The sequence below is a fragment of the Rhinoderma darwinii genome, chromosome 9, assembly GCF_050947455.1.
Source record: "Rhinoderma darwinii isolate aRhiDar2 chromosome 9, aRhiDar2.hap1, whole genome shotgun sequence".
NCBI classification, from domain to species: Eukaryota; Metazoa; Chordata; class Amphibia; order Anura; family Rhinodermatidae; genus Rhinoderma; species Rhinoderma darwinii.
In genome coordinates this window covers 48,855,088-48,916,035 of record NC_134695.1, presented here as the reverse complement: position 1 = coordinate 48,916,035, position 60,948 = coordinate 48,855,088, and the positions used below count along the sequence as shown (strand labels likewise).

The 60,948-nt window shown below is 42.2% G+C and overlaps 2 protein-coding genes across 3 annotated transcripts in view; both read left to right on the top strand.

Annotated features, from left to right (window-relative positions):
• Positions 1-4,662: 4,662 nt before the first annotated feature.
• Positions 4,663-48,327, top strand: ANO9 (anoctamin 9). Its single transcript, XM_075836960.1, has 25 exons — positions 4,663-5,071; positions 14,187-14,246; positions 16,651-16,764; positions 19,887-20,023; positions 22,481-22,530; positions 24,139-24,197; positions 26,903-26,988; positions 29,228-29,362; positions 32,236-32,332; positions 33,472-33,532; positions 36,271-36,353; positions 37,655-37,759; positions 37,872-38,036; positions 38,633-38,669; positions 39,972-40,083; positions 41,505-41,562; positions 41,640-41,737; positions 42,382-42,536; positions 42,630-42,782; positions 42,982-43,126; positions 43,880-43,987; positions 46,299-46,389; positions 47,091-47,203; positions 47,992-48,069; positions 48,222-48,327. Exons 1-25 carry the CDS (start codon positions 5,066-5,068, stop codon positions 48,247-48,249), a joined length of 2,334 nt encoding a protein of 777 aa, XP_075693075.1. The 5' UTR covers positions 4,663-5,065; the 3' UTR covers positions 48,250-48,327.
• An 11,727-nt stretch (positions 48,328-60,054) lies between these two features.
• The window catches only part of TSSC4 (tumor suppressing subtransferable candidate 4), a 4,640-nt gene continuing 3,746 nt past the window's right edge, over positions 60,055-60,948 (top strand). Inside the window, exon 1 of one of the 2 annotated variants that reach the window (XM_075837615.1) lies at positions 60,055-60,181. The gene's annotated coding sequence lies outside the window, so the exon portion shown is untranslated. Of the gene's footprint in view, positions 60,204-60,948 lie in introns of both variants that reach the window. The other variant, XM_075837614.1, reaches the window with a different exon arrangement.

Sequence of the window (60,948 nt, the reverse complement as noted above, 5' to 3'; positions counted from 1 at the left end):
CTTTGGTGCCAATCACGTGCCACTAGGGTCTATTTTTTATCGGATGCTTCACAAATTACCTATTAGACCTTATTGATGATATGCCCTATGTGTACAATGATAACAACAAGGACTACGATGAAATGAAAAGTGGACATGTACATGTTCTATATAGATAGAGGGTGGGCCCTCAGAATCACCTCTGGTGGGCCCAGTCCAAGGCTGCACGGTGTGATTATTTTTTCCTTGGAAACTGTGTAATGCTTCCTTTCTCCTCCCGTAGCGCTGCAGGGGAATTGAACACTTACTACCAGGTTCCCTCACAGCTCATAGCTGATCACTGGGGGTCCCAAGAGTGGAACACCATGTGATCATGTTATCAATGGGGGATCCTTCTAACAAAAAGCGGATGACCCCTTTAATGTTCTACCAGTAAATATATATATTGGGCACATTTTATTATGAATTCAGTATTAGAAGAAGCTGTCATTGTGATGACAGTATTAACACATTTGTATTTATTGGGTCATGCTCCACAGGTACAGGTAGTACAGTAATGCTACAATGCCAGTATAGAGGAAGACAATTTTCACTACATTATAATGGCACATACTATAGTAAGGTATTTTTATGAGGACACGTGTAGCATAAACATTTACAGGACGGGGGTTCTGCTGCAATAGCTGAGGACTGTGTACACATCCGTGCATTGGAGTGATACGTTTCATTTGTACTGTGAGATATTTTTGTAAATGGTTTTTCTGCTGCATTGAAATAACACTGACATTTTCCAAATGACCGAAAACAACTTTCTGTTTTACTGCTTCCTCCTATAATAAATGTTGTCAATAAATATTTCAGAGCTGAGTGTCACCTGGTGACAAGAGATAAAATTCCTGAAAACGACAGACTAATGGTTTATTATTAATAGGTTATACAGCTCATGAACAAGACCTGATGTGGCAGCTGCGTCGTCTTCATGCTGCCATTTCACAGGACAATCTACCATGTTTTCGGAGAACTTTACAGTAGGGGCAGCACCGCCAGTATTTTCCAGCATGTAATTAGACTGCATGCCACACTGGGGAAGGATAAGTTAATAGATGAGGGTCTCACATTCAGGATCTTCATCCAGGTAGGCTATGTTCACACATCGCAATTTGTTGCAGATTTTGATGCAGATTTTTTTTTTTAACCAAAGCCATGAGTGATTTCAAGAGGAATGAGAAATATAAAGAAGAACTTATACTTCTCTTTCCTCCTGGATCCACTTCTGGCTTTGGCTCAATAATCTGCATCAAAATCTGCAACAAATTGCGATGTGTGAACATAGCCATACTGTATTAGATATGAGGGTATGTTCACACGCTTAGCAAAAAACTTCTAAAAATAGCCGTTTTTTTAGCAACTCGCATTTTTCGCGCCATTTTTTACGGCCATTTTTGGAGCTGTTTTTCTATAGAGTCAATGAAAACCGGCTCCAAAAACAGCTCAAGAAGTGACATGCAGTACTTTTTTTCAAAACGGCCACGTAAAAAAACGGCCCGTCAGAACAGAACGTGGTTTTTCCCATTGAAATCAACGGGCAAATGTTTGGAGGCGTCCTGCTTCCGATTTTTGCGGCCGAAAATAAGCCGTATGAACATACCCTGAGTGTTCCAATGGATTATAACTAATAAAATTCCCGTTATGGGCCAAAAAATAAATAAAGTAAGGTTTAATAAAATAATTAGTTACAAAAAACGTAAACAAAAACATAGAATGAACAAAATTATTTTTTATTAAAGTTTTTATCAAATGCCATAAAAGCAAAAAATATATACATATTAGGTTTCCCCTTATTCATTAAAATATATACAATAAATGGAACTTGTAAGTTAAGGGGTTTTGAAAAAAAACAGCGGAATAGAATTTTTAGCATTCTTCTAAAAAAATTATATAAATTAAATGCTAATTATTATGTACTTTCAAATTAACTAAGAAGAAAAAAGACTCCTGTGATAAAAAAAAAAAAAGACCACATCAATAAAAAAAAAAGTTATGTCTTTAGGAATACAGTGAGTCAAAAAAGGAAAAATACATTGCTGCCGGAGGGTGGAATCACACACATTACTCAACCATGTTTTTAATGGAGTGGATAAACGTATTTATAAATAACACTAGATAAATATTGCCTCCAAAAAACAGATGTGAAAAAACAATGAAAAACTCATAAGACGCTTGGCGTTTTTTACATGCGTGTGTAAAAGAGGCCTAGAGGTCCAAATTAGCTGTGTCCTTAAAGAGACTCTGTCACCACATTATAAGTGCCCTATCTCCTACATAAGGAGATCGGCGCTGTAATGTAGGTGACAGCAGTGCTTCTTATTTAATAAAACGATCTATTTTCACCACTTTATTAGCGATTTAGATTTATGCTAATGAGTTGCTTAATGCCAAAGTGGGCGTGTTTTTACTTTAGACCAAGTGGGCATTGTACAGAGGAGTTTATGACGCTGACCAATCAGTGACCAATCAGCGTCATGCACTCCCCTCCATTAATTTAGTCAGCGCATAGGGATCCTTTTAGATCACTATGTGCTGTCTTAGGCTGGGTTCACACGCCCATGTTACGTTCGTAATGGACGGAACGTATTTCGGCCGCAAGTCCCAGACCGAACACAGTGCAGGGAGCCGGGCTCCTAGCATCATAGTTATGTACGATGCTAGGAGTCCCTGCCTCGCTGCAGGACAACTGTCCCGTACTGTAATCATGTTTTCAGTACGGGACATTAGTTCCACGGAGAGGCAGGGACTCCTAGCATCGTACATAACTACGATGCTAGGAGCCCGGCTCCCTGCACTGTGTTCGGTCCGGGACTTGCGGCCGAAATATGTTCTGTCCATTACGGTCGTATCATGGTCGTGTGAACCCAGCCTTATACTAACACATTAACGATACTGAAGTGTTTAGACAGTGAATAGACATTCCACGGGATGTCTATTCACAATCTCTGCACTTTGTTACTGTTTCTGTGGTACGTACAGCCGAGCAAGCGTAATCTCGCGAGATTACGCTGTAGATGACAGGTTACAACGAGATTACGCTTGCTCTGCTGTAACTACCACAGAAACAGTAACGAAGTGCAGGGATTGTGAATAGACATCCCGTGGAATGTCTATTCACTGTCTAAACACTTCAGTATCGTTAATGTGTTAGTATAAGACAGCACATAGTGATCTAAAAGGATCCCTATGTGCTGAGTAAATGAATGGAGAGGAGTGCATGACGCTGATTGGTCACTGATTGGTCAGCGTCATACACTCCTCTGTACAACGCCCACTTGGTCTAAAGTAAAAACACGCCCAATTGGGCATTAAGCAACTCATTAGCATAAATCTAAAATCGCGAATAAAGTGGTGAAAACAGATAGTTTTTTTTAAATAAAAAGCACTGCTGTCACCTACATTATAGCGCCTATCTCCTTATATAGGAGACAGGACACTTATAATGTGGTGACAGAGCCTCTTTAAGGCCAGGATCACACACAAAGTTTTAATGCAGCTTTGGCTGACTTTTTCTTTAGCCAAACACAGGAGTGCGGACACAAAAAAAAGAAAACATATCAATCTCTGCTTTATACCTTTACTTCCTTTTGGACCCACTTTTGGCTTTGGCTCAAAAAAACTGAGGCTAAGGGCTTATTTAGATGAACGTGATATACGTCCGTGCAACGCGCGTCGCACGGACCTATGTTAGTCTATGGGGCTGCGCAGACTGTCCGTGAGTTTCACTGCGTAAAACTCATGACATGTCCTATATTTGTGCGTTATTCGCGCATCACGCACCCATTGAAGTCAATGGGTGCGTGAAAATCATGCGCAGCACACGGAAGCACTTCCGTGTGACGCACGTGATTCGCGCAACAGCAGTAAAAAGTATGAATGAAAACAGAAAAGCACCACGTGCTTTTCTGTTTACAAACATACAAACAGAGTGTCATAATGATGGCGGCTGCATGAAAATCATGCAGCCACGCATCATACGAGGGTGACACACGGAGCTGTTAAGTACCTTTTGCGCGCGCAAAATGCAGCGTTTTTTGCGCGCGCAAAACGCACACGCTCGTCTAAATCTGGCCTAAAACTGCAAGAAAAACTGCATTAAGGGGTCTAAGGGGTTAAACTATGACATCTTGATAATAAAAAGCTGGCCATATTTTTGGTGGTAATTTTTCCTGAAGATTCATCAATTATACAATATGTCACCTTTATGTCACTTGCAATGATTTGTTTGATTTTCTTGCGATTAATCATTATTTCTATCAGAAAATAGTCTGCGCTGCTTCCAATGCAAAAAACACAAAAACATTAAAAATAATTCCTATAGATATCTTATAGTACAAAGAAATGTTTGCACTATTTACAAACATGGTCACTAATCAGATCTTCAGAAAAATGTCCCCATGTACTGTGTTTGCTATTACTAGTATATAATGATATACTGTATATTTGTGTGGCTCTCAAAACTGAGCTGGTGCGTGCAGGTAAGTGCGGCCGAGGAGATACATATGCTTGTCCTAAGATTCTGGGAGTGTCCCTTGTGCATTTCACCTGCTTCAGACACCTATGTCTCCTCCACCTACAGCCCCAGGCTCACAGGGAGGAGAGACAACAATCACGGAAGTCAGGTCTCTCCAGGGACACAGTCCTTATACAAGGCTCACCGGGGAAGGAAAACTGGAATCTCATAGAATTGGGCAAATACTTGACATATCCCCGAACATAGAAGATTTGCAAGTTCTTATTTCATTTTGATTACAGGTATCTGGAGGATTCCAGTTCGGAGTTAACCTAGTACCCGTGCCTTGGCGCACACACAGGGCTTCACATTCCTATGGACAAGAAAGTGGCGTCAGTAAGGTGACAAATATTGAAGATACTTGGTAACTACAGAGATTAGACACTACAGACATGTAAGAGGAGCCAGACAATCCACACATATAGTTGAGTGGGAACTGGACTTTATTCTGATTCTCAGGAGAAGACGGGAATTTCCTGCAGGAGCTCAAGCCACGTAGAACACCTGGGACACGGACACAGCAAGATGCAGGTAAGAGCTGATGCAGAATTCCCATTTTTTTCATACCCAGGCTGTATTGTGTTGTAATCAAATGTACTTAAATTTAGGTGTTGTTCACACAGTAAACTTTAAATGCATCTTTTCCAGCCAAAAGTAAAGGTGAATCCAAGAAGAAAAATATATATATCTTTCCTGTAGACTAAATCTGAAAGAAGTCTCTACTGTATAGTATCTACTCCTGGTTTTGGCTAATGTATAGTTGTCAACATTTGGACATTTTTTACAGGGACATTTAGGGTGTGGCTTATCGGGTGGGCGTGGCTTTCTTCCCAGAATTTCTGCACTAGTTTGGCTGACAACTACTATGGTGGCCAGTATCTCTTTGGTTATGTTTTTTTACAGGCAGGCGATGTCTCACTTGATCACTAGGGCTAGGTGATATGTGCTGACCGCTACTGGTAACGTAAAAAACAGCTTAGCTAGTTTTAGATAATGCCACAGTGCCCCTGTAGATAGTGCCACACACACAGCCCCCTGAAGAGTGCCACACACAGTCCCCTGTAGATAATGCCACACACCCCCCATTTTAGAAAGTGACAGTGCCCTCTGTAGATGCCATAGTGCCCTCTGTAGATAGTGCCACAGTGCCCTATGTAGATAGTGCCACACACCACCTTTTTAGATAGTGCCACACACTCCTGCTTTGATAGTGCCATACTCCCCCCTTTGTAGATAGTGCCACACACTACCCCCTTTATCGATAGTGCCACACTCCCTCTCTATGTAGTGCCCAGGTACCACCCAAACAAATAAAAAAATCTTATACTCACCCAGCCCCATTCCCACGAAGAACAGAGCTTTACAGCCTACTCAATCCTGCAGCCCATGAGGCGCCGGAACGGGATCCTTGCAAAGGCTGACGTGATCCAGTGACATCATGTCGGCATTCGCAGGGATCCTGTAGCCTATTGAATTGCAGAGCAGGGAGCAGATAGTTTTCTGCTCTGCCATAGTATTCATCCTGAGGATGCAGATACAATTTAATATGGCAGTTACCAGTTGTCGGGACACGTCCGGGACAGTAAGGCTGGATTCGCACGAGCACATTACGTCCGTAATTGACGGACGTATTTCGGCCGCAAGTCCCGGACCGAACACAGTGCAGGGAGCCGGACTCCTAGCATCATAGTTATGTACGACGCTAGGAGTCCCTGCCTCTCCATGGAACTACTATCCCGTACTGAAAATATGATTACAGTATTGGACAGTTGTCCGGCAGCGAGGCAGGGACTCCTAGCATCGTACATAACTATGATTCCAGGAGCCCGGCTCCCTGCAGTGTGTTCGGTCCGGGACTTGCGGCCGAAATACGTCCGTCAATTACGGACGTAATGTGCTCGTGTGAATCCAGCCTAATATACCAGGGATTGTCTCTGTAAAGTCAGGACAGTCCCGGCTAATTCGGCACTGTCGGCAACTATGCTAAAGATGTATTCACACGTACAGGTTTTGATCAGGTTTTGTTCAAGGTTTTTTTAAAGCATATTTTGAAGTCAAAACAAGGAGTGGATTCAAATAACAGGAAAAGTAGTATCTGTCCTTTTAAACTTTTTCTCCCATTATCATCCACACCTGCTTTTGGGTTCAAAAACTGCATGCAAAATGCTTAAAGTGATCCTCCGATCTCAGGACAAAATTATGAATGTGATGGGTATATGGAGTAATATTACCTGGTGCCCTCCAGTTGCCCCCTATGCTCTAAATCCGTTTTAGGGTCCCCTCGGTGTTGTCTCAAAATGGCTACAGCGCTTCCCATACTGAGTCTAAGACTCTCTTTTCACTGATAAGAAGCGCTGCAGCTATTTTGGGACAGCACAGAGGGGACTCTGAAACAGCGGAGGGGCACAGATGGAGGGCATCAGATATTATTACTCCATATATACCTTCATATTTAAAATGTTGCCCCTTGACCAGAGGATTTCTTTAAGGTTGGACTCGTAGGTGGTGTTTTTATTGGTGCTTTTTCATGCCGTTTTTAAGTGCAGCCAGATGTTACATTAAAGTCTATAGTAAAATATCTAATGCCATACACAAAACTGCGTTTTGGTTTGTGGCGTTTTGAGATTTTTTGGGTGGCGTTTTTTTCCCCAGATGAAGCATGCTCTGGGTATGGCCTTTTTTTCAGGCGTTTTTCCCATTAGCTCCTCTATAGGACCTTAAAAACGTCAGAAAAATAGCATGTACAAAATAACACCACTAAAACGCCACAAAAAGCACCACTAAAAACGGCCTAAAAAAACGTGTTACATTTAAAAAATGCTAGTGAAAAATTCTGTGTGTGGAGGAAGCCTAAGGGTATGTGCACACGTAGTGACCAAAAACTCCTGAAAATCCAGAGCTGTTTTCAAGGGAAAACAGACCCTGCTTTTCAGACGTTTTTTGACCAACTCGCATTTTTCGAGGCGTTTTTCGCGCCGTTTTCGTGGCGTTTTTTACGTCCGTTTTTGGAAATGTTTTCATTGAAGTCTATGAGACAGCTGTCAAACGACGACGCGTAAATTACAGGTCGTCTGCACAATACGTAAGCAAACCCATTCAAATGAATGGGCAGATGTTTGCCGACGTATTGTAGCCCTATTTTCAGACGTAAAACGAGGCATAATACGCCTCGTTTACGTCTGAAAATAGGTCGTGTGAACCCAGCCTAAGGCCCCACTTTAGCTTCTTGAAGGAGCGAAATCCCCGTGTTTTCGGGGATTTCGCTCCTGGACAGAGCGCTTGATGTCTCTGTCCATATCTGGGCAGTGACATCAGGGGAAACTCCTGAAGCGGAATCCCCGAACACATGGGGATTCCCCTTCAGGAGTTGCCGCTGATGTCACTGTCCAGACCCGGAACTGATGCATAACTTTATGCAAACCGGCCGGGCAAAATGGCCAATTTTACCGGCCGGCACTCGGGCTCGGGCGGGACCCGGTCGTGTGAATCCCGCCTAATACTAACACATCAACAATACTGAAGTGTTTAGACAGTGAATAGACATTCCACGGGATGTCTATTCACAATCTCTACACTTCGTTACTGTTTCTATGGTAGTTACAGCAGAACAAAGCAGTAATCTCGCTGTAACCTGTCATCTACAGCGTAATCTCGCGAGATTACGCTTCCTCTGCTGTAACTACCATAGAAACAGTGCGCCGCAAGCAAAAAACGCAGCAAAAAACATTGATGTCAATGGGTGGTCAGAGACGTAAACACCAAGATAGGGAAAAAACGCCTCCACCTCCCATTTTCGGCAGTTTTTTGGCGTGTTTTCCGACGCGGTTTTCACGTCAAAAACCGTGTAAAAAGACTCCATGTGAACTCCCCCTAACATAAGAAAAATTAAATAAGTTATAATTCAACTTTACCCATGGTGCCGCCAAAGTCCATAAAAGTTCCAGAAGGATATTTTTCATGGATTATGGATCTTGTGTGGAGCAAAATGTGACAAAATTTGAAAACACATTATGCCAAAATGTGGAGTACATGGCACACGCCAAATTTATTATGTCTTTAACACGTTTTACTCATACCTCATTGGTTTTGAAAGTGTCTATAAAAAGGGGTGTGTCTAAAAGAAGTTGTAAATGCGCAAAATTTATTAAAGTTATGCTCTTTTTTTTTTTTTGTGTACAAGATCGACAACCATGAGGGGGTATAGGGAATATTCTAACATGCTCAGGGAGTTGCTACAAATATATATAATGTCATGTGCACCATTTTGATACTTTAGATCTAATTTGCGCCTTTTTGCGGCATTCTATGGCACAATTGATCTCCCTCCACAAATGATCTGCCATGCTGGATCTTTGAGGCCAGTAGCTGGTTGCAATCTGAAGTTTGTTATGAACGACTAATGTATAAATGGGGGTGGCTGATTTTGGCATGTGGTGACAGGCAGGGTCACGGTTGTTTTGCAAGTTCAGGTGTGCAATGTTATCGAACTGGAATTTATACATTTTAATTTAAAGTTTGGGCCCCATAAATCGACAGTCGACTGCGCTATTGATTCCGTCAAAAAACGGAAACCTGCCGGAATAGTGACAAACGGAAACCATTAGCGATGTTTCCGTCACCATTGATATCAATGGTGAATCAAACGGAAACTAAGGTTTCCGTTTGCCTTTCCATTGAGGGGTTCACCCGACGGAAACCTCAGACAGAACCTCTGAACGGAAAGCCAACGCTGATGTGAACAGGCCCTTATTGCTGGTATAGAATTGGATAATAATTGCAGTCTACCATTAGGGTAAGGCCACATGGACTGGCCCTGACATGGTCCCAATGCGGCTAACAACCGCACCGGCGCCATGTTCAGTACGGCTGTCAAACAGCCTGTTAGTGGCCGCACGTTAACGCGGATAAACTGTCCCTTTATCTGCAAAATCATGCGTCGATAAATTATAACACCCTTTATGGTCGCACGATTTTGCAAATGACAACAACTTACCTCCTATTTATTCTCTAAGGCAGCGCCGGAAAAAGCCGAACACTGCACTCGGCTAGCTCCGGCGCACCCATAGAGAATTAATTGAGCGGCAGTGCACATGCCCATGTAAACCGAATACCCCTTAACGAGGTATTTGACAGCTGCTCCTACATAGTGCCAGCGCGGTTGTTGGCCGCGTTGCGACCGTGTCAGGGCCGCTCCGTGTGGCCTTACCCTTACAGAAGAGAGAATTCCCATAGACTGAAATAAACCATTGATTGTCAGTACACAAGATATCAGTCCGCCCACTTGCAAATGATTAACTCTTTTGATCAACTGCAACAAATCTGCCAATTAGCTTATACAGTGGTAGGGGAGATTCACACGAACGTTGCGTTTTTGCGCGCGCAAACAACGCAGCGTTTTGCGAGCGCAAAAACCATTTGACAGCTGCGTGTGTCATGCGTGTCTGATGCGCGGCTGCGTGATTTTCGCGCAGCCGGCATCATAGAGATGAGGCTTGTCAACGCCCGTCACTGTCCAAGGTGCTGAAAGAGCTAAATCTTTCAGCACCCTCGACAGTGAATGCCGAACACAACAGCGAAAAACCTGTAAAAAAAAAAGATAAAGTTCCTACTTACCGAGAACTTCCCGGCCGTTGCCTTGGTGACGCGTCCTTGGTGACGCGTCCTTGGTGACGCGCCTCTCTTGACATCGGGCCCCACCTCCCTGGATGACGCAGCAGTCCAAGTGACCGCTGCAGCCTGTGATTGGCTGCAGCCTGTGCTTGGCCTGTGATTGGCTGGAGCTGTCACTTGAACTGAAGTGTCATCCCGGGAGGTCGGACTGCAGGAAGGAGACAGGAGTAATCGGTAAGTTAGAACTTCGGTTTTTTTTACAGGTTAATGTATTTTGGGATCGCAAGTCACTGTCCATGGTGCTGAAACAGTTTAACTCTTTCAGCACCATGGACAGTGACTATCTCCTGACGTCGCGTACCGATAATTTTTTTGCCGGGATCGGCCAAAACGACTTTGGCCGAACCCGGTGAAGTTCGGTACGCTTGTCCGGCTTCGCTAATCGCAAAGACACTCCGTTTGGATGTTCGGAAACAGAAAAGCACGTGGTGCTTTTCGGTTTTCATTCATCCTTTTCACTGCTGTTGCGCGAATCACGCTCGTCCCTCGGAAGTGCTTCCGTGTGGTGCGCGTGATTTTCACGCACCCATTGACTTCAATGGGTGCGTGATGCGCGAAATACGCAGAGTTATTGAACCTGTCGCGCTTTTTGCGCAGCAGACAAACGCTGCGCAAAAAGCACGGACTGTCTGTACTGCCCCATAGACTTGTATTGGTCCATGCGTGCCGCGTGAAAACCACGCGGCCCGCACGGACCGAATACACGCTCGTGTGAATCCCCCCGTAGACTAATTCTACCAATTAAGGCCTCATGCACACGACCGTCATTTTTATCTGCAATTACAGAAAAAATACTGACCCATTCATTTCGATCGGCCACGGCCACCTTCCTGTATATTTAAGAGTGTGTGTCTGGGCCGTAGAAAAGACCCGCAAAAAATAGGACATGTCCTATTTTTTCCATTTACGGACCGTGCCCTTATACTTATTACTGCAAATGCGGATGACACGCCATGGCCCGTCCGTCCAGTATTTACTGACCGTATATAGTGCAGGGTCGTGTGCATGAGGCCTAAGTGACAAACTAAGCAGGCATGTGTAGAGCTATCGCACGTATGTATTTCATTAATTATGTAATGTCTATGTAATGTATACCATACGTTACCAACTAAATAACCAATAATAAACATACCCACCCAACATGGAGTGCCAGTCAGCATCTAAGGACATCCAGAAAAAGGTTTTATGGCCGTAAAACACGAGGTTCATGCAGGGTGTTTGTGTGAAATTTGTCTTGGTAGGTTTTTTACATCCAGCTCAGGGTCGTCAACCGTCTTTAAATTTATATATACTGTTGACTGTAGAAACTTTTTCCAGCGTTTTTAATAAAAATGTATGCATCCATGATATTTTTTAAGCTGGAGGTTTTTGTAATGATCAGGTAACTTGTAAATGCTGCTCATATGATCATACCCGTATCTGAGCTATAAACATATATGATTATCTTTATGATTCAATACTTGTTTTCCAATTTGTATGCAAAAATTGACTGTCGCTGCATCAGCCAGATGCTACATGTGAAACAACCGAATGTTATTGCCCAGTCCCGGTTCACAAAGCGCTATAATGGCATGTACACGGTTTTGCTTCTTCTACGTATTCTTTCAACAGTTCCTTGTCTTTCAATCCCTGACGTTTTTGGTTTGGCTTTCCCAATTTACTTACAGGGATTATATCATCAAGACAAACCCATGTCCTTATGCCCTAGGGGCATATGGATGTCAGAGGTAGGTCTCCCTAACTTACAGTGGCTCCTGCTCTGGCAGACCTTGCTCTGGCACACTTTGATTTGAACAACTGGCATACATTGTAATACTACATTTATGACCATAGGAAATGGGTCCGGCTCCAGGGACCCCCAGTGGCCAGCCATTAACACCGGAATACCAGATGCCAGTCAATCTGACATTTATGACATATCCTGTGGATATGTCATAAATGTCTTTCATGGGAAAACCCCTTTAATGTAATAGAGAAATATTAGATGTGTACAGGTTTTCAGCAACAGAATATAAACAAGATTGCTCCCATTCTGAAAATAGTGACGAAATATAAGTGTTGGCCATGGTAACGAATCAGGTCACTTTTTCCAATTTTAGCTATTTCCTGAAAAACAGAATCTGACTGGCTTCTGTGCCCAACACTGACACTTTTTGTTAGAAACTTTTTGCATGAGGGCAACAGTATTTCAGAAGACGCAGAACGTCTCATCCTACAATGATTAAAGAGGTTTTCCCTTTCTCTTCCCCTTGTATAGTGATCTAGGAAGCTGTATTCTGGTGATGGGAATACATTTTAACGAATAACGGAGATCCTACAAGTGCGACTTTTTTTTCAACAACTAGCAAAGTAGCACCTCTATTCGGCTTCTAATAACGTATGCATGAACTAGTGACTTCACTTAAAACCGTGAGCTGTGCAAACCTTTACTTCTAAAATTCTTTGGATAATTTCTCAATATATTTTTATAGTGGTCACAAGTTTTTCCCTGATACAGATCTCCAAATACGCTGCATAGAATCTAATGATACCTCTAGATGAGATTAGGAATTTACTGCATAAAATTAAGATCTTGAACTCTCCCTGGTGGCAGAAGGCAGCCCAAATTTTATCATTTAGATCTATTCACACTGTATTTGCAGTGTACAGCGGAGGTATATGTATACCTTCGACAGAAGCCTACAAGGTTTGCCGCCTGTATAGACATACAGTGGCATATGTTGCCCATAGGCTCACATGATAAAGAAGTACATACCGGGTAGTACAAAATTTTTACTGAATGCGTCTGTATGGAATAGCGTAGTTGACCACTGTATTCCATATGGCTGAAAAAAGTTATACTGATGTATCTCTCCCCGATGGATGTCAAAAGGACACTCTTTTTGGCATTTGCCATATGAATTGGGCTGTATGGATACGTTCAGCATATGCCCCGGGACATATACCAAATGTATACCGCAGTGTGAATAATCCTTTAAATCTATGTCTATGCAGTTAATTTGTACCAGAAAAATGGAGCTCCGACCAATATATATTGAGAAATTATTTAGCACAGAATTTTGTATCTAAACAAGACTTGGTGTTAAAAGGTGGAGATTAACTTTAAAGCGGCTCTGTCACCAGATTATAAGTGCCTTATCTCCTATAATCTGATCGGCGCTGTAATGTAGATAACAACAGTGGTTTTGATTTTGAAAAACGATCATTTTTGACCAAGTTATAAACAATTTTAGATTTATGCTAATGACTTACTTAATAGACAACTGGGCGTGTTTTTACTTTTTACCAACTGAGCATTGTGAAGAGACGTGTATGACGCTGACCAATCAGTGACCAATCAGCGACCAATCAGCATCATACACTTCTCATTGTCCCAGCCCATTGTTACAGTGTGATTGTGCAGTGAAAGAAGCTGGGCTGGAACAATGAGAAGTGTATGATTGGTCACTGATTGGTCAGCGTCATACACGTCTCTTCACAATGCTCAGTTGGTAAAAAGTAAAAACACGCCCAGTTGTCTATTAAGAAACTAATTAGCATAATCTAAAATTGCTCATAACTTGCTCAAAAATGATCGTTTTTCAAAATAAAAACCACTATTGTTATCTACATTACAGCGCCGATCACATTATGTAGGAGATAGGGCACTTATAATCTGATGACGGAGCCTCTTTAAAGCCTAACTCCATGTACTCATTCTTTAATACACTCCTGATATATTATTAAAAGCACTCTTAACTAAAAATTCCCATTAAATAAGATTAGTAGACCACATATTGATTTTGAAAGCCGGATGTGTATGTTTTTACTCATATTTAGTAAATTTACATAATATATTTATATTCTATATGACAAATATGCAATGTTTTACTAGAACAAGCAAAATATTGTATTTAGTAATGTTGAGATCTCCGCTCCCTATTTATACATACTGTAAACCTTATAACTACACTAAAGTTAACTATTGCTTTCCCAGGAACCAGTGAGGACGCCGTGGCAGGAGCATTTGCTATATTTGGATCCAATGATATACGCAGTGAGTGTAAAGACAATTTTCATTTTAATTCCACTTTTGGGTGCTTCAAGATTTTTTTCCTTTTTACTGCTTAAGAACCTGGATTTAATGCAAATTCAATTTTTAATCATGTCTCATTATTTTTGGGATGGGGGGGTCGGAGATATGTGTGCTGCGCCTCCATGTTCATCGTGCCCCCAATAAAAGTGCCAAATATGCAAAGCACCCCTTAAGTGCCAGCTGGGCACACTGACCCTTGTCAGTTCCATCCTGACTTGGGGCTCCCGTCCCTGATAATTATAGTCTCAGATATAAGTATAATAGATCAGCTCAGGAGGAGTATCTGCAGCAGAAGTCATCTATGACCGATAATTCAGCTGGCACAGAACTAGGGTGTCCTGGGACAGCTGGGCGGTGTCAATAATCAGACATAATACTTGGGAGCCATGATTAAAGGAGGACTCCATCTAATAGATGCAAATATTCGGTTTTGTTGGCAATCTTCAACCTCCCCTTTCCCCTACTCAGGTCTCCACCAGGAGGGGACACAGATCTAGGTGCTATTCCTTTTTAATGTAGGTGAAAATATAATGCTCATCGATGAAGAATCTCCATTGAAATGTCCGTAAATAATATCTACAATGTATTTTCATAATCTTAATGACATGCCAAGTGTACAAAAATGGCTGTGGGTAAAGGGCCACTAAACCTTCAGCCTATCTTATCTATTTGTGCGTGGGAGAAGACATTTTGGGCTGGGAGAAGTTGACTAAAGTGTTTTACGGGATTAGCGTCCAGAAGTCCAGAAAAAAATCCTTGCTCCGTAATTAATCCTTTATCTTGCATATCTCTAGTTCTGGGAAACACTAAAAACAGTTATATACATATGAATAAATAAAAAGAAATAGTACCTCTGTCTATAAGATTCATTTATATTATATACATATGAATAAAAGAAAATAGCATCTCTGTCTATAAGATTCATTTATATTATATACATATGAGTAAATGAAAATAGCGGCTCTGTCTATAAGATTCATTTATATTATATACATATGAGTAAATGAAAATAGCGGCTCTGTCTATAAGATTCATTTATATTAGCTGCTGACGTTACATTTGTTATTTGACTGGAGTGCATTGATATAGCTTGTTCATGGATGGAAAGTGACATCTGACCCTTTTCACAGATTTGACTTTTACATGCATGGAGGTGGCAGTGATCAGGTATTTGCTAGAGGATTGACTGACCATTTGGGCAGTGCCAGTGGTGGCCCATAACCCCTCAGTCAAATGCAGTATTAATTAACATTTGTGTATGACCTCCAAAAAAATCAATCAATAAAACAGTGCTAACATTTATAACCAATTATATTTTTCCCCCATTTTTATGTACCCCAGCAGTACAATGCTGCAAAACAGTTTGATATTCCCTATATATTAATGCCAGTCACTGGGCCCCAGATATAATATTGCTAGCCACCTACTATATTAATGCCAGCCACAATGCCCCTTCTCTTACCTGAGCCCCTGTCTTGATATCATTTATGGTCACACATTACTGTGCAGTAACAAACGCCAGTCCCTGCTGCCATCAAAAACCCACCAATGTCTTTATCGGTGAACTGGGAGACTAGCCAACTTTTCCACGGGGTCTCCCCTTTTCCAGTGAACTCTTGGACATTCCCGGGAAAGTAGGCATGTATTAAATAACCAAAAGTGTCCGAGAGAGTCCATATAGCGGGAGCCATGTTTCAAAACTATCCCAAACAACAAGTGTGGGGTCATCCATAGGAAACAGTTATTTAAATACTGAATGTAAGCGTGATCTGATGTCATATTTTTTCCATTGTACTGGTTTTTCCACCTGACCCTAATTGTGTGTCATTTATTGAATTGTCTGCAATAATATTATTAATATGTTAGGCATCTGCGCTATGGCTTCAGTTGTTTAACACAAACCATGATGCTGTGCTGGATCCATCGTACAATGGATCCAAACAGCCCCTGGCCGATTCCGTTGACGTAGAATGGGATATGTCAAGGTTTCTGTAGTTTTGATAGCGCTACATATTCTTGCTGTCAAAAGTGATGGAAACCTCAACAGAACCCTCGACGGAAAGTGAAAATCAAAATGTGAACATAGCCCTATATATTGGAGTATATGATGATCCCAAGTGTTTTGTGGAGCCCAAAAATAATTTATCAACAGCTAGTCTGACAGGTCTGATGTATAAATGCATACTGATGTTGGCTGTGCCGTCTGGATATCTATCTGCAGTTTTTCTTGATTTGATATGTTCTATATAAAAATGTGAAACCAACATAACTCACATTAATACATAAGACACACCTCTCCGTCAGATCCGGCGTGTATGCTGTAGGAGGTAGAATGAGAAGTTAATCAGGTTCTGATTCTTGCTAGGATGTAAAATGGGACTTTGTGCTGGTATGTGAAAGCAGCTCTCTTGACAGCGAGGCCGAGGAGAAGAGGCGGCAGTACATGTCTGAACTGGAACAGAAGCGCTTCAAGATAAAGGTAACATTTCTCAAGAACCTTTACACAAACTGATCGCTGTCAACATGTAGCTGGTCAATGGCGAATCAAAAATGTTTTTGATGTCTGTGCTCACATTTCTAACCAACCAAAAAGTTGCTTTATTAAGAATAAAGTTAAGGCACTTACTAATGTATCTTCCATTTTAATATTACAGGCAACCTGAGATCACAGTACACACGGCCGTAAACTATAGTAAAATTTGTCCATGTCCCATATTGTGGTCATGTAATATAATCGTGTGACCAATTCATCCGTGGCCTCATGTTAAAAGTGACAATACATTACTTTCCACCTTTTGGCTGTATAGTCAGCAAACAGAACACCTAGTATTGTGTTTACTATGCAAATTGTGCTATATAGGGACCATCAACAAGCAGGCTATCTGCTGCTATCTGATCTTATCTTGGATTCTGTAAATGCCAAAGATAGTCCAAATCACCTACAGATGAATATCTAATGCTCATTAAGGCCCCATGCCCACTTCCGTTTTTCCTTCAGGGTGCTAGCTGTTTTTTTGATGGCTAGCACACTGACCCATTCATTTCAATGGGGCCATGCAAACTTCAGTTTTTTTGGTGGTCCTGTTGTTCCGTTCCGACAAAAGTAGAGCATGTCCTACTTTGGTCTGAGATTCCGTGACCGTGGGGCCCATACAACTCAATGGTCCGTCAAAAAAGCTGAAGGCACACGGAAGGCATCCGTGTGCTGTCCGTGTGTGACAGAGCCGTTGCCTAGCAACGGCCCGGCAGAAGTACAGAAGAAATATTGCACTGCACTAATCGGCGGCCCCTTCTCTCTATCAGTGCTGGATAGAGAGAAGGGCCAGCCCTTTTGGGCAGAGCATCCGCAGCGATAAAAAGAAAAAACAGTTCATACGTACCCCGGCCGTTGTCTTGGTGACGCGCCCATCTTCCGACCTTCCTGGATAATGCGGCAGTCCATGTGACCGCTGCAGCCTGTGATTGGCTGCAGCGGTCACATGGGATGAAACGTCATCTCAGGAGGCCAGACTGGAGGAAGAAGCAGGGAGTTCTGGGTAAGTATGAACTTATTTTTTTCTGAGTTGGGGTTTTTGTGGGAAACATTAGAAATCTATATTGTGAGCACCGCGCATGGTGCTCACTGTCCAGCGGTAGTCACTCTCCAGGGTGTTGAAAGAGTTACTGCCGATCAGTGCAGCCCCTTCTCTCTATCCAGCACTTAACTCTTTCAGCATCCTGGACAGTGCCTACCGCTGGACAGTGATTACCATGTGCGGCGCTCGGAAACACGGAAGTGTACACGGAGTACACTCGGGAACCACACTGATCCAATGACGGACACACGGATCCATGAAAACGGTGATGGAAGTGTGCATGAGGCCTAAAAGATATGTGTAATAGAGGCCACTTGGTGAGTTATTATAGCTGGGGAAACCATCCGAGGGTCCTCATAAAATCAATCAATGGGCTCTCTGTGTGATGAACAGACAATCCAGTCATCCAGAGCAGAAAACCTTTGTGTTGCAGTTCTCCATTCTGGTGAATGGAGGGGCATCCTGAGAAGGGGAACCCCATATGGTTTAATAGGGAATATGGACAGGGGTTGTGTAGATCAGACAAACCCTTTAACACATAATCCTCCATATTATATATAAATGCTTAATACTTGGAATAGATATTCATATCAAATTGCTTCAGAGGGTATTAATTGTCAGGAATAGCAGCTTATCTAAAGCTGCCAGTCCAGAATGCAGAAAGGTTGGCACCCGAAACAGGAAATAGCCACATACTCCGTTACAGGTGAGGTTGAAAAGTCTAGGGCTGGTATACTGGAGTAAAATACATTAGAGTAGTGAACAGGAGTGCAGTCATCAGGATATCCAAAGGTCGAGGGTAGACATACCATTGGTGCAACATATGCAGCGGCACAGGGGCCCAGTAGGTAAGGGGCCCACTGTCACCTTAAAGCAGCCTCCTTCTGCCTATTAGATTGCATGTAAATGCCTGAGGTAATACATTTTATGACTAACAACTACTGATGGATTGTTAGAGCGACATAAGGGGTTGATCTATGATAAGATATTGGAAAACAAGGGGCCCATATACTGTTCTTGCACAGGGGCCCCAAGCTGTCTTTGTCCGCTACTGCACCTGAGCTATGTAGGGTGTAGCAACATATTGACTGGCAGGATTTGGCCCAAGCTAGCCATGGAGGGAGGAATCTAGGGGTGCTCTGGTATTCAACATTACAAAGATATGAACTTTTGATGCAGGTTTATCTTCAGGTTGCATTTTCCTGAATAATAGACAGCCAAGAGCAACATCAAAGGAACTCCCAAATATAACAGCATAGACTTGGTTGATAACACAAAATAAGTGTCAGGGCTGAGTCAGTGGGCAAGGAATCATTAGACAGGTCAAAAGTTGGCAACAGAGGATCAAATACTCGAATCGAGGGTATATCAAACCTAGGAAGCTTTGGGTATCTGGCAACTGACGATACTTCGAGAAATTGGGGTACAGGCAATAACCGGAAACTCTAGGTTCAGGCAAACCATACCAGGCACAGTCGCTCATACACACAAGCCATTATACCTGTGTAAACAATGAAGGGGATGTGGCTCTCACAGGAGCCCTGCGGCCCCTTCATTGTGCTGATCGGCAGGGGTCTTGGATGTTAGACCCCCCACTTATCACACATTGATGGCCTATCCAAAGGAGATAACAGAGCTACAGAACACATGTGGAATAAACAAACACAGCAAACCGTGACTTCCAGAACTATTCAGAGAACAAATGGAAGAGGCAGAAACACAATGGTTGCAAGTTCTAGACGCAGCAGAACGCCAGACTGTTCACAGCAGTACAAAACTGTGCACTCCAAATACTGAATATTACATGAGGAGCAAAAGACCAATCAGCAGCAGCTCGTTGGTAGCTTTTAGGTAGCAACAAAAGTTGTTTTGTATTTTACTCTGCACAATGTATTCAAAAAATATGACTACTTAGTAAGGGTTAATCACAAATAAAACGTCACTTTGATTTTCTGCCATTATTAGTATACTATGGTCTAAATTTACTTCCTACAGTCTTGACATGATCTGTTCTATCTTCTTATAGAAATCCAAAGATGGAAAAAAGACTTTTTATGGGGTGCGGGCACCTCCAGACATTTTTAGGAAATATGTGAGACTTCTCAGAAATCCAGACCAAGGCACTGCAAATCTAAGTGAAGAACAAGTTTCTGAAACAAGCAGGTGATGACAAAATTAATTCTTGTATACCAGGCTCTATACCACTTTGCACCTTATGGAATAAACCTGAGACAATATACAAGTCCTCTAAATATTACTAATTGTTACTTTTAGTGTAACATGTTATTTGCAAAACTATTGGCACCAGTAAAACTTTCCAGGAATTGTAGCAAATCATATGACAAGTAGGGTTGATCGAAGGGGATTTCCACCCGAAATGTAAAAGTGGTCTTATATTAGTAAATCAGAAGTTCGTTTCTTACAGAGATACTTTGTTATTGATTGTACATGCAGACAATATGGCGCTTTGTCATCCGCTTCTGAGGAGTTGATTGAAAAGTGTCAACCAATAAGGCTGCACTTCTTGTTGTCACTAAAGGAAAACTGGCCGCGCAAAAAAATAGAAAAATTACACAATCTCTGTAAGTAAAACAAATATAATTACCAAACGTGATGTGTTTTGTTTGGATTCAGAGTTCTCAATGTTCAGAGTTTCTGACACAAGAAATACACATGAACTTTCCAACTAGTAGTGATCACAGCAGATTACCCTCACTCTAGGACCACATGGAAACTACACAGCTCTGCCACGTTACAGCTATTTCTTACTATTGTGAAGTAGTGCTGCCCAGAAAATAGTGCCAGCACAGTAGTAGCATCTGTACAGAATTGGCCAGAGATTGCGCTGCCCCATAGCATAAAACAGTTCCGATCACATATCCATTCTCTAAGAGGTAGTTACTGTTACAGATGTGTCCATACAAATGTGCCAACCCGAGCAGTACCCAGGGCAGGGCTTAGAGAGACCTGTGCAATACCATTTATTGATGCCCCCCTTAACAGTGCCCAAATAATACTCCCATAAGGAGCCCAAACAGCGCTCCCCAATCATTAATGTCGTTGCAACCTATGTAGGACCAGGGGTGCACGCTCCAGGAGCCTTGTTTATCAGGGACAGTGGTTGAGCCTGTGTGCAACCACAAAAGTCTCACACCCCTAAGGTCGGGCCCTGGCAGTACCCATACTAATATGACAGCCACACACCCTTGTGACCTCATCAGTGACTATGGCTTAACTGCAGAACATGTACTATTGCTACTGGATAATGCAGTCACAAGACCACAGTGCATGACAATGCATCAAATGGCATGTAACCCGTAACCACATTTTTTACATGCCCTTAAACAATATGGTCACAGGCCTTTTGGTAGGGCACAATGCAGCAAATTTTAGTTATAAAACGTCTGTGTACAATTTTGAGCTATGTGTTTGTTCTCGGAGAGCTGACAAAGAGCAGAGCTGTCATTACTTATTATCAACTTTTCTTATAGTTCTAAACAGCAAATCAATCAACGGTAGTTGTGCAAACGTATATAGCAGGGCCCAATATCTTTGCATAACTAGGCAGACTAGAACTCATCTACCTTTCCTAAAATTGGATCAAAAATAAATCTCACTAAGAAACGGCTTAAAAGAATTTTTAACAGCTTGACAGAAGACTGTAAATAATTACATACTTGTTTGAATTTATTGTTCTAGTAGAATTTCAGTAACTGTTATGGTTGCAGTTTATATGAGTATAATTAATGCCCCTTAGTTGAGTTTCTTATAGAACTGAATTACTAGATTACTGTTTTACATTTGAAGGGGCTGTCTAAAGGCCCTATAACAGGGACAAATGATCGGGCAAACGGGTGTTCATATGAATGCCCGTTCCCGTCATTGTTCTGTGTAAACAGGCCAACGATCAGCCGATGAACGAGCAAACTCTCGTGATCAGCTCTTTTATGCAGCATTAAAAATTATTGTTGTCGGCAGAACATCTCTTTGCTACAGGGCAAATGTATAGCCAACTGCAACTTACCCCGGCAAAATCAGCTGTTTGCCAAGTGTGTGAAAAGCTGGACCCTGACAACTGATCGCTGCAGCAGCTTCAACCTGAAAATGGTTTCTCTTCTTGAGACAACCCTTCTAAATGGGTTTTCCGGGTGCCTAATGGCTGCAAATTAAATGAATTAGCAAAACAAGCAGTACTTGCCTATCCTTTCCCCTGGCGACCCAGCGCTTATGATCCGGTGGCCATCCCCGGAGATTGTTTACATGCAAGTTGCATGTCACCTCTGCAGCCGATCAGAAGGCTCCGCGGTCATGTGTTGTATTTCTGGCATTATTCCGGAATTACAATTCGTCAACTCTGAGCCTTCTGATTGGCTGTGGCGGTCACATCTTGCCTGCATGTAAACAATTGCCGTTATTGACGCTGAATCGCCAGCGCTGGATCACTGTAGAAAAAGGATAGGTGAGTACTGGTTGTTTTGTTAATTGATGTCATTTGCAGCCATTAGAGGAAAATGTTAGGAACCCGGATAACCCCTATAACTTCTTTGCTGGCAGAACATCAGTATTATGAGTTGTATTCCTCAAGCTACTACTTCTGATGTTATTGTATGTCATTTATAGGATTCGCATTGTTTATTTCATCCTGCACAAAACCAGCATCCGATCAGGAGGTAAGTGATATTAACAAGTATCATTCAGTTGTTATATTAAAAGGGGCAATTCATTTTTGAGGGCATTTCCCTGGAAACATCTAAAAAAAAAAACACACATGAGCACATTATTTCACTGAATGCAAAACAATATTGAAGGTGGAGCAAGCTCTAGGTTTCTGTGGGCCCTTGGACAGTAGAGAGCCAATAGGGGTGGGAAGGCTTTTGCTCCACCATCTTGGACCTTCCCCACCTTATACAAATCCTTACTATGTTTTGGCGACAGACATTATGGGGCACATATATTATTGTCTTTTCGCCTCGGTTCTGGCATTTTGTGCGCCTACTATTTGGTGCATATATTGATGATTAAATTGTGCGACAGAAAGAACCTTGATTTTCAACATGTTCGCCAAATCGGGTCGCATACTCAGAATTTGGCCGTGGTTGTGTTGAGTGGTGAAATGTGCCAGGTTTATCACTGCTGTGCGACCCAATTTTGTGGCGCAGAATACTGGTTTAAAGTATACCAACCAATAGGTGGTGTAAAAAAGGGAACAGAGTCTAATATTTGCAGAGATGCGCCAAATCAATCAAACAGCGTGCGCATCATTGAAAAATTTGACGCGTCTTTAGTCTAGCACCTCTACCTTTAGGCTATCTATCTTTAAGCCATTATTAATAAATCTGCCACTATATTGTCACTCGACTGAGTACCTGTGGGGAAATTGTAAGATACATTTTGGGCAGCACTACTCATCAAGCATCAGTGGAACAGAATAGACAAGTCAATATATTGTGAACTTGACAAGAAGGGTCAGACTAGTACTTAAAAATAACAGGGGACATATTAAGTACTGCTTATTTGTTGAATTTAATCGAGGGTGTACTCATTTTTTCAACCCTAGATTACAGCGGTTGAATTGGATCCAATAAATATAATGATTTTCAAACCAGTAATATCAAGCGCAAAATACGGTCAATCCTAGACACTTCGGTATCTTGAAATTAGTTCCATATTTCACTATAAATGATGCAGTATATCTCTTTTAGACTATAATACAGACTCTAGAATTCTCCAGATTATTGCGTGGCAGTAAATTCAATAATCTACACTCTTGTTATTCTTTTCCAGCTAATTTCTGATCTGAAAAGTGAGTTTAGATAAACACCAGTCTAGTAAAAAGATTAAAAATTTTTCGAAGGATGAAATATCTGTTTTAATGGAGTTGACTAATATTACCTATGAATTATAAATGGCTACTATATGTATTACTATAATTATTCACCGTAGGTTTTGCTGTTTGTGTTCACACTAAACCCCTGGCACATCTGTTTTCTTCTATCAGGCCAGAGTTACACCAAAGATGTAGCTCATTTGCTGCACAATTTAGGCTTTGTTCACATTTACATTGGACGGACACCATAACGGAACCCAACGTACCCCATTTTAATTCAATGTGGTCCACCGGTTGCCGATGGTATCTGTCGTATGACGAATATGACACTTCGTTTTGTTTCTGTTATAAATGGACCCCATGATGCATATGTGAACAGGGCCTAATTGGGATAATACATTCCATTCTTTAATAAATGGATCTTCTGATCAGGATGGCTTTCTGTTTTCAGAGACCTTGGATGATCTAATGAAAAATGGAGTTTTTGAAACGGCTTTCCCATTACACACTGTGAGTTGTATAATATCATTTTTGAATGTTTTATATTTTATTCATTCTTATTTTTCTAGATGATATTATATACAATAAAATCAATATATCCATAGTCACCTCAAACGTATGGGCTCATGGACACAGATGTCCATAGAGGTCAACTCCAACTGTGAATGTAATCTTTATGTGGTTAAAGTGCTTTACAATAAAATTCATCTAGTTTGAGTTTGACAACTAGTGATTTAGAAATTATGTCAATCTCATACCCTTCAGCATTTGAAAATGGAAAAGTGGTACAACATGCCCCCTCCCCAGAGTAAAAGGAAGGCCGAAACAAGACGCACATTTTAAAGCAGTACATTATGCCGAACACAATTTTTATTGGCCTCAATGTTCGTTAGAGTAAATCACTGAGGTTGCCTCTATAGTGTGGACAAGCCTTGGATGCCCCTCAAGTGCCACCCTGAGTACTTGCCATGGACTCCCTCCAGAATGTCTGCCACAGATGCCTTGCAAAGGGCTTGTCACAAATGTTTTCCAGAACCCAACCTCTTACACCGGGCCGGTCTTTTTTCTGGAACTGATCTGTGCTGCCACATACGCCACTTACTGTGTAGGGGCCTATATTTTCCTCAAATCTGATAGTTGATAAGGTTAAATTGATGAATGCATACACAGTGGTACCAGGATTGTTCAAAAGAAATATGGTACTTTACCGCCAACACCAGCATACTTAGAGTATGCAATCCCACATTGGCCTGTAATTTCCAAGGCCCAGAAGCATTGATGACCTATCAAGGTTTCCATAAATACAGGCCCAGTTGTTTTGATCCAGATCTCATTATTTCGTCTTCTGAAACCATATAATGAATGATAGGTCTACAAGACAACTACAATTGGCTTTAGGCTGCTGAGTTGTGTTATTTTACAGCTCTAATTAACTCTCCTTTATTTTATTTTTGTTTATTTTAATGGGGCAGGGGATTAATCTTCTGCTAGACACCTCTGACAGTGGTTTATCTGTCCCGGAAGCAAAGGATCAGGCATGGCCCCTATACACATTACATCGTTGGCCAAACCTTGCTGAGTTTCGTCTGATGTGTATGGGCACATTAAGAATAGGTATATAAATATTTCTGTCAGGGGTTCCAGTATTTTTGATGGCCTGAATAGCGTAATCTGCAGTGATATTCTTGCCCATTATACAGTCAGTCCGGTCTATCAGAATTCATCAGAATCTGTTTGCAAATTATTTGAAAGCAGTCATTAACTTTCTTTTAATCGCAAACCATGATGCTAACGTGACAATTGTCACCAGATTTCAGAATTTTCCAGAAAGAGTTATATGTATCTCCACTGAATGGTTTATCTCTGGGAGAAAAATAAGTATTCCTGGTGATTATATTCATAATATAGGATTTTTTACAGATATATTCGTGAATTATTTTAATTTGTTTAGGGATTTTAATGGGTTTTATAATTATGTATGTATAAAGTTTATTCATTGCCGATTATAATGAAAAGTTACGGAACCTTCTTATATATTTTGTCCTTTTATTCCTCTCTGCTTTCAAAATCTCTACCAGCTTTCAGTGAATGGAAATATTCTTGTTTACATCCGGAGACTGAAAATCTTTCCTGCTGACACAGGTGCACAGCACATTACAAGAGAGAGCTCTGATGTATCAGCTGTACACCTATGGACTTGATCACATCTGGATTTGAGGCTTGATTAGGAGCCTCTGTCGCAGATTCCAACTTTTTTGTTCCACAAAAGGACAGACGCCATGACAAAACCTGATAAAACCCATTAAAGTCAATAGGTTTCGTCGGCACCATTGGTGTCATTCATGTGGCGAATACGGCGATTCTGTTTTTTCGTTATTCTGCTCCTGCTCTGGTCAATCAGGAGAGAGCAATTTCTCTTCAGTATATTGATTTCTCCTGGGGAAGCTTTTTACGATTCAGGGACAAGCATGGGAACCAGCTGCCCAACATATCTGTTATAATTGCTCACTCTTCTCAAGATGGTGGCCTTTCTGTCTTGAGTCAAGAGGGTTGAACACCTGTTAGAGGTATGCCAGCTCCCTGATCAGAAACTTCTCTTCTACGTTTCTGCAAGTGAAGTGGTTGCCTGGTCTGGAGTGAGTGATTTGTTCTCTCCCTTTCTTCTCAAGATAACTATTTTTCAAATTCGGTAAAAGAAATTCAAAAATAGTTAGAATTATGAAGCAAATGTTTTAAAGGGATATGTCTTAGCATCTTAAAAAGTGATGGCATATCCCTGGAATATGCCATGACTTTATAATTAGTGGGCGTCCGACCTGGGACTTCCATCAATCCTGAAAATGCAACATCTTCTTCTAGTTTTCCTTGCACAGTGCTGTGCAGAGAACTGCAGCCGGCCCCATTCACTTAAAGTTTCCGCTATGAAGGGGTCGCAGCGCTGCAGCCCCTTCATTCTCAGGATAGGTGGGGGTCCCAGGGGCCACACCCCCACCGGTCATGAAGAGATGGCACATCTTAGTGATATGCCATCACTTTATAAGATGGGAATACCCCTTTAAGCTGGATAGATATAAGGATGGATGTATAAATGGAAGGACGGGTAGATGATGAATAAAGAGGTGAAAAGATGGATGGGTAGGAAGATAGACTTGTATATTCTGAACCTGACTTCCCTCAGTCTTAAAGTGTACCATTCTGTTCTCTCCGTTTTACAGCTAGAGGAAACAACTGGAAAAAATCTAAAAGAAAAGTGGGCGAGATGGCGGGATGTTATTTACAAGCAACCAGTGCCACAGATCAGGTGACACAGGGGTGTTCTGCTGTTATGTAAATTAGTAAACCTGCATGACAGAAATCATCTTTACACCATCACTGAATTCTCCAAAACACCAATACTAATAGCAATATGTATTAACGGACAAATATAGGGAATGCTCAATTTTCATAGTATGTATGTAAATTGTCCAAAAAAGAGATTTCTAAATTAACTTATTGAAAACAAACTTCACAACTTAGGCACCGGTAAAGCAGACTAATTTTAACTGTAATTTTTATGTCATGCAACTTGGAGGGGTTCTTTAAAAATAGGTGATAAATATCTGATCCATGGGAGTCCACAAGCTGTGACCCCCACTGATCACGAGAACGGGCTTACCTTGCCGTTCCTGGGAGCCCCATATGAATGAAACGATACTGTGCATGCTCAGCCAAAGCTCCATCCATTTCTATGGGGCTGCCGAAGATAACACTTCACAGCCCTATAGAAATCAATGGAGCGGTGACCGCGCATGCAGAGTATCACTCCATTCATATTCAGTACGGTAAACTCATTCTCGTGATCGGTGTGTGTCCCAGTGGTCGGATTCCCATTAATCAGATATTTATCACCTATACTGTGGATAGGTAATAAATATTGATTATAGGAAACCCAACCCTTTCACGCCGCAGCCCTTTTTCAGATTTTCATTTTCGTTTTTTCCTCCCCACCTTCCAAAGGCCATAACGCCTTTATTTTTGCGGGACGAGTTGTAGTTTTTTGTAGCACCATTTACTTTGCAATATAATGTACTAGGAAACGGGAAAAAAAATATTTGTGGGGTAGAAAATGAAAAAAACAGCGATTCCTCCATGGTTTTTGGTGCGCCATTTTTACGTAATTCACTGTATAATTAAAACAACATGTTAATTTTATTCTATGGGTCAATACGATTACGCCGATACCAAATATGTGTAGTTTTTTCTATATTTTACTACTTTTACAAGTAAAAACCTAAGTGTAAAAAAGAAAATTTATTTTGTTTCACCAAATTCCGAGAGCCGTAACTTTTTTATTTTTCTGTCAATTAAGTGGTATGAGGGCTTATTTTTTGCGGGATAAGCTGTAGTTTTTAATAATACCATTTTGGTGTAAATGTGACGGTTTTATCACTTTTTATTTCATTTTTTGTGGGAGATGAGGTGAACAAAAAATAGAGATTCTGGCGTTTACAATTTTTTTTTTTACGGCATTCACCGTGAGGGTTAAATAATGATATATTGTGATAGTTCAGACTTTTACGGACGCGGTGATACCAATTATGTTTATTTATTTAATTTTTTACTATGCTCTAGGGGGAAAATGGGAAAAGGGGGGTTTTTTGAACTTTTAATTTAAATTTTTTGTTTACACAAAAAAAAAACTTTATTTAACTCATTTTTACATTTTTTTATTAGTACCCCTAGGGGACTTCAACCAGTGATCGTTAGATCGCTTGCACGATATACTGCAATACTAATGTATTGCAGTATATCGTGATTCTGACAGTCTCCTATGAAGCCCTGCCGGAGGCAGAGCTTCATAGGAGTACCAAGATGGCGGACCTGGGGGACTTCGTCAGGCCCCCAGGCAGCCGTGTGAACCAACGGCTCGCGGCGGGGGGGCCGTTGAGACGTTACAGTTGGTCGCCCCCCTGTTTTTAGTAATTTAAATGCCGCGTTCTCTATTGAACGCAGCATTTAACGGGTTAAACAAGCGGGATCGTGCTAAAACGCGATCCCGCTCGTAACCCGGAAGTGTCGGCTGTAACACACAGCCGACACACTCGCTCTATGGAGACCGCTCTATGAGACCGCTCCATATTCCCCCACCCGGCGTGCGCCGTATATATACGGCGGATGTCGGGAAGGGGTTAATGAGGCAGACAGAGTAGCACAGAGTATGGTACTGAAGGCACTCAGTGTGCCTCTGTATGATGCCTCCATATGGTACTGTATAAATTATCAAAATGCCTATAGGGGAGAATTCCGTAAATCTCCATACAAAATCGGAACATACACTTTTATTGCTTCTGTATTACAGCTCTGTACAACTTAAAGATTGTATGGAGCCGTAATATGACAGTGTGCATGAGGCCTTGCGTGAGAAGTATAATATGATGACTCTTACCATAATTTCTCCAAAACACATGCATGTATATACACATTATTTACAAGCCTGTTTGGTATTGCTATGCATTGTCTTTGGTTCCTGAATCATAGTTGGTTGCTCTGTTTTTTTATAGAGAGTACTTTGGAGAGAAGGTGGCTCTATACTTTGCGTGGCTTGGGTGGTACACCCTTATGCTGTTTCCTGCAGCTCTAGTTGGACTAGTGGTCTTCTTTTATGGGTTTGTGCATTTCAATTCTAGTAAAATCAGGTAAGACTTTCAAGTCATAGTTTTGTTTGTGTGTAAATCCATAGTTTTAGTAAGGTCCGTATATGCACAGGCATATTTTACATTAACACTATATTTAAGTGTCTAGAAGTAACATGATGAAGGATACAGAAAAAGAGGTTCTTACAGCTGTAATAGGAAGATTGTGGCTTTTAGTTTCCACCTATTTTTATTATAGCTGGCTTTCAGGGTAGTTTTTTCTTTTATTCCCACAGCAGTACTCTACTTGTACTTTAACATGAGTTGATGTGCCACACATTTGTAATACTCAGTAATACCGCAGTGCTTTTCCTATTGATCTACAGCATTTTATAGAATATATACAGTGAAGGAAATAAGTATTTGATCCCTTGCTGATTTTGTTAGTTTGCCCACTGTCAAAGACATGAACAGTCTAGAATTTTTAGGCTAGGTTAATTTTACCAGTGAGAGATAGATTATATAAAAAAACAAAATGAAAATCACATTGTCAAAATTATATATATTTATTTGCATTGTGCGCAGAGAAATAAGTTTTTGATCCCCTACCAACCATTAAGAGTTCAGCCTCCTCCAGACCAGTTACACGCTCCAAATCAACTTGGTGCCTGCATTAAAGACAGCTCTTACATGGTCACCAGTATAAAAGACTCCTGTCCACAGACTCAATTAATCAGTCTGACTCTAACCTCTACAACATGGGCAAGACCAAAGAGCTTTCTAAGGATGTCAGGGACAAGATCATAGACCTGCACAAGGCTGGAATGGGCTACAAACCATAAGTAAGACGCTGGGTGAGAAGGAGACAACTGTTGGTGCAATAGTAAGAAAATGGAAGACATACAAAATGACTGTCAATCGACATCGATCTGGGGCTCCATGCAAAATTTCACCTCGTGGGGTATCCTTGATCCTGAGGAAGGTGAGAGCTCAGCCGAAAACTACACGGGGGGAACTTGTTAATGATCTCAAGGCAGCTGGGACCACAGTCACCAAGAAAACCATTGGTAACACATTACGCCGTAATGGATTAAAATCCTGCAGTGCCCGCAAGGTCCCCCTGCTCAAGAAGGCACATGTACAGGCCCGTCTGAAGTTTCCAAATGAACATCTGGATGATTCTGAGAGTGATTGGGAGAAGGTGCTGTGGTCAGATGAGACTAAAATTGAGCTCTTTGGCATTAACTCAACTCGCCGTGTTTGGAGGAAGAGAAATGCTGCCTATGACCCAAAGAACACCGTCCCCACTGTCAAGCATGGAGGTGGAAACATTATGTTTTGGGGGTGTTTCTCTGCTAAGGGCACAGGACTACTTCACCGCATCAATGGGAGAATGGATGGAGCCATGTACCGTCAAATCCTGAGTGACAACCTCCTTCCCTCCACCAGGACATTAAAAATGGCTCGTGGCTGGGTCTTCCAGCACGACAATGACCCGAAACTTACAGCCAAGGCAACAAAGGAGTGGCTCAAAAAGAAGCACATTAAGGTCATGGAGTGGCCTAGCCAGTCTCCAGACCTTAATCCCATCGAAAACTTATGGAGGGAGCTGAAGATCCGAGTTGCCAAGCGACAGCCTCGAAATCTTAATGATTTACAGATGATCTGCAAAGAGGAGTGGGCCAAAATTCCATCTAACATGTGTGCAAACCTCATCATCAACTACAAAAAAACGTCTGACTGCTGAGCTTGCCAACAAGGGTTTTGCCACCAAGTATTAAGTCTTGTTTGCCAAAGGGATCAAATACTTATTTCTCTGTGCACAATGCAAATAAATTAATATAATTTTGACAATGTGATTTTCTTTTTTTTTTTTCATATATATAATCTATCTCTCACTGGTAAAATCAACCTAGCCTAAAAATTCTAGACTGTTCATGTCTTTGACAGTGGGCAAACTTACAAAATCAGCAAGGGATCAAATACTTATTTCCTTCACTGTATATATATATATATATATATATATATATATATATTTATATTTATTTGCTGCATATACAAGAAGGCGAGGAGAGTGTCAGTCTTCTGTAAAAATTGCTGAGATTTATATCTTCCATTGTCCAAAAAGTACAATCCCTATGGGCTAGACAATAGGCTGATCACATGGGGTCCTGCTGCTGGGACCCATAACGGTTAGCTGTAAACTGTGGGGTAACCCGAGTGTTTAATTCCCTTGCAGTTCCCCTCTAGAATAAATAAGGCAATACACCGTTCCCATTGAAATTAATGAGCTGTGTGTGTGTAATGCATAGACGTGCCGGGTCCTTCAGATTAAGAAGCGCTCCTGAATGGGGGACCCCCTCTATTAACTGAGAATCCCCTAAGGTTGTTTAAAAATGGGTTGGAAACCAGATAACCACATTGTGTTAGTATTCATATTCAGTGAGGCAGAGATAAAGATTATCAGCTCACTAAGAGATCCGGTTACAACTGCTGCCCATACAAATCTATGGAGAGGGGAGGAGGAGCAGGGAGCATCTCCCTCCACCTTATGCCCGCTTCCCTCTATATAAACTTCTATGGGCAACAGCTGTAACCTGATCTCTAAGTGAGCTGATAAATCCATCTTCTTCTCTGACTCACTGAATGCAGATTTTAACAGTGAATTGTGAGTGAGTTATCAGTGCAGGAGTCAGGGGGAGGAGAAGAGGAGTCTGATAAGTGCATTTTTCTGTAATAAGAGACATTACAAAATTTCTTACCAACGTCAGTACTATTGATTTATGGGAAGAAAATTTTAAACAACGGTTACACTTTAATGCCAAGATTTATTGTTAAATTGCATATAATATAAATTGGACTGACCATCCGTAAATCTATTGAATATTTATACTGTATAATAAACATGTCTTACTCTACTATGTTATTGACTTTAGCCAGGAGATTTGCACAGCCAACACAACAATAATGTGTCCCCTCTGTGATCAGAACTGCCCGTACTGGCCACTGTCCGACACTTGTACATATGCAAAGGTAAGACTTGAACGTTCTCATCTATGAAAAGGTTTGCTGTTTACTACAATTGGCTAGTTCTATACATTAAAATCACATATCAACATAAGCTACAACCTTTTTTTTTTTTACTGTCTATAGATATTACATAGTTACATAGTTGATAAGGTTGAAAAGAGATACAGGTCTATCAAGTCCAACCTATAATCCTATCGTGTTAATCCAGAGGAAGGCAAACCCCCCCATCAGGTTGATGCCAGTTGCCTCATTTCGGGAAAAATTCCTCCCTGAGTTCAAACATGGCAATCAGAATAAATCTCTGGGTTAACATCCCATCTCCAGAATCTAGTAGTCGTAACCAGTAATATTATATTTTTCAAGAAAGGCATCAAGGCCCTTCTTAAACTTGTTCAAAGAATCAACCACACAACATCTTGTGGCAGAAAGTTTGATAATCTCACTGCTAGCAACAATAAGGAATCCTCGTCTGTGATGGTGGGGAAACCTTTTTTCCTCTAGACGTAGAGGATGCCACCTTGTTCTTGTTACAAGCCTAGGTGTAGAAATATCAATATATTCCTATTGGTTATATCACCCCTGTTGTTTCTTATGTTATGATTTAAGGTGAATACCTGCAAAATCATGAGCTTTTATAGCCTCTGGCTGACTGCCAGCACCAGAGCTTCAGTGAAGTCTGGATCTTTACATATAGTTTCTGATACAAACCTTAAAGTGGTTCCATGCTTATAATAATTGTTGCCAAATCCCTGTAATATCCTATATGTGAATGGTGCAGGTCCAACTGCTAGGACATCCACCAATCACGAAGGCAAAGGGAGCACCTCCGGGTTGTACTAGACACAGCTCTACCCTCGTCCATGTGCATATCCACTTTACTGAAGATGAGCTGCAATACCAGACACAGTGCTTGGACGAGGATAATGCTGTATCTATTATTAGTGAAAGTTGCCAAGGCACTCCACCAAGCACTCTAGTCCTTTCATTCTTGATGCCATTAGTCATTATAAATACGGGTACAGATATTAATTTCCTCCGCACATTATGGTGTCCATGTGGAATGAATAACGGTTGTCACTGAGTTTTTCCAGCAACTTGACAGGGACCTATATTTACTGATGTATTTTTTTTTTATTGTGTAGGTTACACATTTATTTGACAATGAGGGCACAGTGTTCTTTGCTATGTTTATGGCAGTGTGGGGTAAGTATACTAGGTATACATTCTCTCTACAGTTGTTAGCAAGAGGAACAGATAATGGAGGAGATATGTTAAAAAATAGTGTAATGGAAAGCATTTGCCCATCGTTACCAACTAGATTTCAGTTCCTTATTTTCAGAGACAGTCTGATGGGTTGCCATGGGCAACTGCTCCACTTTTCTTTTACACCTGTTTCATATATCTCCCTAATGTTTTCTGTGTGTTGAAGAAATACAGCATTAAGAAAAAAATGTCACTGATGTACCGCCACCTGTACCTAATTTTAAATGCCCATATTAGAAAATAAAAAATCAGTAACTTGCAAGCCTACAGATGGTAACCTTCAACTGAAAGTGGGATCAAAATGACCAAATATCGCTAAAAAAAAGGCCATAATTTTCTAATACAAGGGTTGGTTAAAATACCAGTTCCTACCAGGATGCAGACAAACCACAATGTTATATGAAGGAGGTCGCTCAGGGGCAAAACACTGATGAACAACCTCTTACATACCCACCATTTGAGAGTGGGTGGCTGCTTAATATTTTAAAAGATGACAGTCATATGGTTGGCACCTTTTTAATAAGCCTTATTTGTGTGCAAATAGAAAACTAAAGAGGCACTTCCACCTGAATGGTAGGTGTGTTTGGAGATGTTCATCAGTATGTGAATAGTGGTCTGTCTGAATCCTGCTGGTAGGTGGTATTTTAGCCTGCTCTTGGGTCAGATGGTCACCTTCCATTTGTGGCTAAAGTCCCATGTAGAGGTGGCCGTGGCCTTGACCGCTTGCAGTGGCCAATGGCCGCACAATTGTGCTGCCATTGACCACCGCATGAGGGTGTGGTTTCGGCCGCATACGGCCACCGCTACATGGGTACCCTATTAGTGATGGTGGTGTATAATCGATACACTGCACCAGATCTTCTGTAAACTGGGTAGCAATCAGTCAATACAATTTTATTTTTTACCAGTGTCCTGCTGCACCTGTTGCCAGGCTATGACCTGAACATATACAGGTGCTGCCTACTCGAAAGAGAAAACAAGAAAATATATTCATTAGGGGGTCTGAAGGTTACCTAGATTGCAAAGGAAACTAATTTTTACCAGAACTATCCTTTTAATATGGTTGTCCAATGTGGTTGCAATATATTGCAATTAAAGCAAGTAAAAGCCATAGGCCTCATGCACACGACCGTAGTGGTATATACAGGCCGTAACTTACGGATCGGACAGCCGCTGAATGTCACCCGTGGCCGCCCGAAAATCATTGCTGTGTGCATTAATTTCAACTCGCCTTGACCTCAAAATGCGGCCGTAGTAAGAAATTTACTATCTTTTGCGGTCCTGGCTCACGGGCAATGCACGGCCCGTGGAAACCACGGTCATGTGCATGGGCCCATTGAAATGAATGGGGTCGAAATTCACCCTCAGATTTGTGGGTGAATTGTGGCCGCAAAAATACGTTCGTGTGCATGGGGCCATACACTACATGTGCAGAATCTACAGTATGTTCATTTCTTTTTTTTCAGGCATTTCATATGCCAGTTTTAACCAATTTACCAGAGTAAGGCTGGGTTCACACAACCTATTTTCAGACGTAAACGAGGCGTATTATGCCTCGTTTTACGTCTGAAAATAGGGCTACAATACGTCGGCAAACATCTGCCCATTCATTTGAATGGGTTTGCCGACGTACTGTGCCGACGACCTGTAATTTACGCATCGTCGTTTGACAGCTGTCAAAAGACGACGCGTAAAATTACAGCCTCGTCAAAAGAAGTGCAGGACACTTCTTGGGACGTTTTTGTAGCCGTTTTCTCATAGACTCTATTGAAAACAGCTCCAAAAACGGCTGAAGAAACGGCACGAAAACGCAGCGAAAACGGCGCGAAAAACGCTGTGAAAAACGTAAGCTGCTCAAAAAACATCTGAAAATCAGGTGCTGTTTTCCCTTGAAAACAGCTCCGTATTTTTAGACGTTTTTGGCTCAGCGTGTGAACATACCCTAAGATGCAACACATTTATGAAGACGCGAACATGCGCCAGAACTGTATCTGGCCATGCTCCACAATTGTGCCCTCCATTCACCCCATATCACATAAAATAAAAAAATAGATACTTACTTCATCAATCCTCTTCTCTTCTCCCCACCTGGGTCCCATCCGGCTCCCTCTTGATGCCGCTGCTTATTAAATGTCTGACGCCGGACTGAATTTGCTGAGTGCTGTGTTGCATAAGTATTGACGCTGCCTGGCGTCAGTATCTTTAATGAGTCGTGGCATTAAGCCAGAGAGGAACCGGTGGGGAGAGGAGAAGCGGAGTGGTGAAGTAAGTATACATTTTTTTTATTTCATGTGTTCGATAAGGATGAGGAAGAGGGAGGGGGCTAGTCAGATTGGGGGGTGGAGTGTAAGGCCGGGTATGGGCCTCTACCTTACTACACTGCATAGACTGAAATCTACACCAACTAGGAGCTGGGATAGATTTCTGCTATAATGTCAGTTTTCTGGCATAAATTTAGAATAAATTAGTCGTTCCAGTAAAGGCCCCTTCGGCGAAGCACTACCCCCTTCTGCTGCCATATTTTGAAAGTTTTACAAATTCTTGTGCAACTGTGGCGTGCGCCAAGATCTGCTACTTTTTTATGCCAGAAAACTGGCGTAAATCTTTTGATGTATTTCCTCCCAATCTTTGATGTTTGATTTGAAGATTTATTATGACCTATCTATGTTTTCCTTCAGCTACTATATTCTTGGAGCTTTGGAAGAGGCAAAGAGCAAGAGATGTCTCTTGGTGGAACCTGTATAGTTGGGATGAGGATGAGGTAGTATTTCATTTTCTTAGGCAACATTATATACATTATATATATATATATATATATATATATATATATATATATATATATATATATATATATACATTATATCTCTTGAACTCAAACGTGATCCTTATTAGCTGGATCCTGCATGTCAGAGACACGCAGGACTAGCTTTCACCGGAGCCGTCAGTGCAGCTGACCAGACGGAATCGGCTTTGACAGCAGGATACAGCTTCTATGTATACATAGAAGCTGTATCTCATATAGTGAAACCAATTTAAAAGTTGTTTAAAATCATATAAAACATTGATTTATTTAAAAAATTTAATTTTATTTCCAAAAGTGTACATAGACTTTAGGGTTCATTTACACTGGCCAATAGTCAGGTGAACGAGCGTTCATACGAATGTGCGTTCCTGATAATTGCCCTGTGTAAACAGGGCAGCGTTCTGCCTGTCTAACTAACACACTGACACTGACTGACTCCTATCGTTCTCTAAAATCTATTTCTATTATTGTAAATCTATTCTCTTATCCCCACAATGAAGCACACTCACTGGCACTAATCCACCACTATCTATCTGTATTCTGTGTTTACTATCGCTCACTCTCTGTCTGACGTCCTCTCTCTCCTATCTGTATCCCCACAAAGCAGCAGCATTTTCTAGTTGGGCTGTTTATAGTGGCTATAACTCATATGACTGTCATCCACTGAGTCATCAGTGACTCACAACCTATACCCCTCATGATTGGCTGTGCTAGTGGGAGGACTGCCTGCAAATAATTATAGGGAATGCCACCGCCACACAACGTCATGTGATTCTTCTTCTCTGTCTTCTTCTGATCTGTAAAATGGTGGCCGCCATTTTAAGTAATTAGTCCCGGTCAAATCACAAAAGTTTCGCTATAATCCCAAATTTTTGGGAAATTTGTATCAAATTCGATTAGTGTAAAATGAATTTGCTCTTCTCTATTATAAAATGACATATAGTACGTGGGGGCCCTGTCGCAGATTTTGCACTAGGATGCAGAAGCACTAAGTGACACCTCTGAACCTCTGTATTAATGTCTGCTGCCAGTAGCCGAGGTTGAGGGGTCACATACAAATTTTGATATGTATCCTTGTGATTACTTATTTATATTATAATCCTGTTTGCAATTGCTTTATTGTAATGCTGTAACAGATAATCCTCTTATGACACTAATGTATCGGCAGTTTGTGTGTTTTGGCCATGGAGTGTTTTCTAGAGTAAGTCTTTTGTATTTTCTCTAGTACATATATTGTGTGCACTACTTGTTTTGTACAGGAGGAGCTGGCTTTGGAGCTTATCAATAATCCAGAATGCAATATCCTGAAACATCAACATTCTTACCTGCGTTCCACTATGGTACTACTGGGAGTGGCTGCTGTGGTATGGTACTCCTATTACTACACCTAATATATATGTCTAAAGACCATATAGTCATTGTGTGGCAGTAACATTTGGCTTAACCCATGCTTTCTTTACAATCTTTATCCCCCAGATAGCCGTTCTGATTGGCATTGCACAAGCTCTAGTGGTATACCGAGTTGTAGCAACCGTGTTCTTTATGCGCTCATCTTGGCACTTGCTTAGTGAACATGCCAATACTGCTGCTGTCATGTCTGGAGCTGTACTTCATTACCTCACCATTGTCATCATGACTAAGGTAGTTTGTTTAGACATATACATTTTGCAAGGTTTGGGCTAGTGCTAGACGATGACCTCTGCCATGTGAAAGTCACATGCAATAGGAAAGCACAGTCTAATAACGTGCAGGTCTCGACATGTATGGGATGTGCTAGCCACCAATTGCACACTATAGATGTTAATAGAACTTGGCAATGTCTTGCACCATCTCCCATTGACTTCTATGGCAAGAAAAGTAGTTTCATGACTGTACAAATGTGGCACAATGTCTTTAGAATTATGTCCCAAAATATTATTTCTTCTAAAAACCGGTGCAATGTGATAATCTCCTGGTCTGCCTCCTCTAGAACATGAGAGGTGACCAATGTTACGATCCGCCTGGTCATCTATGTGAGTAAGAACTATCTTAGCTGGTAGAAGCAGTTACAGTATCTTATATACAGATAACTTGGCGGCTCATGACAACACCTACTGAGCGTTATGCTCTAGAGGTAGCAGGTCAAGAGGATATGGTAATATAAAAAATTTGGGGGATTTGAGAGATTGCTGATACTTTTGAGTAAAAGCTGAAACAATTTAAGCAGTTCTTATATGTGTGCCATTTTGTCTTTGTAGGTGAATCGTGTAGTCTCCACTTATTTATGTAATTTGGGTGAGTTGCTTCAATTTATCTCTACGCCTCTAAGATGTATTAAACAAGGAAAAATCTGCATATTGTGGATTTATGGAAGAACATTAAAAGAGGCTCTGTCACCACATTATAAGTGGCCTATCTTGTACATTATGTTATCGGCGCTGTAATGCATATTACAGCAGTGTTTTTTATTTAGAAAAATTATAATTTTTGTCGGCGTTATGACCTATTTTAGCTTTATGCTAATGAGTTTCTTATTGGACATCTGGGCATGTTCTACTTTTTGACCAAGTGGGCATTGCACAGAGGAGTGTATGACGCTGACCAATCAGTCACCAATCAGCGTCATACACTTCTCTCCATTTATTTACTCTGCATATAGTGATCTTATTATATCACTATGTGCAGCCACATACACCCACACTAACGTTACTCAAGTGTCCAGACAGTGAATATACATTACCTCCAGCCAGGATGTGATGTCTATTCAGAATCCTGACACTTCTTTAACATTTCTGTGAGATTTACAGCAAGGCAAGCGCAATCTTGTTTTAAATGCGTACTCTCGCGAGATTACGCTTGCCTTGCTGTAAATCTCACACAAACAATAATAAAAGAGTGAGTAAAAAGCTTGTGAGTCATGTAAAACCCTATGTAAGACCACATTTGTTTCTTTTTTTGTGTGTTTCCCCATCCATATTGGATTTTTGGATGAACTTTCCCCAGTTTTCCTAATTCTGAAAATAAAATATAATAGTTGAAATTGAAGGGAACCAACACATTTCCATTGGTTTCCATCAGCAGTTGGTTACTTTTCAGCAACCCACCAAACTGCTACTTGTCTACAGTGCACAGTAATCGTTTTTAAGCAAATGCCATATAGATTTATAGAATTTGTGCACAAATCGTTAACAGTGCAAGGGAAAAAAAAACCGCTGTTTTTTAGCCGGAGGTGCCAATATGAGGTGTAGGAGACATCAGCAAAAGTGGAGGTTTCGTTAAAGTTGAAATAGATACCATGGAAACCTATTAGATACAGTTCTTTATAATACTTTCTATACATTATATAAAGTTAAGCGGTTTTAGGAACCAATTAAATCTTTACGATGCTCATATGGGTTCAATACAAAAATATTTATTTAAGAAATTAAGTTGAGAAAATTAAATGGTGGAACACCATCATACAGGACTGGTCAAAATTTGTTGGGATGAATATGAAGTACTAATAGTACTAATGTCCTTGATACTGTGAAATAAGGTGACACCATAAGGATCGGATAAGCAGGCTAACAAGGCCATTCTTTTCTTGTTCCCACTCAGAGAAACCTCGGACTTTTACTGAGCGAGAAAACAGCTTCACATCTAAAGTTTTTACATTTCAATTTGTCACTCACTTTTCATCCCTCTTCTATGTGGCGTTCTTTCTGGGAAGGTAACCAACTTTTATTCCTACCATGTGACCTTTTACAACAGTTTAGATAAAGAATATTTTTCTGCTCTACTATAAATTCTAAAAATATTACACGTTACAGAAAAGTTGTGTGATGTAAAATGGTTTTATGGAGGTCACATAATCTAATATGAAGAGAGTAAAGGGGCCCATAGATATTCAAGTTCAGTTGTCCAAAGGCTCTAGATGACATTGTGACGTAAATGTTCCCAAGATTAAAAGGTAACTAACTTTTGAGATGTCATAGTGACTTGTCAGTAGTTTTAATCGGTGGTGGTCTGAGAAATGTGACCCCCACCGATCGCTAAATTGTCAGAAGCCCTCGGGTGAGCAATGTGCCGCTTTGTTTATGATCGGCTTTCCTCGGAAAGCCAAGCGAGCAGTGTTTAGTCTCATAGACTTTTTATTGAGCCCGTACACTGCTCTGAGGAAAGCCGATCAGAAACTCAGCGGCACATCACTTAGATACTTTGTTTTAGCAGTCGTGGGGGGTCTCAGTGCTCGTACCACCCACCGATCAAAACTTCTAACATGTCACTATGACATGTTCAAGTTTTTTAAAAGTTTAGTTACACTTTAAAGTCAACATCTGTCTGTAAAGTATGTATTGAACAGGTTGGATTTTTATCCACGGATGACTACTGTCTGTTTCTAGGCTTATAGGTTCAGGAAGGAATGATTGCCCATAAAAATGAATATGGCCGTCTATTTATGAGCAGGGAAGGAATGTTAAGGATAGCTTAAATTTGTTGTAGAAAAAAAGGACGTGCTAGCAAATAGTTGTACCGTTGATGTATGGAGCAACCTCAACATGTGGATATGTCCATGGAGTTGTCTGCTGGATGATTGGCCAACTTTACACCAATATGTATGGAGAGTTTTAGTATATGACACATCTCTTGATTTTCAGAATTTGGCACCTGCTGGATCTTCTGGATATCTAGAACTAATAAAAATAAAAACTTTATGTTTATCACTATATAAAAGCCGAGATGCTGAAAGGAATTGTCTGGTTCAGAAAACCGATAGTCAAAAAAACCATAAGGAATTCTGAGTTAACAGAGGGGAATCCCACCTTTCAGGACCCTCATATATTAGCCAGAGAAGAGACCGGTAACAAAGTGCGGGTCTTACTCGGCAGCACAGTGCATTACACAGACTGTTCTAAAATCAGTTGGCTTTGTAATGCTCTATTTCCTCTGCAGTGGGGCATGAAACATTTGCTGCCGGGCTCCACCCACAGATTACAGATGATCGCCGGGGTCTCTGTGATCTGCTCAACATTGTGAGACCGTTCAAATAGAAAGGGATTTTGCAAAGCAGACTACCCCTTTAAAGCTGATACTTTCGCCCTTGATTCCCCTAAATATTTGTAGCTAAAGCTTTTCTCTCTTTAACAATAGGATTAATGGGTACCCAGGAAACTATATGCGCATAGCTGGAGAGTGGAGGCTGGAAGAAGTGAGTGTGTTTGCATTTTAAGGTTTGTTGGGTAGGAAAATCAGAGTTTTTTTTCTAACACCCATCTCTCATTTCAGTGTCACCCAAGTGGATGCATCACTGACTTGTTTATACAAATGTGTATCATCATGATCCTTAAACAGACGCTCAGCAATTGCATGGAATTTCTCTCCCCGTGAGTATAAACACTCAAATGTGTAAGATTTAAAGTGAAACCTTAGACAAAAACTGAATGTTTGGTTCTTCTACATCTCCCACCCCAAACCTTTCTTGTCTAGAGTTCTGCATTGTGAAGATCTCTGGGGTTCCTTTGTCCCGCTGTATGACACGCCCAATGCCTACAGAGAGTAGTTTTATAATCTGTCACACCTTCTTTACAAAAAAATAAATACTCCCCGTGCTGGATCCGGTAGTACATAGCAGATTCGTTTTTAGTGGGATGACATCACTCTGTGTCGGGGATCAGGGTGTTACTTGGAGAACCTCAAGATCCCTACATCTCAAAACCTCAGAAAGTACAATTTTGGGAAATGTGGCCTCAACCCTAGCTTGGTCAAAAAAAGTTTTTTACATTTTTGATTGATCATGTTTTGGGGTTTATGTAGAAAATTGTTTGGTTTCCCTTTGAGGCTTAGACATTAAATGAAGGTCTATTTATGTTCATGACTATTGTCACCTTTTATTTGAAGCAAAGAAAGCAATCCCAATGTGGAAATAATTGTCTATCAACTCAAATTTTTATGTTTAGCGAACCCATCAATGTTTTACAATATGAAACTTAATCACATTAAAAATCGAACAATAACTTTCTCTCTGTAGATTCCTTAAATATAAGTTTCGTAAGCTGCAGGATAAGCGGAGTAGAGTGCGCAGTGAACAAGGATCATTGGACCATGTAACGGAAGCATGGAGAGCCAATTACAGGCTTGGTGAAGTCCATATCTTCAGTCTGTTTGATGAATTTCTGGAAATGGGTGAGTCTTGTATATATTACAGTAGTAAATGCTGTCTGTGACATCATCAGCACTTTGTGATATGTGATTAATCTTTTGTGTCCCTTTTAATAGTCATCCAATACAGTTTCACGACAATCTTTGTGACTGCTTTCCCCCTTGCCCCTTTCCTTGCCTTCATTAACAATATGCTGGAAATTCGTCTTGACGCCATAAAAATGACTCGTTTACAGCGCCGCCTGGTGCCAAGAAAAGCAAATGACATAGGTGAGATACATATACCGATATATACTCATAATTGAATGTTTGTAGGGTTCCCTTAGGGTTAGTTCTCTGCCTTAAAGGAACACTAACCCTAAGGCACAAAGTTTGTCCAACTAATAATGACTTATAACTTGGTTTATTGCCCATTTATACTCGTATAAGAAAGTAATGTCATAAGAACTGCTGAATGTTTGTCTTTCAGGTATCTGGTTGCAGGTTCTAGAAGCAGTGGGAGTTCTAGCCGTTATCACTAATGGTCTAGTCATTGCAATCACGTCTGACTTCATCCCCAGGCTCATATATAAATTTGCATATGGACCGTGTGCACAGGGGCAAGAGGACATAGAGTAAGATATAGCAAATAGATGACTTCTCTAATTTGATAATTACCCTTTCTTTCTAAGCATAACACACAGACACTTCTGTTGGATGAAGTTTGGATAAAACGATTTTATTCATATTATATAAAATTTCATTTTGACAAAATTTCCATTTCTAAACTTAAAGAGTATGTAAAGTATTGCAACCAATACCAAATGTATATTAGCAAGAAGTAGAGGATAGCTGGAAGGGAGTATGACTGTAGACTGAGACTACAAAGAGTTTGTTTGTAGTCTGTCACCATGGAGACACATAGGTCAGTATAAGAGCTGTTGACACAAAACGGTAGGCTATATTCTATGCTTTAGAGCAATAAAATATGGTGGCAAAGGTGGCCTACAGTTTAATTTTATTCAATTATACTAATTTAATAATATTGTTTAATTGAATCCACGCTGGCCAGCAACTCCTGTCCAAAATGCAATAGAGAACTATCAGTTCCATAAAGAGTATCACTTGAACCAAAATAACTGTAACCACAGTTACTCTTTATCCAGATGTTTCTCTTTATCCATCAAATATAAAAGATGCAAAAAACATGGTACAATACTCAAGGATACCCTAATTAATAGCTTGTTGGCTGCATGATGGCTGTAGGCAACCTACTTCAAGCCATACGATGCCCATACAATGGTTGCAGATTAATATCCACAGAATGATACCAATTGTGTCAATTCTACTTTGGGCTTGTTTAGTAATTGTCTTTTCTTTCTTTTCAGCTGTCTCACCGGATACATTAACCAGAGCCTATCAATATTCCATACACAAGACTTTGACAGAAGGACACAAGTGTCACTGACCATGTACCCAAACACCACAGAATGCAGGTACCTACACGTGTTATGATGTACCAATCTTGTGGGCACGATTGAAGGACAAAGAGGCATAACCTGAAGCTGCTCAATATAAATTCAAACTCTATAATTTTTATCACTTGCCGTACCGGTGTACTCTTATGTGGCAGAGAGGCTGTTGGGCCCTCCGGTATCCAAATGCAATTGAACGCCCTCAAGTTATGCTCTTAGAAGGATAACTTAAAGGGGTTGTTTGGTTCAGAAAACTAGTTTTCAAAAAGCCTAATCGGGAATTCTGAATCAATAGGTGGGGGTTCCCCGTAAAGGACTGCTCCATAAGCCAGAGATCTGAAAAGCTATAAAGAACGTCTCTCATTCTAGATGAGTCCATACTTCAATTAACTCTTGGTGGCTTTTCTGGAGAATTGAACACTTTTTTACATGTTCCCCCACAAATTACAGCTGATCATTGGGGGTCTCATTAGTGGGACATCTTGTGATCAGCATTTTGTAGGGGGACCCTTGTAACAAAAAGGTATGGTCCAAAGCAGACAATTCTTTTTGATACATGTGTTTTTCATTGGCCCAGACTATTTAACTGTAAAACGATAAATCTGGTACTAACAGATTATGGCTTGTGCTCTGCAAAAATATGTGATTGTGGCCCATAACTGAGTGTCTGTGTCATGTGCTCAAACTCAAATAAACGTTTATTTAGGCAAAAAGTGCAGCTGTTAATGATAACCAATCGTATTTCAGATTTCCGTTTTACAGTGCAGGATAGGAAATGGAAGACGTTATCCTATTGGTTGCAAGTGCTCCATTATCTGCACTAGATACATAAGGCCTATTATTGTTTATTTTTTTTTTTTCACCTGAACTGTGGTAGTTTGACTGATACAATCTATAAAATAATTTAAAAAAATAATTTAAAAAAAATGAATTCCCAACTTGAGAAATGTCAACCTGCCTGCAGTTCAGTGCACAGTGAGTGTAGGTTAATCCTAGTTGCAAACTTTTCAGAATTGCAGTCAGTGACATTCTAGATGTATTGCACTTCACTTACCATGGAAAAAATATATATATTTTTTTCACAGAAGCCCCGTTCCTTGTAGTGTATGTTTTGACCAGATGTCATTTTTCCTGCTTCGACTTCATGCACTTTGTATGGCTATTAATATAATTCTCTCTAACTTATTTAGGTTAGATTTATGGTCTAACTTTATATCGGAATTGTTTATTGGATGTCATTTTACCTATGTGCATGCTTTTGGCAGCAATTCTAATGTACTTTAGCATTTTTATAGTATTTTTTTGTATGTATTTGGGCACTTGCACGTTATACAGTACTTAGTCTCTATGATTCTGATGCCTTTATACTAGCATTTTATGATCTTGTTGAGTAGAGAGGTTGAATCATTAACCATTTATTCCTTGTCTAACCACTTCCACATATTGGGTTACCAGTACAGTGGGGTCAACTGATTATGTGTGAACTGATTTTTTAGATGTTTTTAATTGTTTGTCCGATGTGTTATTTATACTTAAAGAGTCTCTGTCACCAGATTATAAGTGCCCTATCTCCTACATAATGTGATCGGCGCTGTAATGTAGATAACAGCAGTGGTTTTTATTTTGAAAAACGATCATTTTTGAGCAAGATATGAGCAATTTTAGATTTATGCTAATGAGTTTCTCAATGGACAACTGGGCGTGTTTTTACTTTTTACCAACTGGGCGTTGTAAGGAGGAGTGTATGACGCTGACCAATCAGTGACCAATCAGTGACCAATCAGTGTCCTACACTTCTCATTGTTCCAGCCCAGCATGATCCACAGCACAGTGTGATTGTGCAGTGAAAGAAGTAAACACGCCCAGATGTTACAAACACAATACACGCCCAGTTGGAAATAAGAAAAAACACGTCCAGTTGTCCATTAGAAAGGCTCATTTGCATAAATATAAAATTGCTCATAACTTAGCCAAAAATTATCGTTTTAAAAAAAAGCAAAACAAACGTTACTGTTATCTACATTGCAGCGCCGATCACATGCAATAAGAGATAGGGATTTGATTATCTGGTGACAGAGCCTCTTTAAAGTGTTTATATTTCAAGTACTATGGGTACGCATGCTTTCCTTTTGTGCTGTCGCTTATTTTGTGTCATTGTAGCTTGTCAGACGCTTGTGTTGCACCCCAATATTTTTACATTGTTGTTTAGTGGTGCCCCCCTTTGTTTTATGGTCTAAAATCTAACTAAAGCTGCACTTTTACCACTTATACAATCCCTCTACCCTGGACAGTACTTTTCTTTGATGTACCCAATTTTGCTCTTTTAATTCAGATATCGTGATTACCGTAATCCTGACTACACTTTCTCTGTACAATTCTGGCATATTTTTGCTGCTCGGCTTGCATTTGTTATCGTATTTGAGGTAAGCAGTATAAATAGGTGTTGTGATTTATGTAATGCCCAATCGACTATAGAATAGTGTATACATACAGACATTTTGACTAGATCTTCGATATGAATTTACCCAAGAAGATTTATAAACCAATATATTATATTATACCTTTGCCTGACATATATTGAATATCTTATATGACCAGGAAAGTGCATTCACAATATTATATATGACTGTAACTATTCGTGTATATTTTTATTAAAGAGGTTTTCCTAAGGGTGGCCTTCAATGTTTGACTCTTGAAAAATTCCTTTTAGGGTATGTTCACATGGGCAGGATATGAAGATCATCCACAGAATTCCACAGCTGAAACTTAGATTCTTACCGTGCATTGGCATGTGGATCAGCACGGGGATTAGCTCCATTTTAATTCAATGGAGATAATCCGAGGCTTTTCAGGGCAGAATCCCCACCAATAATGCACATACTGCAGCACATCTATTATTCTGTGCAAAAATTTTTCGGAGCATGTTAATGGGGCATAAAATACCCCATTCACATGCATTGCGAGCGGATTCTGTCTGGATTTCAGAGTTCTGCACCTAAATCCTGACAGAATCCACAAGTGAATAAGGCCTAAGATATTTTAAATCTTATGTTTTCATCTTATGCTTTTATTATGTTGCCTAGTTTACTTCTATGTAATCTTATGCTTCCTCTTACTATTTCAGCATGTGGCTGTATGCATAAAGTTTATTGCTGCCTGGTTTGTGCCAGACGTCCCTCAATCGGTGAAGAATAACAGCCTAGAGAAGAAGCATGCAGATCTTATGAATGAGCTTGGGTAATTTCCCTGACTGCCCCACTATTTCACAATAATACGCATTACAAATGGCATGTCATGTTTGCTAGGATGCCCCAGGCCAACAATACATGCATATCCCACAATGCCTAATTTATAATGGACAACACATGCTTGACATCTTTTGGTAAACGGAAAAGTTCACCAGCAGGACTGGATGAAGGTTGGTGGAGGCCTCCATTCCATCTCAAAGACCTAGACCCCCACCTGACCCACTATAACAGCCACATTTTGGAGATGTAGTTGCACATGTTTGTGGCCCTCTCCACTGAAGTCTATTAGAGTTTTTAGACAGCTAATACAGCACCCCTCTGCTGGATAATATCATCCAATGGACATCAGGGGAGGGTTGGTCCCCAATTACTAAAGACCGTAGGGCACGTGCTGCATGTTACCTCCCTATAATTCGGCCCAGTTTGCCAAGTTGAGTTCACACGTGAGGAATACTGTGACCAAACCGCGGAAAAAATATTTTGGCAGAACATATTGTTCCTGCGTAGACAATAATTTTTACCAAAATTGGTCATCTCCAACATAAAGCTTTACATAGAGAGCCATAGCAATCTATTAGGCTATATAGTGAGATATGGAAATGTCGTAGTTTTGAGCTCATAGCCCCGGTTTATTTTACTGGTGATATGATGCATTTAGGTAGAGTTCCCCTGTTAGCAGCCTGTCCACTTCACCCCCAAAATAACATTTTCTACAGCAAATAAGGGAATATATGGCCCTTGCACGGGGCACTAACTCTCCCCTACTCCATCCCACAGAGAGATGCCAGAGGAGACTGATGAGTTATCCCATGACAGCTCTCCCCACCCTTACAGAAACCTACTAGTGGACCTCAGGTAACTTTCCATCATAGAACTGCCCACGCTTACACAGAGCTATAAATGACCCCCAAATACTTTTTTATCATTTTGCTAATTCACTTCATGGCACTGGCATTGCTCACAATGGTTCGGAAATGGGTTTTAAACAGTTTTGTTCTTTTTTTCAGTATGATAGAGCGCTCAACAGAAGTTTAATACCCATGAAAGTGCCTGGATAATGAAGATACTAGGTGACCTGGAGATGCCCAGACCTGGTGTGATACAATGGAGAACCTACACCAAATGTATTAACACTTACTGATTTGTAAATATTTTTTTTTTTTAATAAAATAATTTTTTAGAAAAAGAGAAAGCAACATTCATGTTTATGATTTTGAATGAGAACAAATGTCTTATTTGGTAGTGTCAAACCATATTAAACTCACACTATATGGACAAAAGTCTTAGGAATCCTACACATTAAACCTACAGCAGCTTTTATGACATCCCATTCTAAATCCATAGGCATTAATATGAAGTTAGTCCTCCCCCCCCCCCCCCCCCCCTTTGCAGCTAAAACAGCTTCCACTCTTCTGGGAAGGCTTTCTACAATGATTTTGGAGTGTATCTCTGGGAATTTTTGCCCAATTATCCAGAAGAGCATTTGTGAGGTCAGACACTGATGTTGGACGCTAGGGCCTGGCTTGCAATCCCCGTTCTAGTTCATCTCAAAGGTCTTAAATGGGGTTGAGGTCAGGACTCTGTGCGGGCCAGTCAAGTTCTTCCACACTAAACTCACCCAGCCAAGTCATTATGGACCTTGCTTTGTGCATTAGGGCACAGTCATGCTGGAACAGAAAAAGACCAATACTGTTTCCAAACTGTTTACACAAAGTTGGTCGCTACAATTCTCCAAAATGTCTTGGTATGCTGAAGCATTAAGATTCCCCTTCACCGGAACTAAGAGCCTCGGCAAACCCCTGAAAAACAACCCGATAGCATTCACCAAACTTTACCGTTGGCACAATGCAGTCAGGCAGGTAACGTTATCCTGGCATTCTCCAACCCAGACTCGTCCATCAGACTGCCAGATGGAGAAGCGTGATTCATCACTCCACAGAACACGTTTCCACTGCTCCAGAGTCCAGTGGCGGCGTGCTTTACAACACTCCATCCGACGCTTGGCATTGTGCTTGGTGATGTAAGTCTGTCATGGAAAAACTGATGGGTTGGCAACCCAATGTGGGAGACGTAATTAAGCACATATATCAGGGGCGTAGCTAGGGGGGGGGCAAGCGAGGCACGTGCCCCGGGCGCAGTTCAGAGGGGGGCGCCAGAGCCCCCTCCTCCTGCACTATAATTGTACCTGTGTCGCAAGGACACAGGTACAATTAGAAGCAATGAATGACCGGGCACGTTCCGTGCCCGGCCATTCAGCGCCTCTCCACGAATGAAGCGACTGGTACCTTTTGTACCAGTGACGCTTCCATCGATGAAAGGCGCTGACTGACTGGCAGGGAAAGTCATCCTGCCCAGCCAATCAGCGCCTTTCCTAGACGCCGCGTTCAACCCCCAGGAGACCTGCGCAGAAGAGAGCAGGTCTCCATGGCTGCCGGACGGCGTGGGAGCGGGAATAAGGTGAGTTTGATTTTTTTTTTTTTTTAATTGTAATAGAAGTGCGTAGCTGTATCTGCGGGGGGGGGGGGGACTTTGTCTACACGGGGGACTTTATCTACGGGGGGTGTTTATCTACAGGGGGACTATATCTACAGGGCTGGGCTATATACAGGGGGACTATATCTGCTTGGCTATATACAGGGGGACTGTATCTACAGGGGGGCTATATACAGGGGGACTATATCTACAGGGGTGGGCTATATACAGGGGGACTATATCTGCTGGGCTATATACAGGGGGACTATATCTACAGGGGGACTATATCTACAGGGGAGCTATATACAGGGGGACTATATCTACAGGGCTGGGCTATATACAGGGGGACTATATCTGCTGGGCTATATACAGGGGGACTATATCTACAGGGGAGCTATATACAGGGGGACTATATCTACAGGGGGCTATATACTGGAGTGGGCTGTCTATAGAGCACCATATACAGGGGTGGGCTATATAGTATATAGCCCCCTGTAGATATAGCCCACCCCTGTATATGGTGCCCCATAGATAGCCCACCCCAGTATATAGCCCCCCCTGTAGATATAGTCGCCCTGTATATAGCCCAGCCCTGTAGATATAGCCCCCTGTAGATATATTTCCCCTGTATATAGCCCACCCCTGTATATAGCCCCCCTGTGTATAGCCCACCCCTGTAGATATAGCCCCCTGTGTATAGCCCAGCCCTGTATATAGCCCAGCCCTGTAGATATGGTCCCCCTGTAGATATGGTCCCCCTGTAGATATGGTCCCCCTGTAGATATAGCCCACCCCTGTATATAGTCCCCCTGTAGATATAGCCCACCCCTGTATATAGTATCCCACAAATAGCTCCCCCCTATAGTGCTCCACAGAAAGCCCACCCCTGTATATAGCCCCCTTGTACATATAGTCCACCCCTGTATATAGTGCTCCACAGATAGCCCACCCCTGTATATACTATATACAAGGGTGGACTATCTGTGGAGCACTATATACAGGGGTGGACTATCTAGTGGAGCACTATATACAGGGGTGGACTATATGTACAAGGGGGGGCTATATACAGGGGTGGGCTATCTGTGAAACACTATATACAGGGGTGGACTATATGTGGAGCACTATATACAGGGGTGGGCTATATCTACAGGGGGGCTACATACATGGTTGGGCTATCTGTAGAGCTCTATATACAGGGGTGGGCTATATCTACAGGGGGCTATATACAGGGGTGGGCTATCTGTAGAGCACTATAGGGGGAGTTATTTGTGGGACACTATATACAGGGGTGGTCTATACGGGGGCACTATCTACAGGGGGCACAGTGTGTGTGTGGGACACCGTGTATGGTGCTATTATAATTAGAGGTGCAGTGTATGGCGCTATTATATTTAGGGGCGTAGTGTGTGGTATAATGATAACTTTATATTTATTTATAGGTGCAGAAATGTTGGAAAAGTGAGATGCTGAAGACATCTGAGCGGCAAACTGCAGAAATGGACCGGGAGAAGTCATCATAGAGGTCTGGACCAAATGGAGAAAAAGAACTAGAATCTGAGACGTCACCGGTGAGTCACTTAATGTAAATGTTTATTCTGCCTCTGATCAGCACTGTAGTCACTGTATGATCTGCAGCAGGATGATGGGTGGTGTAATTATGATAGGATTTATTTTTTGTGAAACGGCATCTCCCAGCATATCCTTATCATTGTTCGGGCCATGCTGGGAGCTGTAGTTTTACGCCGTACACACCTATACGGCAGGGGTTGCACTAAATTGAGCTGTATTTGTGCTGGGGCTGTATATATGTACCGAGCTTGGTTCTGGTGTTGCGTATAGAACCATATTGCTTGTGAAATGTACAAATAATTTTATGCTCGCGTTACATAAAAAGAAATGTGGAAAAGAAATGACACGTCGATTGGTAGAGAAAACAAAAACGGCGAGGGGGAAGGAGATGTCGGGAAAGAGGTTGGGGTGGGGGGGCGCCAAACTGAATCTTTGCCCCGGGTGCTGGAGAACCTAGCTACGCCTCTGCATATATATATATATATATATATATATATATATATGCCCAGACATTTTCCTAACTTCCTAACTTCCAGGGTAGCAAGCAGAGAAGTTACTATGGGGTCTAGCAACTAAGACCCTATTCACATGGAAGGGATAGTTGGCCATGTGACGGACGTTCATTTAACGGCCATCACACGGCCGCAGTAAAAACAATAAACTCCAAATGGGGCTGTTTACCCGGACTATTTTTTTGACGGACTTATTTTGGGCCGTTCTTTCTGTCGCTCGCTCTCTCCTCCTCAGGAGGATTTTTTTGCTGGCCGGGGATTCCGCTCCTAGATGGAGCCCCTGATGTCACTATCCATATATGGGAAGTGACATCAGGGGCAACTCCTGAAATGGAATCCCCGGCCCAAAGGATTCCGCTCCTACAGGAATCTACAGTGGCGCTATCTACAGGGGGTAGGGTGGGGGGGTTGGTTCCTACAAGGGGGCTGTGTGTCACTACCTACAGGGGCTCTGTGTCACTACCTACAGGGGCACTGTGGCACTATATACAGGGGGCACTGTGGCACTATCTACAAGGGGTCACTGTGGCATTACCTACAAGCGGTCACAGTGGCGCTACCTACAAGGGGGATGTTTGGCACTACCTACAAGGGGGCTGTGTGGCACTATGTACAGAGGGCTGTGTGGCACTATGTACAGGGGGCACTGTGGCACTATCTACAGGGAGCACTGTGGCACTATCTACAGGGGGTACTGTGGCACTATCTACAGAGGGCATTAACATCTGCGATTGCTGTCTGAAATCAGCCAAAACTGCAGTACATGGTTCAATGGTTGTGAGGACATGGTAGCAAGTAAAAAATAGCAGAGAAAAAAACAGAAACCAATGCAAAGAAGCAGAGGGCTCAGACAAAGCTCTCTATACTCTGAAAGCAAACGAAAATGGTGACTGGGCGATCATGTGACCTTCCTGTGGGTGTTTTTAGTTAGTTGGGACCCAAAAAATTGACAAATGAAATTCATCAGTTTTTAAAAGAGACAGTGAAAAACGGATGCAAAATGGGTCCAAATCGGCCATTAAAAACAGAAACACGGGCCAGAACGGAAACGGAACACATGCAAAACGGCCGAAAAAAACGGACAAAAACGGCCATTTTTATCGGCTAACTCCCAGGCCCTGTCGTGTGAATGGAGCCTTAACGATGACCTTGGTTTATGGTAAGTGGATGGGGTAGTTGAAAAATGAATGCAGGTCACAAAGTGACCAAGGAAATAATAAAAAGACACAGGGGACAGAGTGAAGAACACAATAATCATAAGCTTTTCATGTTCTGAACTTACTTGCTGCTGAGGATGGACATAGCGGACTTGTTACGATCTGTGGGTATGCGGACCCACTGGGCCGTACCGCCGAAGCGGGATAGCAGCTGGCCACACAGGGTACCAAGCAAAGTCTATAGTCTGAGTAAGGGTACCTGTGGTAGTTCAGACAATAGCGATAGTTAAGCTCGGATGGGACCTTGGCAGCAGAAACCAGGCGTGGTGTAAGCCAGCAGACATGATCGGTGGCACAACACAGCTCAAACTCTCTAAGGTACAGGAACAAGGTAGCACGGGATACAGGTAGCAGGAACGGAAACACTGGAAACTGGAAAACACTAAGGGACCAATTGCAAGACTAACACGGGTAAACACAACAACGCTCAGGCACTGAAGGAAGGGGCAGGGCCTTTCTTATAGTCCAGGGAGAGTATGGGCTAATTACAGATTTTCCACATGTGCGCACGCTGGCCCTTTAAGACCGGGCACGAGCGCGCGCGCGCACCCTACGGGATACAGCAGAAGCGGAAGTGAGCGCTGGCGTCTCCTGAGCAGGAGATGCAGGCCAGCGCTCACAGATCCAGGGCTGCGGCTGTCAGGGCGTGAGTAATCCCGATGGTCCGCGGCAATGGGCGCTACAGGACTGGAGCCACTTTCCAAATCTAGCGTTAGGCCCTAATGGGTACTTGTTATGCACCTGTGGCCAGGCCAGCCAGTGGATGAGTCTTTTACTTTCAGACCCATTAGTAAGATATTCATAGCTTGTATATGAAATGTTTTTACAACCATGTGATAAGATCCATCATAAATATTCCATTTGGGGTAAAAGAGGCTCTAGAATAATAACAGTTAACATGTTTCTATAAATTCTAATATTTTGTATAAACAACCTGCATTTTGCAGACCGAGAAGTTCCTTATTGCACCCGTAGATATTATGTGGAAGTCCAATCCCAAGTTGCAAAAGTAATATCAATCTTCATGATGATAACAAGGACCAGGAGAAGAGTTTGTCCACTTTAGGAAATCACGTTTTAAAATTATTCTTAGAACTTTGCAGGTGAACCCTCCCCCCCTTAAAAAAAGAAAAAAAAAAAAAGGATGTTGTGATGTCCAAACACCAATAGAATTCCACCCTGTATGTCCTTGGTAAGCTTTGTGTTTCCTGCTCCCATTAATCTTTTTATTTCTTTGCCCGTTTGTAATGGGCATCTTGTATACTTAAATTATATTTATTTGCTCACCGAGAGTCTATTATCCAAAACGCAGGCTCCGTTTCCAGATCATGTGACAGTAAGGGGGAGCCGAACGGATCTTGCGTTTTGTATAATAGACTCTCGGTGAGCAAATAAATATCATTTAGATGTACAAGATGCCCTTAAAAACGGGCAAAGAAATAAAAAAAATTAATGGGAGTTCTTCTTTAAGCTGGCCATACCCATAAGATAAAAGTCATCCGAACCGGCAAATGTTGCGGGATTGGGTATGTGGAATATCAACATGCCGATCCTTTGTACTCAAGGAAGATAAGCCCAGGGGATCTGGGTTCAGACATCGACTTCCCCTCTCCCTACTAAAATAAACATGCACAATCACCCGCACATGTAAGTTTATGATGGAGTGGAAAGAAATAGCTGTCGGCCAACAGCTATATCATATGTATGTCTAGCTTAAGACAAGAATAGTCACTGTGGACTGGCAGGAGGAAGTCCTCTTTGGTGAGTCCTACCTCTTTAGATGTCCTAAGCTGGATAAACCAAAGCTTCATTAGTCATAAAAATGAAAGAGCGGCAATTATTTACATTGAATGGGGCCTTTATTATTGTGAATGATCTCTGCAATACATATAGGTATCAATAAACCTATTTTATATCCTTGTGCCAACTAGAACACCCTCCAGGAGGACAGACAGCATCAGTAACAGAACATACAGATGTAACCATCTTTATCTTGACTTTTAAAGCATTAAATACACAGTGGCTAGAAACTTTAACTTTTACGAACAAGACTTTATCAACCGTGCCCCCAAATGCAGCCAGTGAAACGAAGCACTGAATATTAGAGGGAACTTTAGGGTCAATGCATTTAGAGCTGATGTCTTCCTCTGCGGAGATGCCAGCACATACGGCCGTCCTGTCCTGCAGTGACCACTAGGGTGCGTGCATGAGCTCACTCCCGGCCTTATAGGGCAAGCGCGCGCGCATGTTAAGAATAAGCTAATTAGTCCCATATCCCTGGACTATAAAAAAGTGCCCCGCCCTTTTACTCCTTGCCTGAGCATTGTTTGTATTCCTCTGTTAGTCTTGCAAATGGTCCCTTAGTCATTTACTGTTCCCAGTGTTCCCGTTCCCTGAGACCTGTATCCCTTGTTGTATTTGTTCCTGTTCCCTCTATAGTGTTGGAGTCGTGTTGTGCCGTTTACCACGTCTGCCACGCTTTGCATCATCTTCCATCTGAAGTTCCATTTGTGCCTAGCCACCTCGACTGTGGACTATTCAGATACCCTTGTGCTGGACTTTGTATTGATTGGGTACTCTGTCGTTTGGCCAGCTGCCTCCCCGCAAAGATTCAGATTGGCTCTCCCCCCCACAACTTTTCCCTTTGTAATTAGTGCCACACAACCACCCTCCCCCTTGTACATAGTACCACATAACCCCCTACCCCTTGTACTTAGTGCCACACAACCCCCTTATACTTAGTGCCACACAACCCCCCCTTGCACTTTGTGCCACACAACCCCTCCCCCCTTGTACTTAGTGTTACACAACTACCCTTCCCGCCTTGTACTTAGTGCCACACAACCCCTCCACCCTTGTACTTAGTGTCACACAACCCCCCTTTGTAATTAGTGCCACACAACCACCCTCCCCTTGTACATTGTGCCACACAACCCCCTACCCCTTATACTTAGTGCCACAAAACCCCCCTTTGCACTTTGTGCCACACAACCCCTCCCCCTTGTACTTCGTGTCACACAACCCCCCTTCCCGCCTTGTACTTAGTGCCACACAACCCCTTTCCCCCCTTATACTTAATGCCACTGAACCCCCCTCCCCCCTGTGCTTAGTGCCACTGAATCCCCTCCCCCTTGTGCTTAGTGCCACTGAACTCCCCTCCCCCTTGTGCTTAGTGCCACTGAACCTCCCTCCCCTTGTACTTAGTGTCACTGAACTGCCCTCCCCATGTAATTAGTGCCACACTGCCGCCAGAGCGGAGAGCGGTAGCCTACCGCTACCACTCTCCTCTCTGCCTAACATGACTCACCGTTAGGAGGAGGCCGCAGGTCTTGCGGCGGCATTCTGACTGGGGTGGGTGCTGGCCCGGGACGGGACCAGTACAGGCACCTGACCTCATGTCACTGACATGAGGTCAGGTGACAGTTCAAGTGACTGGACTTGTCCACTCCCGGGCCGGCACCTACCCCAGTCAGAATGCCGCCGCAAGACCTCCTGCCTCCTAACGCTGATCGCTACTGCAGCCGTCCGGCATACAGGGCGCCTGTCAGCAGCGATCAGCTGTTTGGTATGGCTGCTCTGCGGCGGCCCCCCCGTTCCAACCTCAGAGTTGCGCCCAGGCCACATGCCCCATATGCCCCCCCCCTAGCTACGCCCCTGGCCAAAGTGACGGGCAGAATAGCACTCTGCCTGGGACTCCTTCGCTCTTCCGGACATCACTGTCCATATATGGACAGTGATGTCAGGGGCTTCCCCAGAGACGGAGTCTCAGAGCAGAGCCGCTTCTAGCGCACTGCCTGGAACTCCTCTCCTCCTGGCATCACGCTCTACCTGGGAGTCCAGTAAATGGCAGAGTCGGGAGCGAGCTATCTCCCTGCTCTGCCATAGCGTTCAATAGTATCGGTGTCCTAAGGATGCAGATTCTATTGAATGTGGTGTCACTACCATTGTAGCAGCCATGACGGCTGCTAGCAAGGCCACTGGCCAAGGGGGGGCCGAGACGGCGGGCGGTACAGGCCCTCTCATGCCGCGGGCCTTGTAGCGGCTGCTACAGCGGTAGTTCTAGACAGGGGCTCACTCTAGAAGTAGAATCACCGGTAAGAGTGTCGGCAGCGCTCTGGCCGGGGATTCCACTCCTGGAGGAGCCATGATGGCAGCATGGTGGCCTAGTGGGCCCTCCGAAGGGTAGTGGGCTCCGGTACTTGCCCGGGTTCGCTCGGTGCTGACGCCAGCCCTGGTATACAGTACATAAGTCCAGAGGCCTGCACAGTCGGCAATTTGAATATCCATGGTCTAGCTGCTGGTTTGTAGATGGAGGACATAGCAGTCTCCTATTAGTAAGTAAGGGTCCACTTACACAGCCCGACATGGGCAGTGTAAACGAGCACCGAACAATGAGACAGCTCATTGATCGGCGCTCATTTGCTCCATTCACAAGAAGCAGTGCATGGGGATGAGCGCTCGTTACTATGTTCACATATTTTTCTATCATGTCTGCAGCGCATCTCAGAGATGTTCTGCTGACAACGATAATATTTCATGCTGCATAAACCATACAATCAGCTGATGACTGAGAGTTTGCTTGTTCATCAACTGATCGTTGCCCAGTTTACACATAATTGGCACGCATAAAAGGGGTCTTAATTCTCTATCACCATTGGTAGTTAATGTGGCTTGTGTATATTCTCAGCAATGATGGACCAGTTTAGAGGATGTATCTGACATCGTTGACGTTATAAATAGAAGCTACCACGTCTGGTTGATGATTCTATTCTTAGCACGGTGGCTCATTTGTTGGCATTGTTGTCTTGCAGCGCTGGGGTCCTGGCTTTTTATCTGACCAAGGACAGCATCTGCATGGAGTTTGCATGTTCTTCTCATGTTTGCGTGGGTTTCCTCCCACACTCCAAAACCATTCTGTAGGTTAATTGAGTTTCTATATAATTGACTCTAGTGTATGTCTGAGATAGGGAAATTATTGTGTGCCCTGTTGGGGACAGAGACTGATGCGAGGGATGACAACATCTGTACAGCGCTACGGAATATGTATGAAATTCTGAGTTGCTAAGTGCCCCAGGATTGGTGACCCTGGGGTGCCCGAACTCACTGGGGGTGAAATTCCACTGAGTAATTGCACAATTGTACGCACTTGTCTTTCACGCTATTTGAGTGCACACCTTTATTTTCCCGGCCTTCTAGCTGGGAAATGAGGAGTTTTTATATCTGGCGAATGTCCAGGCTGTATCACAGCACACATTCACTTATTTAATATTGTTTTTCACTGTGTGTATGTCACGTTTGTCACAAGGATTTCTGGGATGCGGTCGCCTTTTGGGACCCTCTTGAGATCTAGGGGGAAAATGTGTGGACGTATGGTTCCGTTTTCCCCTGCAACCCGGCCTCCCTTCTTCTTCTGAGGAGGGGAAGTGCAAGCCAGATACAGGCTCCTAGGTGGATACTGGGGTGGCAGCCCAGGTAGAAGCCTAGGAGCGTTGTTGCGTCTTCCTGAGCTTCGATGAAGGAGGACCACCAATCCTCGATCCTTTGGGCCTACGGTTCGGAGGGTCGGGGAATGGTTATGCGGGGCCTCTCTCCTTTAAGAGAAGGGCTGCGACAGACCGCATCCTTTGTGCACTTTTTTTGCAGTTTGGGTGACAGAAAGCACAACTCAGACTTTAAAGAAAAAGTCAAACATAACTATGATGCTAGGAGCCAGGCTCCCTGAACTGTGTTCGGTCTGGGAAATGCGGCCGACATGCGGTCCGTATAGCACGGACCGAACACGGTCGTGTGCATGAGGCCTAAGGCAGATTTATTAAACTTGGCTTTTTACGTCGTCTTAATAACCAATTAACACTTATTAAGAGGCGAACGCCTCTTAATAAATGTGCCAAATCTTTCTGCTGGCCGTGCACCACAGTTGTGGCTGTTCGATGGAGCCTCATCTATCCCCTCGCATCACATAAAAATACATACTCATCCGACCTGACATCGAGTGCAGCGTCGCATAGGTACTGACGTTGCTCAACGTCCGCAACTTGAATGATCCGCGGTATGAAGGGGGATTCAGAGGTGAGCATGTATTGTTTTATGTGTGAATGGGGCGGGTAGCAGTCAAATCGGAGGGAGGAAGCAAGGTAGAGGCCCGGTATGGGCCTTTACCTTGCTACGCCCAACAGACTGAAATCTACGCCATTTCTGCTATAACTGACGCCAGTTTTTGTCTTTCCGTCTAACCCCCCCATCCCCTCTCTGCTTCAGCTATGCTCTGTTCCCCTTTCTCGCCACTTTTGGAAAGTGACGAGGAAAGTAAAAAGTCAAAAATTTGGGCGCAACTATGGCATGCACCTAAATCTATGACTGACAGAAAACTGGCGTGAACCATTTGATATATTCCCCCCATTATGTGCTGTTTAATTAGTAGTTGATGAGAAAGAATACCGCGCACTCATAGTTATCAGTCCGCTGTATTTTTGAGGGGAGTGCTCCCCCGTCCCTTGCCAGTCATTGACCATTGCTGATGTGTACAGGTGGATACATCAGTGGCCACCAATAATTAGGGACTCATGAATAAAGCGGACTGATAATTATGAGAGCCCTGTATCCGTTTGGTGCGGTCAAATTGACGATTTGTTACATCAAAATCATGGCAAAATAACAGTTTTGCCACAGTTTCACAAAAAACTTTGCATTTTACCGCAATTTTGGGTAACCGCAATTTGACCACATCGCCTGAATATGCTCTTATTGGCTATTAGTTAAGTAGCACAATATTGTAATTATAACTCTGCGGACTTGCCACTATAATACGCCATATTCTCATGACATAGTTTTAATTTCTTGGAGGTCATGCTACCTTTTTCTGATAGACACTAGAATTGGCATTTGTTTAATAAAATGGTGTTCTAATGTAAACGAAAGAATAAAAGAAATGACCGAACTGCTCAAGGTTTTATTTAGCTTTACAAATATCATACAAGATATGATATCATCTTTCTTCCAGCAGGTGGCGCTCGCTACAAGACATAGCGGAGGTGACGTAAAATTGGGTCACCCAGGTTGCGAGCTGGGAAATGTAGTTTTCCTGTAGGCGGCCTGAAACCCGGGAATTAGTGACCTCTGACCCCACGGCATGGAGGCTGAGCAGAGAGAAGCAATTATCGCTGAGCTTAGAGCGATCCAGGGCAGCACGGACAGTCTGTAAGATTTCATCTTCCTCCAAGTATGCGCATATACCTCCTTTTAATATCAGAGGAACTACAAACCCCAGCATGCATCCCGTGGTCTGGCTAGCAGGGAATGCTGGCGTTTGTAGTTCTTGAGCATGCAAGTGTTCTTCTGAGTGCCTGATGTTACTGACAGCACAGAGCCCGTAGTATAGCGAGTAACGTGTGTAATAGGCCGCAAGGCGCAGAGTACAGTGTACGCCGCAACCTGCGCCTCTTGCTGTTGTCAGACTACAACTCCCAGCATGCCTTGAGGGAGTCGTAGTAAATTGCACATGCTTTTATACATGTTTAGAGACAGTTTAAAGCCTATGTAAAGAAATTGCTTATATAGCAATTCCTCAGTTATGATGGGAAGCCCTGCCATTAGCATTGAGCCAAAGGGAATTTCCAAGTCCCCGCTGTGGTGTCCGTTTATAAAAATAATGCAGTGATTTATAATGGGATTTGTCGTTTTGACAGGGAAAATAGTGCTGCATGCAGGAGTCTCAGACGCAGATGTGAACAGAGCCCTAAGGCCCTTTGACACGGGGCAATGTTTGGGCAAACCAGCGTTCTTATGAACGCTCGTTCCTGATCATTTCCCTGTGTAAACACGGCAGCGATCAGCCGGTGAACAAGCGAACGCTAGCTCGTCGGCTGATCTGCTTGCTTATTCGGCCAATAAAATGGTTGCTAGTTGGCAGCACATCTCCCTGTGTAAAGAGATGTGCTGCTGATAAGATGGAAATGTGTATGGGG

Bases quoted from the DNA above. Each gene is read 5' to 3' on its own strand.
- ANO9 (XM_075836960.1), top strand. The intron at 24,198-26,902 runs GTGAGTTGTATA...TCCGTTTTACAG, and splicing joins CGGCTTTCCCATTACACACT to CTAGAGGAAACAACTGGAAA. The intron at 43,988-46,298 runs GTACCTACACGT...CTTTTAATTCAG, and splicing joins CCAAACACCACAGAATGCAG to ATATCGTGATTACCGTAATC.